Source organism: Lineus longissimus, chromosome 17, assembly GCF_910592395.1.
Source record: "Lineus longissimus chromosome 17, tnLinLong1.2, whole genome shotgun sequence".
NCBI lineage: Eukaryota > Metazoa > Nemertea > Pilidiophora > Heteronemertea > Lineidae > Lineus > Lineus longissimus.
The window spans coordinates 7,094,904-7,147,389 of record NC_088324.1 but is presented as its reverse complement, the minus strand read 5'-3'; the positions used below and the strand labels follow the sequence as shown (position 1 = coordinate 7,147,389).

At 39.6% G+C, this 52,486-nt stretch overlaps 2 protein-coding genes across 5 annotated transcripts; one reads left to right on the top strand and one right to left on the bottom strand.

Moving 5' to 3' along the window:
- The first annotated feature begins 294 nt into the window (after nt 1-294).
- Nucleotides 295-5,662, top strand: LOC135501933 (equistatin-like). Its single transcript, XM_064794386.1, has 5 exons — nt 295-507; nt 1,983-2,084; nt 3,269-3,380; nt 4,390-4,472; nt 4,937-5,662. The coding sequence occupies exons 1-5, from the start codon at nt 321-323 to the stop codon at nt 5,125-5,127; spliced, it is 675 nt and encodes a 224-aa protein (XP_064650456.1). The 5' UTR covers nt 295-320; the 3' UTR covers nt 5,128-5,662.
- LOC135501934 (uncharacterized) lies at nt 5,301-48,440 on the bottom strand. 4 transcript variants are annotated; one of them, XM_064794387.1, is made up of 7 exons: nt 48,213-48,440; nt 19,440-19,476; nt 14,061-14,171; nt 12,863-12,886; nt 12,012-12,023; nt 8,062-8,109; nt 5,301-7,291 (listed from the first exon to the last, which is right to left on the bottom strand). In XM_064794387.1, exons 1-7 carry the CDS (start codon nt 48,298-48,300, stop codon nt 7,075-7,077), a joined length of 537 nt encoding a protein of 178 aa, XP_064650457.1. In that variant the 5' UTR covers nt 48,301-48,440; the 3' UTR covers nt 5,301-7,074. The 4 variants fall into 4 exon arrangements, with proteins under 4 accessions (XP_064650457.1, XP_064650458.1, XP_064650459.1 ...); XM_064794388.1 differs by lacking the exon at nt 12,012-12,023 and having other exon boundaries at nt 48,213-48,438; XM_064794389.1 differs by lacking the exon at nt 12,863-12,886 and having other exon boundaries at nt 48,213-48,438.
- Nucleotides 48,441-52,486: the final 4,046 nt, after the last annotated feature.

The following is a 52,486-nucleotide window of genomic DNA, read 5'->3' as shown; positions in this document are numbered from 1 at the left end:
CCTCACCATGACAGGGAACTGTGTAACTGGGAACTAGGTACTGGGAAACATTGGACGGGTATGACCCTCTTACTCACAGCGCAAGTGATGCCATCCCCCTTACCACCATCACCACCACCACCTCATTCAGCTTACCCCCACCCCTGCTGTCGTTTATGGCCAATGACAAGTGCAACTTCTTCCAAGTAAGTCAAGGATATCATAAATCAATTATATACGAGTCAATGTTTGCTGCTCTAGATAACAAACGATTGTAATTCGGTCATGGGACTAGGGCAATTACATCCTCGTCGTGATATTCATAACACTGCGTGATTTTCATGATGAAGGCCGCATGCTGTTTTCTCCTCATTGTGGCTGCGGCCCGGGCGACAATCTGCCCTCACGACGCCTGTGACAATGCCGAGTGCGAGAATCCTGGGCTCCGGGATGTGGAGTGTGGACCAAACAGGTTTGAGCCGAATGGCGGTGCTTGTGGTTGCTGCCCGACCTGTATCACCCTGTTGAGTAAGTACTCTGCTTTTCTACTTCTAGTATTTAAATTACATGTACTTACTGACATGACTAAACAAGTTCGTATCGTATGCTACCTTGCAAAACTTGAGTAGGCTTAAGCTAACAAAACAAGAATTCAGTCGCCCAGAGCCAAAGCATATCTAACCACTCGTGTGTTGGAAGGGCGCAGTGAACTTTCGAAAACAGTGACATCAGCAGTCGTGTGTCGCAAACGTGCACAGTGAAAGTAGCCTTGTTTATCGGGCAATATTTTTTTCTATCCGTCCAGATCAGATGTTACCCTCGGCCACCAACCGGCCCGGGCGATGTAGCATTTCTCGGGCAAGTTAATTTTGCCTTCGACAAAGGGTTACATTTGATCGATGCTACACCTTTTGCTGCATTATAAGCTAGATTATTTAAACGGTCAACATTTATTTCACTCTGTTTCAAATCTTGGCCCTGAATATTTAATGGTGATATACAGTGTTAACACGTCCTTTCGTTCCTTGTGTTTTTGGTACGATATTCAAAATCATGCCTTGTAAAGTCGGGCGATATGCCGAATGTCATCCCTCGGAAACATTGTTGAGCTCAGTCTCGAGCCGTCTATGGTATAAGCAAAGTCGCCTCACCCTCCATTTCGGGCAACTGAAAACAGCTCATACGATCATGACCCAATTATGAGGCAGTTAACATTTTTCTCCAATTTAAAACCAGTGTCAATAATGTCATCATAACCAACTATCTCATCAGAATGATAAAATATCAGTCAATGAGATTGGTCTCAGATTAGTCTCAAGGTTGGCCTATTATAGGGTGTGCTACAGTCGAACATTGCGAATACCGTAAAGTAGAATCCGTTTCATTGGATTGGGGTTACGAAGTTGGCTATACTTCATGAATTTCTTTCTACGACTTACTTTAATATTTTCATCAACTTACTGGTACAATGATGATTATGAATCTGGCAGTAAAACTTGAAAGATCCGGTTGGAACAATATGCTAGGCGTATAGCAAGGTATAAAAATTAAACTTCAAAGATTTACCGATAAGTGCAGTTCACAAACAGGATACCATCCGGGTACAAGTCACACCGAATTCCCGACATTACACGTGGTCATCTTGGAAATCTAAACATACTCGGCGTTAGCGCCATCTCTCGATTGGAGACGATTGAAAAAAGTTACTGCCGGGGATAGAGCTTTCGGGTCTGTGCTCAACAGCTTTTGAGCGCACTGCCTGTACATTTTAGGCCGACTGATCGTTTGGTATAAGTTTTGAAAAGAGTATGATCGAAGACCTACTTTTTTACAATGGTTTTAACAGTGTCTTAAAGTGTCTTATAGAATAAGTCATTATCATCACTTATTTCTCATATTTTTTATCTTATTAAATAGTCCAATGATGGAAAATGCCTACACAATTTTGACAAAGGTATCAAATTTCAAATCCTTAAATCAACAACCTGATTCCACTATTTCAGAGGTCGGAGAGAACTGTTCAGACGTTCCGCTGATCGGTTTGATGCAGACGTCCGAATGTGAAGGGAACCTGAAATGTGACTCTCTCACAAGGAAATGTGATTGTAAGTATTTTTATTGGGTAATAGATAATGAACGTAAGGGTTCAATGCGTCTATTCCAATTTTACACCCAGACTTTTACAATTTGGATCAACTTGCATGTGCTGCTATACTCAGTATCAAGGCACGAACTTGTCAGTTCGTGATTAAGGTACATTTGTAAATGTCTCATGTATATTTTGCTCTCATTATTTTCTAAACGGAAATAGAAACAATAAATATGATGAAATAACGACCGAATGAGACGTTAATGACCTATTTTCTGGGTCACGTACTCCTAAAATTCCTTAGTGAAAATAAGCAGTTATTTGCAATCGTTTTACTATTCAATTGGTTCCTATTTCCGAACTGTGAAATTTAAAAAAAAGTATTAAGTATCGAAATAATGATAGTTAACCTGTTTGATAGCAATGATATTCTTTAACTATTTTGCTACTTCAATCCAGTGAATGGTTATTTTCACTACTATTTTTTACTTACTTCACAGTGGGTGCAAAACTTCCAGATTACTGTAAATTGGTACCTAATAGCAATCCGATCTCTGCGAGCTATTTTGTTTGTGTTATATCAGTATGGTTTACATGCTATTCAATATTGCCTGATAGACCTATTTATATATACTTTTTGGGATGGGGGCGCTCTTATGCTTTTTTTCTTTCCAACCACATGGACATTCCTGATTCCACATTTTATAAGGCCCCAAACATTTTATTCTTGCTTTGTATTGACAGGGAAGCCTTTAAAATCTTTGGAACAAGCTTTGAGGGTGTGTGCACAGGGGTGTGAGCCAAATCACTGAGCCCTGGAATAAAATTGAATATTTCTGACGCGTTTGGGAATGCGTCATACAGGGTTTTGCGTTTCTCTGGACAAAACGTGGCGCGATGTGCCAAAACGCGTGCTTTTTGATTGATATCACCATTTTTGGGGCTACTCGTGAGCCCTGGGCAGCAGGTGTCATAGTTGACCGGCTTTAGGTGACACCGTCAACGAGCATTGGTACAGCCTACCTGAAGGGTAAACTAGTGTTGTGCATCACAACGATATTTCGGTAAATGTGATCTAGTCACATTCCTGAGTTCAACTAAGTGCATGTACCCTTGGCCAGAAAGATATGACAAAAACACAATATTATACACACTACTTCTCTAATGAGCATCAATAACTTATCTCTGTTTCTGTTCCAGACCGATGTATCGAGGAACACGCCACCCAACAGGTCAACATGATGCCAGGGCAATTCGTGCCGAGATGTGAAAATGACGGCAGCTACTCACCTTTTCAGTGCAGGGGATCAGGGTTAGTATGGGTTAATTCATTAGAAGCCTTTCGCTACTACAGGGTTTTAGCAGTCTCTGCAGGGTGGCCAAGAAAGATCTGCCCTCACATAATGGATACACAATAGAATTATATTGTGCAAAGGAAAATAATTCTGGGTCACGCTGTAGTACCCCTGGTCCGCGGCCGGTGTAACAGTAACAAATGCCCCCCTGGAAAAAGTGTCCGGCCCTATTGTATTCTGCAATATGGTTCTATAGAGACCCTGACCGTCAATAGCTCAGAGATTGAAGCGCATAATAGAATCCTTTGTTTCCCGGGCATTCTATCCTAGGACATTTTAAACTTCTCCACCAGAGTATAGATCGAGCAGCCTGGATCCTGTGTAGGAATAGTTTCACCTCTTGTCATTAAACTGTAACAATGTAATCACAAATCCAACTTGAGTTGAACCGTGAAAGAGCAATGCTCCGTTTCTTCGGCATTGTGTAGGCCTACTTTTGCCTCGTCTTGCCTTTCATCGCAACTCTTGCGAACGGCTAGGAGGTCGATTGCAACAGAGCACTATGCGATTTAAAAAAAACCCACATGATATTTTTGGCTTTCAGTTTGCTCTCATCTACGGTGGTTACTTGGTCCTGTCGTTAAAAGCAGCCCTTGTAAATGGCTAGAGGATCACTTACAACTGAGCACCATGCGATTTGAAAAACACATACATGTATCTATGGGGTTATTTCAAGTCGTTCATTTTACTCTAATCTATAATTGGTTTTACTTGGTACCTTTTAACAGAAAAATATGAAAAAACTCTTAAATAACCAGCATTACCCAGTCTTAGGGTCAAGGTCGCAATTTAAGCAAGTGGAGTGCCAAAGAGACGCATACAGAAACATATGAAAACACTCTGAAATAACCAGCATTACCCAATCTTAGGGTCGAGGTCGCAATTTAAGTGGAGTGCCAAACAGACGCATACACACCTTATATGTCTACTTCAGCTGTCTTAAGTTAATTCTGCTTTCCACTTCAGGTGCTATTGTGTGTCCAAAGACGGTACCAGAATTCGTGGGTTCACTAGTGTCAATAGAGGGGCGGTCCAGGATATGAACTGCAGTAAGTTTAATTTCCTTCCCTTTGTCTGGTCTATAGCAAGCCCGCGAAACTCATACGCGAGCGTTTTACATCATGACAACATTAATTATTCATTTCTGATTATGATCATGTAATACGATGGGCTAGGCATTCGCGTTGGTGTTTCGTGAGCCCTATTGATGTACACGTGTACTCTTAAAAATAGAGGTTTACTTTTACTACGCTTCTCAAAAACCATTATAAGGTTTTCGGCCAACACAAATATGCACCCTGTAAAGGCTTTTCGGTAAAATGAAAAACCTCGAATATTTGTTTGAGATAGTGGAAAACCACTGTAAAGAGTTTTTCAATTCGGTGATGAATAACTCTGAGGGGTTCATATCTGTGTGGGCCGAAAAACGATTTTCAAAATTATACTTTCTAAGACTCCGCGTCTGTTTGTACACAGCCTTCAAAATATAAACAACATCCAATCTTCGTTCCAGAATGTGCCCGTGACAAACATGAATACAGCAAGCTGAAGATCATCGGCAAGCATTTCAACTGCGCCAGTAACGGCAACTACGACAAGGTCCAGTGCATGGGATCAGTCTGCTTCTGCGCTGATGAGAATGGTCGGATGGCCCTTGGTGCTCAGCAGGTCCCAATCGGCCAGCATCATACACTAAACTGTTAGGATATCAGCGTTCCAAGGACGGCCAACATGACTAAGTCAGCTATCAGACATGTGATCAGGCAGTGAAAGCCAGTGTCTACCAAATGATAATATTGACTTTAATGAGTTAAGTGCATGTGGCAACCTCTAACACCACTATTTTTTGACAGATGCTCACTGATCTGGGTCCAATAAAGAATATTGACATATAAGGAAGACTTATTCGGTCTGCGATTTGCCCCAGAATGAAGGTTCGGAACTCAAAGGCAAAACACGTTAAACACATCTTGAATTGACATGGATATCTTTATTAAAACATAAACAACACAATAGTTACAGTATGTTAAGAAAATAAGCAGAAGCAGAGACAGAGGCAAAATTCTTCATTTATACATTAAACGAATAGAAAAATAAATGCATTTGATTTCTCTTGAGTGCGCGGGATAGTGCTACATGTATATGGTTCGACCATAAACTGCTAATCAAGTTAGTCATCGGACGCAACGTAGATATGTGTAATCTAAACTTGAAAGAAGTATATACGAAATGAACAATACTACTGCGTGTACGTTTTCTATACCAACCTGACATATTTTAAACAAATATTGAAGTTCATTCCATTATGCTACAAACATCACTTGGATTATTATCGATTTAATCAAAGGATTTTACCAATCACGGTGGTGATTCAAACTGAAACTACGAGTACGGACGACCATAGCATCGCGGGAGTCATCTTCTGGGTTGCAACATGAGGGGCAAAGGAACTGTAAGGAGTGCCGATAACCCGTTTAAAAATCTTTCCAAAAATATGCCGGCAAAACTAGGTAGTACTGTACGTGACCCGTAAATAACCGGTGTGATGTTATTCATCACCACCGTACCGACGCCTTGGAGCTCCCCTCACCAAATTTATTGCGTCATTGCCTGCTTTTCTCATATTGAGGGTTCCCTTATAGAAACCTGGGTGGCAACACTAGTCAAATAGGTGTAGACCAATCTGCGACTTGTCACACCACTGGTCCTTCATACACTGTGCGACGAAAACCAAAGCTTTTTGTTGAGGAGTTCTGGGGTATCGTCTACAAGTGTTTTTGTTTTGTTTGAGAACACTAGAAGAAACTGAACCTCGATATTTCTCCAGGAAACTCTCTCTCCGACAGACGGTATGTCTCGGTTTTGGCGTGCGTTTTACCTCCATCTTCACGGTTTTGGTGAGACAGTCAATACCGACAGTGAGGAAACAATTGCTGAAGCCGCACATGACTCCGGAAAGGATGACCTAGGAAACATTCCTTCTCTACTGTTCCAGACTAAGACACATTTGAGTACGAATAAATGGTTTACTTTAAAGGGACAACTTGGGCATGAGATACGTTGGTTTTTCATACAAAATTGGCCAACAGCAGGACCGCGACTGGTACGATTTCTAAAAATCATTGAACTGCATGAACAATATACCAGAAGCAGATGAAGCCGTTGAGGTCCTGCCAGAAATTCATAAGCCGTGTTCAAAATTGCCTCGCAACACTGGCGAACCTCATTATTAGATATCAGCATTTGTGCGAAACAACTAGTTGCGGCGCATGTCGTGAAGCAAGGGTACTATCCTCCTGGCCAGATAAATGCGTCGCCAGAGTTGTCCCTTTAAGGAAATGTCCAAAATAGAGGATTGACCTAGTTAGTTAACATGTACCATAAGTCATTGAATTCATACACAAATATCGATAAATCATCGAGCACCCCGATGGAAATAACTTGTCAGGGGTCTCTTAATCTTAAGCTGTACTAATAAAGTTCTCGGGAAAGACTTTTCCCATCATTTTCTATGTTTGTGAACTTAAACATTAATGTCTTAAGCATAAATAAACGTTTTTGCTCCACGGAATTCAAACGTCTAATTATCCACCATTTTCCAATTCAAGTTCACGTGAGATCTCCACAAATCTCAGGCGATCTCGTGAGATCTTATGCCCCACATCTACCTTTTCCGCTAGCGCTGCGCACGCATCGTGGATAGCGCTGGCAGCAGTCCGCTGACGTCTTGCAGGGATAACCATACCAGCAGTCGTAACAGACTTTCGCTGATTTATCGCAAATGTTATGAACCCGACAACAGTCTTTGCTCGTCTCGCAACTCTGTCGGTAGCACCGTGTATTCGGAAGCATAAGCCAAGGGCGACGCCTGAATAATAGAAGAGAACATTTTATTTAAGGGAAGAACATAATTATATATGTAATCATCTGTCAGTCAGTTGACAACATGTAGATGGGTTTAATTAGGTGACCTAATTGAGTGAGCTAATTAGTATTCACACTCAGAGTCACTCTGACTGTTTTGCTCATAACTCATTATTAGCCCATTTAACATTTCATGGCATGGTATTTCACCTTTATTGTCCTATTTTCGGAAGACCTAGTATTATTCACAGTTTTTTTTAGAAATCCAACCTTTCGGGTAAAAGTCGGAAAATGTCAGACTTTTGTCGGATAAATGAGGAAAACGTCAGAGAAACCGTTTATTATTGTTTATTCTAAAATGCCGTGTTGTTCGTAATTATTAATTGCCAAAACAATCTATTTGCATCATTCTGGAGGCAAAGTGTCTTTGTAACTCTATACCAATAATCCTCCTGTGTTAAATGTTATCTATTTCTCGGGGGCATTTCAGAATAGAAATTTCACCTTCGGCCTCAGATACAAAACCTCTCGGATGTCGCTAAGGCTCGATCAGAACCCCTGCAAATAACTCGGTGGTTTTGGTATCGTAAGACAGACCCGCTGATATTTATAAAAGACTAGTAAATGCTTTTACCTTCAGCTTCATGTACATTTACACTCGTCATCTCTGTAGAAAACTGTAGTAAAAGCATTTCCAAGTCTTTATAAATAATTGGGTCAATGATCAATACCTTATATAAAATTAGAACAAAAAAGCACGTCGCTGTTACCAACCTTTTTAAAAGGTACATCTGCCAGTTAAAGCTGGAGTCGCCATTCAACCTGCAACAAAAAATATGTCATTGTCAGCATATTTTTTTCATATCAATTTGTCGGATTATAACCTATATTGATATAGTTAATATCATACTATAAACCCAAAAGTTGTCTTCAACATAAAATGTCACCAAATATATGTATGTTTGATTCGCGTTAATATCTGTCGTCGGCAAATAGCCGTGACTTGTAATAAAGTCAACATTGTAACCAAATCTACTTTAAGTATTTAATCAAAACGTTCATCGCTCTTGAATACAATACACACAGGACACCTTAGTTGCAATTAGGTTGTGTCATTTCGTAGTTATTTCTCGTCTGCTGGAACCAATCATTAAAAATGTAATATGTGCAATTAGATCATGTTAATGGCAGGAAGAGTGGTTTAGAAAACATTAGATAATAATTTAACACCAGGTGATCTGTGGCATAAAATAATGGCTTTGAATAGCGCAAATGTATCCTGAATTGTGTTGTAAGTCTAAAAGCTGGGGAAACTTTATGTGAAATTAAGTAGCACATCAGCGGTGATTTAAAAATTCTATCACACGTATAGCCTCATTTTTTTTATCTCCCATGACTGGTATAACTAAGCTTTACCCAAAGGCCAAATCTCATTTGGATTAAGCGTCCACGAAGTAAAACTGTTTATTTATAGGTGACAACAGTTACGTAAATTGCGTTTTATCACTTGCTCGATGGAATAAAAGTAACTCGAACCCAAAAAATGAATGTGCCACATTCGGATATTTTTTCCCAGGCGATAAACAGATAGGAACTGATTCTCTCTAAACATATGTATTAAGCGTAACCGATCTTATTTCATATCCAATTTTCATTTGTGTTTACGATGTCTAATGATGGGACCCCAGATGGTAGCCGAAGAAATCGATGACCTTGCCATTCCTTAATTGATTCGCGGTGCTTGATATTACCGTAAACAAATGGGTCCGAAATGGGTCCGTGGAGTAGTAATTTATTTAGGTCCCACTGTGACAACGCGAGGGACATATCAATAATTGCTCAAACGAACGCTAGCCGGTTCATTTTTTATTTGCCGAATGGAATGCGCTGGTACGTCACTTTTTCTTCAGTTTAACCCCCCTATATCAAGTGCTGGATAAATCGTTGGACCTTCTTTTTAATTTCACAGCTTCTCTTATGCTCAAAATAACATGCCTTTATGCAAATATTACGTGTGTCATCCCCCCCCCCCGCCCTCGTAGTTAACAGATTTCAGGCCAAATCAAATTACACGGTCCATTGTTTTTAAATAAATAACTCCTAGGTATCAATACACATTGTTTTACTGTCTTATCAAAGAGTTATCAGTGTCGCCTGTATAAAGACCAGTTTTAGGCAGATGTGCAAAAGACGCTACTCCACCAACACGTCAACACTGTGTGTAATAGCATTCCGCGAAGTTACTATTTATAGCTCACAAGGTCATTTGAATAAGATATTGATGACGTTTTAGTCACGTGACAGTCGGACATCGACACTTATTTCTACGCATTTGAGCTTATTTCAAAGTCAATTATCTTTGACCCTGCATTGTTTTTAGCATGAATGATACCATAGAGTCAGAGAGAGAAATATTCAGAACAATAATGTAGTATTTCCAACACTCGGACATGTGCCAGATTGAATCTAACTGCCCCAGTTAGAAAGCCTGAATCCATTACGAAACCGCACGTTTGTCCGACATTGCCTGTAATTCAGCGATGGGGAAATAAAGGGCAGCAGCTGCAGTGACGTCATTATCGCGGAATGCTATTCTCTAATGTGCAGTTCATGTATCAAAACATGACGTTATTGCCTTGAAACTAGACTGGGCAAGGTAAAATAGCTACTAAGATTTAATAACACTGACCACACACGATCATGGTGTTTAAATTGTACTGAGCTCATATGCACAGATAATTCAAGAGGAGTTAATTTCTCGTCCGCGTTGACTAGCCATTCGAGACCATTCACAAGTGCGATCTCATCCCGTTTATTAAATCATATACTAATCGATCAATTTCATTGACATTCTGTAATCACATCAACTGCAGCCTTGGCAGGTTTTCAAATGGAACGTGTCTCAGATGCCTTTAGTTGTGGGAAAGTTGTATTCAACACGAGAAAATTAAGAAGATAGATAAAGGGGTAATTGAAGACTCCCATGCGATAATACTGGCAAGGTATAGGCGGTCTGTGGAATGCGCACAATTGAGATCCGCAGTGTTTAAAGGGTATGGCCCATCACTTGTTAAAACAGGACCACGTAACTACCATACATTGATGTATAGCAAACATATAGGGAAGGCCAAATACGAGTTCTTCATGTTTAATCTTGTTCCAAATTGTCAGTAGAGAGTACGAAGCTCCTGATTAATGTGGTCAGCAGTTCAGTAGAGGCAGTAGTGATCTGCTTACACCTGTAGATTTGTTATAATCAGCACTTTCTTCCTGATCGGACATTATATTTATAAGCCCTACCCAGAAGATGGCAGTTAGTAGCCAGCGACAAATTCTGAAAGCCAAGAGAACGTGAGCACTTCTACACTACACAACGCTTAAGCACGAAAAGAAGCACTTCACCATGTGGCTGTTTCCTTACTTGAACACAATTATCATGCAACCAAACGCACACGTTCATAATATGCACAGCTACAGTTCACAGGCTCAATAACACGAAATGTTCTACAATTCACTTTTATCATAACCTCGGTTGTTCACGTTAAAGGTATAAGTTTGCCTTTGTAGCACAATAGAGGTAAAGCCCTTCCATTACAGTTTTGGAGGGGTTCATTCGGATAAAACTGATATATGCGGGCCTTACGCCCCTCAAAATGAACTGATATTTTGTCTGTTTCGTTCTTTCGTGTCTTAGGCAAACCGATACCTTAAATTACACACCATGACAATTTCATTACTTTAGAATTTGAGACGATAACTAAGTTCCGAAAATCTCGTGTTTGAACCTGCCAGAATTGTTTTTGATTTTTATCGTTATTTAGGAGTCACCATAATCGGGATCTATTAGGCAGGTTTAACAACGCCTAAAAATGCCAGAAACGTCGAAGTACGAAGTCTCTGAAAGTTTTTCAGCGCTGACGATTTTTTGAAGAATTCTCTCACTCCTATAAACGATTTACGAGTGTCGACAAAAGATATACGCGCAGACTCGATGACACCTCAGACATTTGCACTTTGCATGGGTTGCAAATAACCTGCCTATTTTTCTGCATTCAACAGATCGAGAGAGGCTAGCAGATGAGGAACAGGAATATCGTGTGTAGTGCCGGGTTGTTGAAGGGCGCTTGGTCCTGTCCGCTCAGAGCATGAAACAAAAGTGTAATTGCTCAATATGGTTCATTCTTTGCCTTATCCTAACTTTGGATAAACTCGATGCCTGCAGTGCCACCAACATCAGCCTAGAGATTCAGAGGCGATCATCTGGTAGGGGAACGCGACCAGTGGGTTTGCCAAATTTATGAAAATACCAGGAAACAACAATTTCATTAATTAAGTGGAAACAATAGCACGTCAATCTCGTGACACGTCCGTCTTTTACACATTGAGTAAAATCCCTGAGCGAGATGACCTCTAACTCACGTGACTACCTGGCTTAAACTACACAAAGAAGATGATGCAAAATTATCCGGGTACGTTTTTGTTCAGGCGCCTGTGAAAAATAACGAGAATATAACTAAAATATGTACAGGATAAGTTAACGAGATGGAACATGTCGTGTTAAGAATAAATTAACTAAATGCCTTTTTGGCTTTTCTTGAACTTGGCAGTCCCACTTGCCGAGTTGCCCCTCGGTGGTTGGGGTGGTGCTTTCTCTATGGTGTACAGAGGATAGACAGCACTGGTCTACAAAGGCCACACCTATTGAACCAGTGATAAGAGTTTACCTGGAAAGTTGCCTGCAGCGAAGAGAATAATGATAATATAATAGCACAGGGCCATTTTTTATTAAATGACATATGCACATGCGTGATTATTTAGAAAATAACGCCGATATACACATGTGGTATTAGCAGCGAACTGATAATGTATTCGACCTCTTTATAACCGGATCATAAAAATATCAGTTAATTGGTACTGCCCCAAGTGCTGAATTCTTACATTTATTGCTGTTCGGTGGAGCTTGGGGAAATGCGTTTTATGTTGAAGAAAGATCACAATATAGTACATAGCACCTAAAAAAATACAACCGTTGATAAACCTCTATATGCACTGACCGTTAGAATTTGGCCACTGGCGCCGATCGTCGGGCGAAACTCGATCATGCCAGTTGTAATTGGATGATAGTGATTCATGAAAAACAAATGCTGGGGAAAAAAGGAAGTCAGTAGTTGTACAGTACAACACAGCATATTACTTTCTATTATCTTTCTATCTAGGTTAATCAGCGCCTTCTAGCAGCAAATTGTGTAACAACAGACTTGGAGCGCTACCATAATATTGTAAGGCGATCTTCGCACGAGCAAAACAATGCCCAAACCGCGCCCCAGTTGGTCGTACGAAATCCCCTTTAACATGTGCACTGATATCACTTTGTCATTTTTTTATTTGCCCACATGTATATCAGTTGATATTTGGTAAGCAATGCATAACATTTAAAATACTCTGTGCATATACATTGCATGGTGAGGACGACAAGTGGACAGAGTGCAATCTAGAGTGCAGAAATATTGTAAGCATGCTTAAAAATGTATAAAATAAACATCAAATAAACAACAGTTGGATTACCACGACCTACCACTTTTTTAAATGATTAGGCAATCTATTATCATCAAGCGCGGCATGCAAATAATCGAAGGACATGAAATAAAAGATAAACAGAATAGACGTCAATACTTTTGTTTATTTTGCTTTGTGTTATATCAGGGCCAGAACATTGTACTTTTCGATGAATTTTCCTAAAACCTTAAACTGCAGTATCTACAAAAGGTTAAAAATTGAGCCTGGACACGATTATTATCATGGGTGGTGCTTGCCTCAAATTAAACCACACAATATTGAAGAAAAAAATGATATCGTAGTATCAGGAAATATTCTGTTATTACATCAGATTATAAACAGTATCAGAGAGATTAGTGAGTTCATGTATTGTGTAAATCTGTACGAAAACTACTGTGAAACATTTTGGACGATATGTAGACGGTTTCAAAGCAAATCCTTGTACGGGAATGTGATGGATGGTCAGCCAAAACTTAAGACTCGACAAAACATGATATGTCAAGTAGGGATTATCGAAAACATCCTGCTCGTACAGGGGGTTTTAAACTCAAAGGGCGTGTAGTTTCTAATTTCAAGCGGTTCGCACTCTTTTACGTCTAAAGCTGGTGTCAAGCAATTTGAGTCTGCCAGCTCAGATCACAATATAGAATCGTGGTACCTTTGAAATCAGATATGGCAACTTAAGTCAGCTCTCATTATGCTTATTGGGAAGAGGATATTTCGGAACGCTTAAGGTATACTGTGCGAAGATCACAAAAAGAGTAACCGTTCGAACAAATACACGCATAATAGCAGTGTCGAGTTTTCTCAGCCCATCGCATTAGATTGAACGTAGGCTATATCCCTGCATTTTGGTTGTGAACTTTTCCTCAAAACACAGACTCAAGACAAATGGAAATCATAATCTGACAACAAGGCCAAAAATGGACTGGATGATTTGTTACGGCTTAATATTACAATGACAGCAATTGGACTCAGCTAGGGTAATTGCTGGATAAACAGGCAGATGTTTGGTACATGTTAGAGCAAACGAAAACACTCTTTAGTCGATTACTTGCACCGGGGAGGGGGGACATATATAGGGGCCACGTTGGTTTTATTTTGCCCACTCAAATTCATTGATGAATGCAAAAAAACTTGGAGGTTTAACTTTTAAGGTACAACAAATATCCCCCAACGTAAAATGTCAGACATCAAAATCGCCACATTCAAATTACCTATTTTGTTTTATGGGTTTTTCTTTAACTGGCTCTGTGTCTTGAATGGCACTACTGGTCCGAATTAGCTGTCTTCCACCGTTACACGGCTGTTGTACCACTATTATTTTTCTGAATAATGAAAATGATAAAGAGAAAAAATAATGATGGTAAACTTTAGGAATACGGATATATGCGTGTCGTATTATGTGTCGTCTTGATTGAGAATATGCTATCATAGGTCATTTCCCTACTACGAAGTTACAGGATTTCATGTTTCCCATACCCCTTTTTTTCGCTATGTTTTCAAGCCAGGGCCATTTCGACAAAAACATTAATAAATTATTGCCGGGTTTCGGAATGTGCACCCTTGCTAAAATGGTGTCCCACGTGGTCCTCTATCAGAATCAGGTGCGAATTTAGGGCCCTTTTATGCATGTAAACACCCCTTTGCTTCAGGACTAGAAGAACAATATGTCTGGTTGTCGTATATTTTTTCAGTTGGATAGTATGCTCCTAAAATAAAACGCATGGGAGACATTATGCACCCAACATCAATTCGAGGAGATAAAAAGGAAACAGGAGAGTGGCCGTATATTTCTACTGCGATGGACCTCATTGGGCTAAAAAATACGTTAATTGTCTGAAAATTTACGGTCTTAAGTAATACAAGGTAATAAAAACCCATATAGGATTCTGATAAGATTCTGAGTCACTATCTTATTCAGTTCTTTTGCACATACACTGTCCACAAGATTCTCCAAAGATTCATTAAACGTCTTGTAACGGATGTATAAAGGAACATGTGCATAAACCTGGACAAGATCTTAACTCAGAATCTTTTGAGAATCGTATCGAGATTTTCGACCGGGAAACTTGCATTTAGTGAGAAAACACTCCAACTGACTCTCGGGTGGGCAGGGAAGACACTGCTTGAACAGCGACAACAAATTAAGATAACCATCACTAAAACTTTAGACCAGATAGAGAAAATATGTTAACAAAATACAGCTCAGAGGTAAAACAACAGTCACCAACAAAACACGAAACATCACATCGCGTATCCACGCACACCTTGGACACAGTACGTCATGTGACCGATCAACAAAAGGTGATTTTTGCCATGCGATTTTACGTACGTCCGCTGGGAAGAACATTAATTAACCGCTCATCGGTAAGATAGGTGGTATCTGCAGCCCCCCCCCTCCCCCCGGAAAATTGCGGTAGTAGTTTTGTAAAGAAAATAAAGCCCTTTTTGTCAGGCAATGTCAATTTTCCGTCTCTAGAAATCCAAAATTATCTTCGACCCCCAACCTTAGGCGATATCACATTCATTTGGCCAGAAAAATCCATATCACCCAGGCATTTGACAGAATGTAGTTGCTCTATGATACCAAAAGAAAGAATAATTCTGGTAAAATACTGAAGCATTACCATGCCTCCCAAACGTTACTGCTTTCGATTGACCGCGGCGGCACTCCGAGACTATACCTACACCCCGACAAGACATTCTAATGAGAATCTAGGGCGATGTCATTTTTTTGTCTATGTGACAGCCATGTTCTGTGTTTTTTGTGTCAGCAGAAAAGCCTTAATAGCCTCCAGCGATACATATCTGATCAAATAAAGCTAAGTGTCAGAAACATACAGTTGCGCTTCGAAAACATGAGAAAAAATTTCCAGAAGATCGCTGCAGTACAAGTGTGAATCTTCGGGGTTGGAAAATCTGTTCATCATGGAACGCAACAGCCAGACGATGCGATGATGTCGTTATGGCTAGATCTATGTGACTGTCCTATTTTAAGAAGTTGAACCCAAATATTATTCTCCTACGAAAAGTAGAATTTTCAATGTGTTTAGATATTGATTTTATCTGTCAGAACCAAACATTTAAAAAATCTAGCACAATATATTTTTTCAACCATTACTAAGCGCCATTTCCGGTTTCTATTTTGCTAATTCGTATGCGCTGATAAAAACGTATGCAAATTCAAAAATTTGATTCTAGACACAAAAACAAATCTGTTGCGGAATTACATTTTCTGACTTCAAGCATGATTATCATTACATAAAGAGAAAAAGCACCACCGGTTTGTCCCCAGGATAGCAAACAACTTGGAAATATGCATGGATTGTTTTTGTGCGTATACCACAGAGAAACCCGGTGGGTAATTTACCTCCAAATTTAGCAATGTACCACAACTCTCTCATAACCGACACGTTTCTCAAACTGAATTAATATCATCATCCAAAGAAATGTTATAGAAGCAAATAAATTAATTGCCGGGTCTATTTGGCAAGCCGCTCGCCGAACAGGCATCTTTGTTTGTCCTGTTTGGAGAGCCGCTTGCCAAACAGCACTAAAAAGCCACCCTGTTCGGCCAGCCGGGCTTGCCAAACAGGTAAAAAATCTACCCTGTTTGGCGAGCTGGATACTTTACTTTAATATTAATGAGTTCGGCTCTCCATTCAGGACAAGAAAAAGTCGCTGTTTGGTAAGCCGGTGTGATGTTTTTGAGTGTTTCTGTTTTTGAGTGTTTCCCCTCATTGTTTGGGAACGCTCAAAAATAGATTGACGAGTTTTTCTGTGTATCCCCCCTATTGAAAAGTCATGGTCTCTCTAGCTGCCTATTGTTTGGAAACACTAAAACATGGGGAACAACCACAGATGTTACACCGGGCTTGCCACATAGTCACTCCCTAAATTAATAGCTACATGATTATAAAGGAAATGCCAAGACGTATAAAATGTAGCGTATGTCTTGTATAGAATTGCCATTCGTCTGTTTCACGTATATCGGGTAAGTAATTTGATATAATCAAACATGGATTAAAGAGGAATGTTTAACTAGCTATTGGTTATAGAGAGACTAGCACTTAGTTCTAATTTTGAATATAGGAGGCTTTCTGGAATTAAATTAGCTCTAATTCGTTAAACGTTGAACTTATCGGATTGCTTCTGCCTCAATTATTTCATCACAATCCCGTATTAAATATTCCTCACAAACAAAATGTGTCAATCGGGCTGATTGAAATGTTATTTTTTTGAAAAATGAAAAAAAGGCCGAGTGCCTATCTACGTGATCAATTTAGAAAATGGAGAATATATAAATTTTCATAGTTTTGTCCTTTCACAAAAATTAAAGTAGCTCAGTTGTTTATATAGCAAATAAGAAGAGGAGAGAGGTATTTTTGCAAATGGCTGGGGGTCAATTGCAATTGAGCACCATACGATTTAAAAAACATGTATTTCTGGGGTTATTTTGAGTTATTCATTCTTTTCTAAATATCATGTTAGCGCAAATGGCAAATGAAAGCGGAAGAAATTTGAGGCTGTCTTGTCATCAAGAACTTTCTTTCGTCTTTTCTTCGCGTATTTGCTACTATAGCTTGCAAAAACATCCTGAAGCGTCTAAGCTTGTCTCCTCAGGGAATAGACTTTGGAACAAATAATTGTAGGCATGGTTACTAATGTATTGACCGTGTGCACACGCTCATTTTTGTACATGTATTGTTGAAAGCGTTCAATGTGATGGCGAAACGAATACAAGCTTGATACACAAACTGTTTAAAGGGGGACTATAGGCAGGGGCAGAGGGGCTATTTTGGCCATCTTCAGGTGACTCATATACGAAGTAAACGCCCTGGGTCATGTCAGATTCAGCACTAAATGAATTCATCGTACAACCGTGAATCATTTCGGCGTACTTGAGATGCAAGAAACCCCTATTGGCGGCTTTGTGTAACTTTATCTTGCCTGCCTAGCTGTTGCCTATATTGTCCCTTTAAGATACCTAAAACCTCTTTTTATGTGTGCATGTACCAATAGCGACTATAGGCGACGGAGTTTGAGAACTATGGTAGCTTTAACAATGGTAGCAGTGACGTACGTTACGCTACCACCATGACCCGGGAGGCGGGAAGTTAGTTGGAAACACATAGTAAAGAAGTCTTAATGTTGAGGAAGACTGGCTTAGTCAAAATATACCACCCTTGTCAAGCAAAATCGAGTTTGGGTAACCAGATGAGTGAGCAATGGAAATCTATCGCTTCAATATTGTATTTCCTGAAATCGTTTTAGAAAAAGAAAGAATTTTCAAAAACATTATAATCTAAGTTTGGAAGTAGCGTGTTTTACGCCAATACACCAATATCTATAAGACATTGTTTTATTTGGTTAATTATAGAAAGAGAAAATGTACAGTAGATAACATTTATAGCTTTGACATCACCTGTTTAATTTTAAGGGTAAACTTATTTATGTTCTCACAAAACAGGATAAACACGAACATACTAAAAATGATTGCGAATCATTCGTATGAGTGTGGAAATACTATTTTCGAAGGTACTCGGTACTTTGAACGGTACATTTTCACATCAACTCTTGACTGCACTCGTTTCTCATCGGGCTGACTATACTGGAAAACTCATTAAACAATTGTAATTACAATTACACCTTTATCAAACCGTATAAAGGGAAAGTTACATAGGTATACATAAATAAAGCTACGATGAATTGTGAATGATCGTCAATGAATTATGTTAAACAGTAATAAATTGAAAGCCTACTTTCCAAGTGCATCACCCCTCTGATTAAAACAGAACATTACAATAATTTAAAATACCATCACAACACATTTAAAGCAGCGTTCGACATATTGCGAGAATGCTGAAGGTATCGGTGCTGATTAAAATTAGCATTATGCAAAGCGTAACGAATTGGTGCGAATGTACATGCACATGCACACGACATTTAATACAATCTTCACTAAAAATATTTTGCGAATCGTATCTGGATTTCCGTCCTTGGATAATGCCGATGTATACATAAGCAGTGTTATCACGTGGCTAGCATGTAACCAAGAAATAAAGTATACCCACGTTCATATTCATCGATGATGATGCCACCCGGATAAAAAGATCCTGATCAGATTCTTAAAGGTAATTAGTTAAGATCTTTGGTTGCACAGTTGAGATACGCACGTCAAGGTGCAGTAGTGGGTGAGTAAGTTTAAAGATTTTAAAAATTCGATTTGGTGTACATGACGGTTCATTATTTACAAGATTCTTATGATGTTCCTTCATCTCACAATTTATTTCATAGAACATGTATGTGCACGCCGTACATGTTTATGAGTGTATGTGTTATACATGTAATTCGAACAGAAAAAGAGCTTAACTAAAAATATCCTACAAATCTTTTCGAGATTTTCGATCTTTGTAGAAGCATGCAGAAGATTTGTCATTTCGCACAATTTTTTATTAACCTACATGTACACATGCAGGATATATGACGCCAGCATCCGGCGCACGAACATACGATGTACATATAACTTAATACACTCGTCTATAATGATACCATCATGCAGAGAAGTGGTCACACCAACACCTTTTACCAACCTTTTTTCTGTATCTTCTATTGTGTCGTCTGGTATGTCTGAAATATAACAGACAAATATAACCGTCAGCATGGTCAATAGCTTTGTGCAAGTACATGTAGTACTAAAATTTTGCGCAAAAAATTGATTATGTAGTTTATATTTAGTCACACTTTCTGATGATACGAAAAGAGGTAGTGTCACGAAACATTGCATGGTGACACGGTTCAGAAAACTCTCTGTACGGCTTGCAATTGGGACATGACTATTTCTGGTCAATCAGAGGTAAACGTGAAAATATCCAGGTTAACAAAATCAAAACCAATTACTCTTCCAAAATGATATTGCATCTTGACTACAGCGATAACATTCATATGCTGAAAATTGATGCAGAATGCTGGATGGTATACTAACTAGCTACATAGTATACGACCCTAACTAATAAATGTAACACTTTGTACATAATGTCATTTCATTTAACTTTTATTTCTAAGCGTTTATGCTATTCATTGTAAATTTTGTTTTCTTATCTAAGGAGGAATAAACAAATATAACTTTTGTGTCTTTTACGTTGTTCAAATGCTTTAAAATCACACTGTGATGCAGATAGAGGAGGGCACAGTGCATGTGTAGAAGGGCGCAGTACATGCGTCCGTAGGCAAAGGGTAGCTTCCTAGTGCGATTGTGCAGTGCTTGAACAGTACATGTATGTGCATGTGTAGATGACATGGTGACTCGGCGAAACGTCGCCAGTACTGTGTGACTGATCGGAGGGGACTGGAAAGAAAGTGCTCAATTTTGCGGAGTTGCTATATTTTTTTCGTTCTCTCGCCTATATTTTCATATTAGACATCTCTTGCCGAATCCGCTCATATCAAAGAGACAAGTCTTTGTTGGTCACCAACGGAAGATTCCGAAACATTGTCTGAAATGCCAGGAAGTCCGTGTTGAATGTTAAACTGTACGATTGTCCATAACGAATGGAAATTTATTTGAAATTAAAGCTAATTCCGCACAAAAGCCTAGACTCTTCAGTTGCCGCGTATTCATAAATATTCAAACACTTTGATAAATCAGCTGTAGCCTCTCTAAGAGTCTTAACCGACTCGAAAGTAAAGGATTGTCGGCCACTGAATTAGTTAAATGGTTTATGCCGGTGAACTGTTCAAAGTGTTAGGATCAATGGAAGACTTGGGGCATATCCCTGTTGTCGTTCCTAATGTCTGCGTTCCGAATACCCGATGAGACTGTTGACAAAATCAAAGCAGTGAAAGTGGTCTTCCCACTCAAAGGAGCTTAATTCTAGCCCACTAGACGGAGACCAAGTCTCTAATCAAAGCAGTAACGGTCATTTCGATGCAACACCGTAACGCTGCGTATCACCCGGCTGATAATCTCCATAAAAGAAACGATGCAACGACTGAAACCAATCCTCATGACTTATTTTGCATGAAAGCCTCAAACTTATCATTCGTTGGCAAACTTTCGGCTGGTAATATAAGTTCTTTAGGAATACATGTATATCATGATAATAACAGGGAATAAACTTATTGTGTTAATGCCTTGATTGCTTTTTCGTTAGGATTAGACTTGTTTCCCAAATGTCAGACGCCTAATGGATTTATTCAGGTTTTGTCGATTTGGTAAAAGGGCACAGGCCTTCCTCTATACCAAGCTTCTAAATACTTTAGAATCCCCGCCGTCAATACAATGCATTTCGCCCAACTACCGCCTAAAGTACCAACAGTGAGCCAGATTAGGGCTTGCGTGCTCTCTATGCGATATTTAGAAACAAGGCTTGCCTCACATATATTTTATTAGAGTTTAAACTCTTATGCTAATTTGAGAAGTACGGTTACTTAGAAGGAAAATCGTCTTCACTGCAGTACTTACCATGACCAGAAAGTTAAGAGTAAAGAAAAATGTTCCAACGTATAAATACGATATTGGCGGACATGACTCTATATGGTGTCACATCTAGCATTCCCAAGGAGCAGTTATTATTTTGTGTTGAAGGCTACCCTTGCTCCTGCTTAAGAAATTCAAATTCTTGAAGCCACCAGTGCCATGCGCTTCACAAAAAGACATTAAATGTGTTGAAACGGAAAAACTCGAAATCCTCACACCGGTCCTTCCAAAAAAATACTGAATTGTGCTTTGGGTGTCAAATGGCGCAATTGAATGCTTAAACAGAACTCGGTGTTTCCGATATGGGGAAATACGAATCTCTAAAGGAAACGTGTGCAGTCACGTTGAGTCGCCATATTTTGATATATCGCATGACGCCTTGTTTTTTTCTTGATACTACTGTTCTGTTTTCTAAGATTTGGCGAAATGGCGGAGTGCATCATGATGTAAGAAGCTTCGAACAGGCCGTAGTAGTCGTGTATATTATATGTGTAGTACCTTACGAAATCTAGACTTATGCAAAGACAACCTGGGATGAAATATATAGTTTCTTTCCCCTCACCCGATGAAGTTAGAGTACTTGTTTCAACCACCCTATCTCCTACCCCCACCCCTCCTCCTTACAGACATAAAAAATTGTCTTCGCAGCGCATCACGCACGGTGGTAAGATCGATATTGAGCATTGAGACTGCTCTACATGAAAAAAAGCGTATTTACCGAAAATTGCCATTTTCGCTCACTTAGGCTGAAAGGGTGGATGTCGGCGTCTGGGTGCCGACAAATGGTACCCAGGTTCGAGATCGACTGGACAATAAGCACCCTGGGTGCCATTACACTAGACAAACAGCACCCAGCTTCTTTTTGCCTGGCTTACGGATCTTAGGGACGAGGACGTTTCTTGCAATCTCGTTTTATCTCGCGCCGTGGTACTTGCGGCATTAGCAGTGCGCGAAATAAAAAGAACAGATAAACAGAAAAAAACGCGTTTAGACCTATAGGTCTTTGAAAGCACATTTCGGATGATTTATTCAGAAAAGGCATGTAGGAGGGATATATTCAGAGAATGAAAAATTGTGTGATGACAAAATGAATGGATTTGCTGCTTATTTTTCTGGACGTGACCTCCGTGAGCGTGGGGCCAACCTCGGTTGTAGGTGTAGAAAAAGTGTAGAAGAAGAAGCTGGGTGCTGTTTGTCTAGTGTAATGGCACCCAGGGTGCTTATTGTCCAGTCGATCTCGAACCTGGGTACCATTTGTCGGCACGCATGCAGATACTGTGAAGGTCAGACGGTTGTCGTGTATTGACATACATGTACATGTACATGAGAATGCAAGTCTATTCACTCCGATTGAGATATATGTGACACCGTGAGAAGGCGACGAAATGGGTAGACTTGCATTGACAAGATTGATATCATGAGCATGCATATTCATTGAGTCATCTCCGAGATGATGATCGGGGTATATGTCATGAAGACGCTATAACGCATCGCGCCAGAGGCTCAAATAAACTTAAAGCTTGTCATGGAAATTCTCTGGGACTGGTCAAGAGATACGCACAGTGATATCAATGACTTAAGTGGCAAGATTGGATAGAGACTATGAATAACGAATCAAGCCAGAGAACACCCTCAATAGCAATATATTGAATTTTTGAATTCACGTAGCTTTGATGTCGACGAAAAACGAAGTGTTGTCTTGTACGAATTAATTGAAGCTAATTCAATTAGGCTGTGAACGTATTGACTCCCATTGATAACAACATCATCAGATTATTTGATAACGCAATCACCGCTTTGCGTCATTGATATGCGCTTTAAATGAATTATAGCCTTTAATACACAACAAAACAGTTTAACCCGGCGGAAAAGGAATGGACGTCCTAGGAATGCAGGACCCCATACAATAGCTGTGTACTGTCAACGAATAATCTTCAACAAAGGGACTCGGCGACTCTATTCACTTTAACAAAAGGACCGGACTTAGATTCTGGGGGACTTGCATTTCTTTTACACCGGTTTGCTGCCTAGACAAACTTGGTATATCTTATTCACAGCACACGATTATGGTTTGTAATTTCTACACGTAGGGTAGGGCACATTGAACTATGACAATAGTGTTCCCAGCCATATACGATCTCATAAGAGTATATGTGAAAATATGATTCAGTTTTGTATGCATGTATATCACGTGCACAATTTTTACAACAGTCTCAAAAGATTCTTAGTTAAGATTATGAACCAAAATTTACATTACGGTAAGACTGTACAACTCCATCGTACACGAAACTGAGTATGGTATCAACAATATATCTCACTATAACCATTTTGGAGTTTCCACTTGTGATATACGTTCATGTCTCGGGCCAACAACAAATGCTATTCCGATTTTATTCCGTACTCAAGTGAGCTCTCCATACAGCGATAATCTTTGTGCGGATCGCTTCATTAGCAATGCGCTGGATGTGCGGATGTGATGATCAACATTACTATTTCATTTGGGTGCACTCGATTACCCGGATACTGCGACTGGCAGCGACAGCGCCGTACTACCGAGGTGACTTTAAGGCCGACCTGTGCTTGATTCTGGAAGCCCGAAAAATTTCCAACGCCAAGAGCTGTGCGTTCCAATGAGCTGAACAAATTGAAAAACAAACATAAAACACTTCCAGGTTTTACAAATAAAATAGGAAAAGACGCATTGCAGGGATAATCCGCGTTTTCCTTTAAAGGGTAATGAAATGATACCTGGTGAATAAAACGATCTTAACACTACATAATGCCACGAGGCGAGTTTCCCTGACAACATGATCGAATCCTATTTGCATGTTTAGGTGTAAAAGCTTGATGCATTCTTTCTTTTGCATGTTTGTGCAAATATGATTGCCTTTCCCGCAAGGCTAATGATAATATCATAACGGAATGGAAACCCCAGCGAAATGTCGGTAATTGATCCCATTGACATTAAAGTTGCCAAAACCAGACACTGCTTGCCCACACTCGGCCTCGCTTTAGAAGCAACGGCATTTAGCAAGGGAAATTGACATAAGTTTTAAATATTTTCCACGTTGCGAATGGTGGCTGGGGAACGACTGAGGTCGACCGAGTTCATAGCAATAATGGCCGATGGGCTTGTTGATTATAATACCACAAGGTTCAGGATGCTGCAAGTATCAAGATTGTTTTCACGGTACACCTGGCGGCACAAGTCACCATACACGACCAATAACACAGGGCATGCATCTGGTGAACGTCTGGTCATCCCTAAAAATAGCGCGAGATAGTCTGACAATCCAAACTAGGCTATAGATTAGGTTAAATTCCACACACTATTTCAATGGGCCAATCAAAACAAGGATAGCTCCCTACTACAGCCTTGGTCTCATGAATGTTCGCCATTTCAGGTTCCATATTTGCAATACATCCTGTGGCGCATGGTACTCTCACCGAGGTTGGCATCTCGCGATTTCGCATTCCGCATCTCGCGGTTTATAACAAGCCGTCCAAGTTTGGGCGAGGAGCCTCGAGCCTCACCCGTTCAAATCTGTGCAATTCTTTTACGCAGCAGTCGCGACCGGGCTGATAAATTGACAATTGTTCCCGATGCCAGAACACTGCACATCCATTATTCATACAACGTAAACATGATTATATTGACTGATCATTTCTTAAGTAGGTCATTCAATCTCTATCAATCAATTAGGGCAGGCACTTCGAGTAGTACACAAAGATCAGGTCACAGCACAACAAAGAATGCCACAACATCATACTCATGCTTTCCTTATACAGCCGTAAATAGGTATCCCAAACCTCCCCTTTAGGCGATCGACACTGGGTCATGTCTGTCGACACCTGAATATATTTCATTCGATATTATTAGGAATCGAATCGACTAATATGATTTTTTACTGATTGGCCTCGAAAAAACTCAGAGCACATTTCACGAAAGATAAACACTGCTCGCAAAATCTAATTTCGGCTGGGAAAGCGTACTAAATGAAACGTTCTTGGTCATACTTTGTCCACTGTTGGGAAAGTTAGTACATTGTATTTTTATATACCCCTTATATTAAAATTTGAGACAAAATGTGCGAAAGTGTCTTACATTCTTTCACTAGCCTAGCCTAAACATATGTGTAATACCAGGGAGAGACCATATTGTGCGGCTATACTCGGCCATTTCAGGCCAGTTGAAAGTATATAGTGGAACAGGCCGAGCCTCGAATCCTCGATCCATCGACCACAATTAAAACGCGATTTTATCATGCTTCCCTTATTATATCCGCGCTTCCCTCTTCAACTGTTGCACCTTATACTTCCTACAAAAGACTCACGAACCAGCTGGTTAAATTCTCACCGTATTGTTAGCACAGACTAAACCTCTTCATACGATCGAGACAACGGTGTAAGTTTGGTAGATAGCAAGTTATTAATGAAGGGCAATAAATTATCAGATATCGTTATATATGGATCCATCCAAGGGATTAATATAATTAATCAAGAGGACAAATGAGCAATTTTCAGTGAGACTCCCTGCAGTGTTTTCAAACTATTTTGTCTGTTATTAGGTAAGGCAACGCATTCAGATGGATCTATCCTTTTCCCCGCTAATTTAGGATGCGACATCTCAATTATCCATAATGTATAAAGATAGACATAATGAACAAGATGGAATATACCAGTCTCATAAAAATGAGGACAAGTGAATATATCGTTTACTTTTGGCTTTCCAGGCGCATGTCTTGAGAAATTGACGGACCATTGTCATTGTACCGGAATGATTCTTAAAAAAAAGTGTTTTTCATATCGATCGGGCCAAAGAGACAATAAGGTGTTTGCGCAAAGACCCGGAAACGTCCACGAGAACGCCTATCTCATTGTTCGACTTTGTTTTCAGAAGGTCAAACAATGGGACAGGTGTTCACGTTGGTGTATCGGGTGATTTGCGAAAACTCCCTGTTATGACCCGATCACATCCACTGAAAAATGGTCACTGTGTTGCCAAACATTAGATCCCAGGGTAGGCATATCAGCACCGTGATGATTCTGTGTAAAAAATGGTTTTCATATCGTTCTGGCCAAATGTACTTTATATTTGAACTCAGGATTGGACCAGAAGATAGTCGTGTTGCACACCATTAGATAAGCCTAACATACATCCAACATATCTTAATATGCCTTATAAGGCCTGCATAATAGTTCAATTTTTATTTTCACCAGAATAACAAGGAGCAATTTTAATGTTTGAAAGTTAGAGTTAATTGTGAAATGAGTTACCGTAAATTGCTACCTGTAATAGCAGTGAATTCTTACTGTGCTATTTTATTTGTGTTATATGAGTATGGTTTACATGCTATTCGATATTACCAGATAGACCCTAATGAAATACATGTATATCTTTTTGGAAGGGGTCAATTTTATTTTTTGCTTTGTCTTGACAGGGAGCCCTTGACGGTTTTGGAACAAGTTATGAGGCTTAAATAAAATATTTGATTAACAGGGTCTTCATTAGTCTGATCTTTATTAGAACATCCATTACATCCATCCAGTATAATGGGATGTTGCTGACAATAGCGCGGGGAAATAATCATGACAATAAAATAATCTGATGTTGCGATGAAAAGAAATATGGAAGCAAATGTGTCGCGGTGGTTTAGGCTGATGAGCCGAGGAAGATGTTGCGGGTTAGCGACACTCCGACTGAAAGGGAATGTAACATATCGTAACAATGGTAAGAGAATTGTTCATCCGCCAGCTATGAACATGCCTGAACATTCCGGTTCTAGATCCATACGCAAAACGGAATAGGTACGTTATTCGAAAGTTTCCGTCGACGTCGTCCATAAGCAAAGCCTGGCTGGCCCTGAAGTGATCCGTTTTGGTCTATTTTGTTCTACTTGCTTTCCCGGTATTGAAGTTCTTTGTGCTGTTTTCATCGGAAGAGAATACGCGAATTTAAAACTAAGTGTCTTTCTGAACAATAGCTGATAGTTCCAACATTCTTCTCTTACTTGTACTTGGTAATAGGAAACTCTACGTATAGCTCTTCCTACATATCTCCCTCAGGGAGCTTCTTGGAAAGACCGGCGTTGACAACGTTATAGACAGGGCGGAATTTTCCGATCCTTCAAAATGCCCGTTTTTCGCAATTTCATGTAAAGATCTTGTGAAAGTGTATGACGTTTTCCAATTACCCTTAGATAACAAAAAAAACGCGAAAGTCGGAATAGCGTGGTAATTCAGTCAAATTGATATTATCCAAATTTTGAAAATGGAAACTCCTTCTCTTAGAGATGATAGTGATCGACAACTTGGCAATAATGCCCCAAATCAATTGGTCCTTTGGACACACTGTAGACAAGTTCCAGGTACATTTTGAAATGGAATTGGTCTACAAATAACAAAGGGGTCTCCGTGGGCTGGATATGACACAATAGTGCGCTTTCAGGCAGTCGTATCATAGATATCTGTCTTCAGCCAGCTTCTGCAACGACAATGGCAAATTATCCGGCTATCTAACATGGCGGATATACTCATACCAGATACATGATAACCTGGGCGGCGGGGGGGGGGGGCATAAATTGAGGTGACTGTATGTTTTCTTGATATCTGATTTTTAATTAATGGCACATAGTGCATTTACCCGTAAAGCGCGGTTCATTCTAAATCCGGGTGCGATAGAAAATTAGAAAACACGGATAACACGGAAAACGGATAACATATTCTTTCTTAGGCCAGGCCAGCTCAGTAATACGTCGAAGGCTGGTGAGACGTAGCCGACAGCCACCACCTGGCGCAGTGTAACATATAAGGTGTCAGTTTGACCCCCAAGTTATGATAACTTGAAGTGGCTGTCACTATATCAGCTCAGGTTGATAATGCCTGTGTACGAGCAGAAAAGAAACGAAAACAATTAAGGGGCTTGCAGGTGATGATTTCCCGAAACACCGATCCCAAAATATTGCTGACATACTCAAGCTGTTTTAGTTTACGTAAGTAGTAGGAAGTGTACAGATTATCTGCATCGGATTGGGGTTTCTATCATGGCGATATCGGCGTCACACAAACATAATAATACGGCAAAGTTTGTTTCTTTTACTGCAGATGTTACATTTTTTTTGTGAGAATGCGACATTTTGGGTGAAGCTCTAGAGCATGAACATAGCATGACTTCGCAGGTCCCCCTCGGGATTTGGCGTATTCAAACCGTATCATCAGGTTATCGTGTGTCAAAGGGGCCTGTTGATGCAAAACTAGCATGCAAAATCGTATTTTTATGAAATTGCCAAAAACACATGCCTTTGGCATATTCACGATCTTACATTAGCCATGTTAGTTGTAACTATATCTTAACATCAATAGATTAAGAAGTAATAAGGTTACTCTCCTTGAAGTGCTTCCTTTTTTCTTAATTCCGCACTTCTGAATCAAATCAAGTATTTTTAGAGGAGAACTATATAAATTCAAGTCCGACAGAAAAAAACCCCGCTTTTTCAAACTGGCCAAAGGGAACTAGTTCACGTTTCCCGAATACTAGTATGCCAGCAGGCCAATCGCATCATTTATTCGCCCACTCGTGCAGGCCACACATTTCAATAAACCATCCCTGATATATATCAGACCGATGATAAGTCATCGGATTAATTAGCAATTAATTAGTAGGAGCGTATCAATTAGCCGATGTACAAATGTAGGTCTGATCTAATTCAATTGGGAGAGGAAGACACGATATCAAAGGGTTTTTTCCCACGAACTGAAAATTCAAGGATTAATTTCATATCATTTCTGTTTTCATGGTTGCTCTTTATTTCTTTTATGACCAGTCAGGCAAACTTCCTCGATGTAACGTACGACGGTAGGTCGATCAAGACATGGCATTGTATAGGTTGAACCCAAAAGATGCAACCCAAAATGCTAACAAAATACGTAGTTAATAAAGTTTTAGCTCCAGACTCGGTTCATGTTATTTCTTGTCAATGCGTGACCTTCACACAAATTATGAAGACTTAGGGTCTTACAGTCGTAGTCTTTGCGGTGTGTGTACTTTTATTGATAAAAATCTCCAGCGGCATTTCAAACGTATATTTGACGCCGAGCTCAATAAATGCATTCCTCAGTCAAATGTGGCCTAATCATGACTACTATATTGCTCTGTTCAGATGATATGATCTACTGCCTAGGGGCTGTCTTCCTTGAGATTATGCATAAAGAAACCACAAACATTTAATGACAGCATATGAATCTGGTTCATTCATGAACCATGTTTTTGCTGTGCCTGATCAAACCGCCATTTTGAAAATTTTGACGATTTTCCTTGAAATACATACCATAAAAATGCCGTCCGATCCCTATTACCTAAAACTTTGTGTATATGTCATGTATTGACTAGATTCGATGTGTATGAAGAAAACTATAAGTGGTGATGAATTTCAATAGACTTTTCATTGATTGCATTTTTTTGGGTCACCCGACATTTTGCCCTAATCGCAGGCCGATCGGCCTTAAGCCCGTAACACACTAGCCGCCAACTTCGGCGTTCACAGGCGTTTTTTGCCGCAAGAGTCCTGAACACCTGAAAAATCCCTAGTCTGCTACGAACGGCGTCGGCGAACGCGACTTGCCGCCACTTGCTGCAACTAAACGCCAAATATCTAACATGTTTGATTTTTGACGCGTGTCGCCGCGTTTGAACTCAAGAAGAAGTCAGGTGTGCTACGGATTGCCGCCTGAATTAGCGTCGGCGGCGAGGCTATGGCCAATCACTATGCGTCTTGATGTCACATGATTTCAAAAAGGCAGCCTAAAGTGGCGGAAAAGACGCTACTGGACGCCGATTCTCGGCAGGTGTGCTCTGACCGGGATCCACTGGCCGCCAACGTCGGCGTCGAGAGGCGTCAGCTGAACGCTTCTTGTCGCCAAAGTTGGCGGCTAGTGTGCTGCGGGCTTTTATAACATCTGTTCTCCACATATTGACATACAGGCATCATTAAGAAATACACAATACCCTGCTAATGCTACCGATGTTCACGCCATTTTGCACCAATCAAATCAATAATACTTGTTGATGTCGCTCCGCTATTTCGAGGAACTTCGCGGTTATCAAGAGGGTTTGGACTTGAGGAAGTAATGCATGGAAACGCTAGTTGATCAGCAAGCGATGGCTTCGGGCTACGATCGGTCATTAGAGAATCGTTGGCTGACTATACCGTTGAGTGTTCGTTTTTTGTAAACTTTAATGTAGTTGAAAGGAAGCCGGTGTATCTGAAGGCAACATTCTTTCCCAACTATCTATATTAGTCAATTTCACTCGGCCGCGGGGCTCGACATTACTCGACTTAATGAGAAGTGGTGTTTTTTGCCTCGCTGATCATTTCATCCAAGAACTGGAAGTTATCTTATTCTTTTCGTAGGTGCTTGCCGTCATCATCAGTAAATGGGGTCAAACGACATATTATCTGATAGCAACCTCCTCCTCATGGTAGTGGACTTGACTTCTTGTCATGATTTGGCTTCTCCATTTCGCGTTTCCGCGTAATCTCAGTTGAGCAGGTAAGAAATATCACTGAGATTGTACATCAATCATAACTCATCTTACTCCGACTTCAACGCTAGGAGGGCGTTTGATGATAACTTTGACCCAACTGAACGTACGAACGTTTTCGGATTCCTGATAAACCATATGTACCTGAACAATGATATACTTAATTCCAGATCGCATTCGTGAATAGGGCGGAGTTAATTAAGTCGTACTCCAAGTCATGTTGTAGGAGCGGCCTCGGACATAGACTTTTAATTAATACACAGGTTCAATTTCGATTTCAAAATATCTTTGTAAATACGCAGGTGGAAAATCACCATAAAAACGTTCCACAATTAGATTAAATCTCATATTTTCATATGATATAACATAAATTTAACCTACAAATTTAAGGAGATGATTTCAGGATTGGAGTCAGAAGTTAACACATAACCTGCAGGTTATCGCGCCGATTACTTTTTTTTCTCAGTTTGCAGGTCGTGCTTTTTATCAAATTCTTGGACACCGTTTTCCACTAATTTGTGCATGATCACAAGATTGCGCTTAGCGTCTGTTTTTCACGGTGCATATCAGATCAGTTCAGGTTAGAAAAATACTACGATAACCGAACTACTTTTATTCATTCCAACCAATAAAAATCTCTCGAAAAGTTGTCTACCAGGAGCAAACCAGTTTTGTGGGCACATTTTATCCATTAGCGGTGCGATTCCCAAAGGTTTAGATGGCAAATCATCCCACAATAAAAGTAATTAGAGAAGTCACCATATGGCCGAGTCATGGTTACATATCTCGTCTATAACATGGGAATGGTGCAGGAAATGTTGATGCCAACTGGAGATGAGACTGACAGCCAGTTGCAATAGTTTTTCTACATGATGTTGGGTGCAGAAATAGATATGACATGAAGCCCGTTGAAGTGTACACTTAAAAATCAAAATTGAAACTAAAAACACATTCTGTCACGTTCCTCTTTCAAACACCCTTAAAAAGAAAGGTTTCGGAGCTAATGAAATTCACCTCTCAGGGTTTTTATCAAACATATGTGTACCTTCCTGATATACATGATATAGGGCATACGAAATATGAGGGTTTTTTTCAGGGACGGTCAGAAACATTTAGGAGCTTTTGATGAAATCATCATAATGATAGTTTGGGACCCGTACTACAGACACGAACACGCAACAACTCTGATACAAATTGAATGAGACCATTACTAAGAATCTAATGCGAGAATCCTATATGATTTTCGACATTTCGGAAAAGTCGCCTGCATAGATCTTTTAGCCTTCCAATGTAGATGCTCGCTTCCGTTTTATGCCCGAATAGTCTTCCTGCGTTAATGTCTTTTTATTTTAACTCCGTTTCTCGAACTCTGCGCTCTTCATCGGCCCTTCTTCTGTCTATCCCAAAGGCCAATGTCATGTCAGTCGGTGGTAGAGCATTTTCAATTGGAGCCCCTCAGCTGTGAAACAAACTTCCTTCAACTGTTAGGAACTGCAGCTCTCTGTTATCTTTCAAGGGGCAACTTAAACATTTGCTTTTTAAAGAGGCCTATCAAGCGCTTTGAGCAGCCAGTTAATGGTTGGATACTGCGCTATATAAGTATTATTATTATTATTATTATAACATACGCAAGAGAGGTTCCGTAAATCTCATGAATTACGACTTACATTTTCTTTCATAGTAACTTTATATAGCACTTTGACTCTGACAGTCTTCAGATTTTCCAAATACATGATAAGTAAACGAAAATATGTTGACTTGCATGGATTCACGATTTGGTATAAGCCACCATTATGATTATTTTCCCTTCGCGACGATGGGGGAACTAATAACCTTTATCAGTCATGGTCACATCAATATAGCGAATTGAAGATAACATGAACAAAATGTCGACAACAAAATGATGACAGCCTATTCGGAGTAACATCACAGTATGATTAAATACTCAATAATCAACGTATCCACATTCGGTTAGAATCGAACAATTACCTAATTAATTGCATATTAAGCGCTTGACTGGCATATGAGTTTTTTTAATATGGACTATGTGTTCGTAATTAATTGTATTGTTTTTTCCAACGATATAATTCATTGAAATAATTAGATCCTCCCTTCTGCTGCTCGCAAAAATAATTGGCATCATTACTTTGGTTTAGTTTCATAGTTGTTTATTCATTATTCAAGTAATGTTTTTTATCCATTACAAATGACTTTTTGCACTTTGTCAGTCATGGCAAACAATAAAGAAATCTCGAATGTAAAATACGTACTGTATTCCGAATAGCCTACATACAAGAAAGCAACCTTCCACTATTATCATCCGAGGACACTTACGTGAAGCAACTTAGAAAATAAACAGTATGAATTATCTACTGATAGAAAACTACTTTGCCGAGTTATATGTACATTAGCATGCAGTAATATACACAGAGTGAAAAAAATTCAATTTACCATGAAATGACTCCAATTTCGAAAAATGTTCTCTCAAAAATTCTATTCGCCAAGGAAATTATTCTGTGGGTATGGAATACTGAGTAGGTATTGGCCGCATTGAAATGAAATAACACATAATATAAGTTGGTGATATTGGTTATATGTTATAAGTTACCTCACTTTAGACCAGGATTTTCAGACCAATTGAAATTTTGCAATAAATGGTTTGTTCTCGACCGTATAACGTTTCTAAGCAATTCTCAAGCAAAAACACGAGTCATTATGTCATTTCTGAATGGTCTCTTGAGAGCGTCAAGCAGACACTACCAATAGCGTAATGTCTTTGTTGAACCCCTTTTTCAAAAGCAGGTCACAAGGGAATGTATTCCTGAAAACGAATGATAGTACAACACAGTTCAATCTGGCTGATATTTCGAAACATTACATTGGAGGAATCGTTTTTAGTTCACCATGAGCTCATGAAATGTACACCTATAGAGCCATGGCAACGAAAGTTGAATTGAAATCGCCGACTGTTGATCGGTCTCCTGTGATTCAAATGTACACGTGCTCGCGCAAATAATCAAATATTTAGAAAGCCTATCCATTTGACTGAACTAAATACATATTAATAGTCAATACACCGTCGAACGCATCAAATAATTTTTCCCCCGAGTATAATATTTTACTTTCCGGGCACAACTCGTTCGGTTCGAGTTATAAATTGTTTGCTTGGTCGGATGGCTTTTTAATCATGGCCTGTATGTGTGAATGTTTTTATTTCTAACTGGTTGCTTGGTCGAGGGGGAAGCTAATGAAAACACGGTTTTCTTTTCATCTTTGTTTCCTTTTAAGAAGAGAATCATTCTTCTTCCACGTTTGCTCTATTGCACTTTGAGGAGGAGTTCACCTCATCCAAGGCGGAAAGCTCGTTTTTGTTACGTACCTCGGCGGTAAGGCGCCAGTTGGTATTATTTGCCTATAGAAACTGCGTCTTTGGCTTGATGTGGAATCAACGTATCAAGTCTCTTCTGCTTCTCCCTTGACAGTGTATTTTGCATGCCCTGACATCCACGCCAGAAACAAGAAACCTCCGTATTCACGTATTAAGCTACTCATGTTTCTCCCTTGACAGTGTATTTTGTTGCATGCTCTGACATCGACGCCAGAAACAAGAAACCTCCGTATTCACGTATTAAGCTACTCATGTTTCTCTCCTGACTGCGTATTAATCAGGCATGCCCTGACATCGACGCCAGAAACAAGAAACCTCCATATTACGTCTCATTCGAAGGAGTGCTTGGAGCCAGGAATTTTCATTCGGTTCATCCAGAAATACAGAAATACGTTTTTCTCGATTCTCTCTGTTCGAAAATCGAGATAGAAGTATTGTAAGACTCTCATGAAAGATCGTATTAGTGATTTCGAGGTCATGTAATAGAACGCATGTACATGTACAAACACATGCACACGAAACTGAATAAGCTCTAAACTAGTATTCTATAAGAAAGTATCTTGGTTTTCAACATTGGTTACAAACATAGTTTCGCCATAAAATATCTTATTCAAGGCGTCATTGCCCCGTGAGACATTACCACATTATTCCGGCCTGTTACCTTGACGCACAATAATAAAAGCAACATAACCTTCCCACATAATTGAAATATTGCATGCTGTGTTACAAAACACATGAATCTCTCATCTTAATGGCTTGATCCATGCTTAGTATCGGGTTATTGTACTTGGAAGTATATGAACCACCAGGGGATGCCTGTTGGCGAAGGGATGCGCCAATAAGTTTTATAATTTAGGATAGAGCAGGTAATACAACACGTGCCCTCGCCGATTCTTTTCACAATGTCTAGGTTTCGTATTGAGTGACTATATCTCCAAATGTGTGCGGTTGTTAAAGGGTATTTCGCGCGACCAACGATTCAGCATACTTCGGTGAAAATGAACCTTCTCATGTCTTCTTCATATTTCCGGCGGAGACTAGTAAGCTGAGCTAGCTTCGGCCTGATGAAAATCTATTGTCGGACAATACAATCTATTGTCGGACAATACAATCTATTGTCGGACAATATAATCTATTGTCGGACAATAGGGCCGACAATAGGGTTCCTTCCATTCAGAAACTGGTGCATGACTTAATGACGCATCAATTGCCTTGATACCGACTGATGAGGTGCTTGAAGGGCTTTGTATTGCTCGTACGAAAGTCGCTGTTAAGTCAAAATTGTACTCGGAATTGGCAGGAAATCATCACTTCTTCTCGGCAGAAACGGCCAACGGAATAATTTTCGAAACCTCCTCACCTTGTTCACGATCTTACTAACAAATCAAACCATGCAATACGGATCGACCTCGGCTTTAACCGACACTACATATGACCAGAATCACACCTTATATTAGCCTATAATGATTGTATGTATTGCTACGTATTGCTCTTATCCCCAATCAATCAAAAAGCGCTCGTTTTGGCCAAGTACGGCACGTTTTGTCAAGGGAAAGCCACGTTGTAGCGCCTTTTGTCGTTGTGCAGGAATATTACATCTTATTTCAAGACTTCCAAAATCTTCAAGGGCTTCCCTTTCGATACAAAGGAAAAATAAAATGTTTGGGGCCTTACAAAATGTGGAATCAAGAATGTCAAGGTTGGAAAGGAAAAAAAGCACAAAATCAACCCCTTCCAAAATATATACATGTATATATCAGGGGGTCTACCTGATAATAATGAATGGCATGTAAACCATACTGATATAACGCAAATAAAATAGCTCGCACTTCCAATTGAAAAGGCCATATGTCTTTTAAGATTCTTCTTCAAGGTTCTAACCAATTCCATCAGCATTTCACGTGTTTATTTGTTGCAACGTTATTTAAGGACTCTCAGATAAGAGTTTAACTAAGAACTTAACTAAGAATCATAGAAAATGTACATGCATACAAAATTCAATAAGTTGTTTGTTAAGAATACTTTCCGGAGTTTCAAACTTGGGTGCATAAATGTAGCTTACCTACCATGAAATGAAAATTTGCAACTGCTGTTTTAATGCATTCGTTGTTTTGCCCGCTGCAAGACAATTCTACCGATACGCGAAAACATCTTGGTTCGTTAACCATTATCCATCATAAACAAACAGTCTGGTTCACTCTTAGCAACTTTAACAACCAATTTTACTTTATTATGTCCCATTTTCTGGCTTTAAGCTTCATAATCCCCGACTTCCCCGCAATTGCTTTAATAATTTTCCAATTAAGTGCAGTGAGACATTTGCTTTACTGCACCCCAGAGTGTAGTATTACGTGTTTATTGTATTGTTATTTCGAGCCCATTACCATAAATCATTAGCCAATCCCTGGCGATAAATATACATGTAAATGCGGCGGTGTCCGTCGCCCGTTTTCTTTTTGGCTTGAAATTGGATTGGAGTACGAGTATGATTAATTTAGTGATTCAGGCATTGCGGTGTAATTAGCGTCTAAGAATTATATCGTTCAAAGTTTTAATTACCAGAAAAATAACAAAAACTATTTTTAACAACGGCAGCTTAATTTGAAGATTTCGAGTTAAACTGACATGTGTGAATCCTTCATAACATAGTATTGACGGTTTTTCTTAAGTCGTTTACCAAAATATCGTTAGTCATTATTGACTAAAAATAATCACGTCTGCTATAGTTACTACACGTTTATGACCCGTTTATTGTGCTGGATCGGCAAACAAATTGATTGGGGACTTTTTTTCTTTTTATGGTGACAAATTTGGATACAGATCTACTTTTACTCGTTTCCATATAATTTTACATTCATAATTGCCGGCTGTACTGTCTTGACTAGTTGTTAATAATCGTAAAAGAAATAATGTGACATTCATCATATTTTTTATTTCTTTACACCGTGGTCTTTCAGTCAAACAGCAAGAATACATCAATCAGATTGTGTAAACGAAACTACATGACATGAATTACTTAGTTAACAGCACTGGGTACCAAATTCGGCTACCATTCAATGATTATTTCGCTTATTGGTAAAATCGTCATGACATGTAAATTGCCATTGCAGTGTTCCCCACAATCAAAAAACTGTCGAAATACATACCAACCAAAAAACGATTCCGATACCTTATTCATTGTACTGGTTTTTTTTCTTGCGATCGTGCCAATAGAGACGTTTATAGCATTATGAATTCAGCAGTCCGACTTTATATTTGAAGCTAAATTTATTGTCGATTCCAACTGTCTAAAGACATTTATCATATCTATAACTCCCTTGACGTTGATGATGAAAAAGGAACTTGTTGATGTCGACGGTAAATATGACAATAACTGCATGCCTGTGGTGATAGCGCGCTGTGGAGATATGCGAGAAATGTGATGCAAAGTGCATACCAATGTCTTCCAACGCGCACTTGACGCTAGATCACATATCAATGGCCAACTGATATAGACAACTGAAGGGACGAGGGGCAAGGCCACTGTTTGCACGCAGCTGCACATTATCATATCACTGAACAAAACGATGACAAAACACGTACATGTACTAATTGTTATGTGTTTGACTCAAGGTTAGAGAGGTTAAGATTTCGAGCCGAGAACGAGGTGGTATTTTGACGATAGATACTGCCTGCTGTCAGAAATACAATAAAACAGTGTGTTTATAGTGCATGATATGCCTAAAAACAATAAAACAAAACAATCAGTTTGACTTGATTACGTCAACCAGAGAAAAAAACCATCTCGTTCACGTTCTCGTCCTCGGATCAAAATCGTAACCTCTCTATTGAAGGTTGACACGGACTTACAGATTACACCATAATATATGCAGTAGCTCTAGCATACACGGAAAGAAAATCATGTTGAGGAAAATAACAAACAACCTATTTTATAGTGTGGAAAAAATGGGGCGTGGTTATTACACTCTGGATATGGCCGGAAGAGCGTAAAATTTGTGATGGAAGGCCTTTCGTTAAGGGCTCAGCCAGTGCCACGGGGTACTTTCAACTGGCATTAATTAAATAAACGGTGGTGATGTGTTTCAAGACGGTAAATCTTTCTCTGTTTAGAAACATCGTGCGTGACCTCTAAATCACAATTGACACTTTGAAAACAGAAAACTCGTCAAATCATCTCAACAACGACATATACGTCAGCGATAAATGAGACGCAGCGAAAGGTGTATATGCCATCATCTTGACAGACACATCTGACTCGGCAACAGTGCCTGCGGAAATAGATGCATTACGGGAATGAGCTTGGCTTGACAGGCGCATTTACACCTAACCTCCCACGGGCGCGGAATCACCATTTCGAGAACCGTGTGACAAACAATTTTACGTTTCTGGGGACAGACTCAGCCAATGTTGATATATTACATGACTTAGTCAGATGCAGGGAACAACGATGTCCTGAAGAAACGAACAAATTTAGCGTTTGACTAATAATATGTACATCGAATGGCATCATTATGATCGGAATGAATTAGAGATAAAATGATAATAAATATTAAATTATACAGGGTGTTAAAAAATACTTTTACATTTTGAAACGTTGATAACGTTTTTATCAATTATTGTATGCAGAAGATATGGACAGTAGAGGCCATGAGAATTCTTTTGGGATATAAGGTGTATTGTTGTGATAAGTGGTTGCTACGCAATGGACCTCTGAAAAAGACAGGCAATTTCTGAAACAGCAGATTTTCAACTCACAGTTTAAAATCGATAGCTTTCCACCTGGCGACCTCCGAATGCATTGGAACGTCACATTCTGGACAAGACGGCATGGGAGTTTATGTTCAGTTTCTCCCTGAAGATGGCGCTGTTCCGTACAGAATTTGTTGACATAATTCCGGACCAGTTGGTTTGAAAATGCGATTATGTACTCAATATTCTCTAGAAAATGCTCTCAGTGTTGAAATTAGACACAGGTTATTTGAAAAAATATAAATCACTACAAAAATTCGTTGCCCAGCAGGATACGGCATCTTCACCGTGAATACCATAGAAATGATGTCCTTTGCCGTATTGCAAGGCTTTTGGGTGGGTGACATATATGTCGACAGTGCCATGCAATATTATTGCATGGCACTGTCGACATGTTGTTTACTGACAATCCTGCCCTGTTTGAATGAAATGACATGTAAATTGGATGGCTTGTTACGTAATAACTATTGGACCATTTCATACAAGTGTTTTTCTAACAAAATTCTCAAAGCCTCTATTTTCCATATCCAAAGGTGTGTCCCTGTATCATTTTAAAAAAAAAGTTACCAAGATTTTTAAAGGTAAAAGTATTTTTAACAGCCTGTACTATATCAATAACGAAAATAAAATGAATTAAAAAAAACTGTTTTGTCTCTGCATAACCCGATTCTTAATATTTTCATATCAATAATTGTTTTACCTTGGAAATTCAATGATATATTTTGTGATATCATTGGCCACAATGTCATATTAAAACGTTTTTGTTCTTTTATAGAATATTTGCATTGGGGGAGGGAGGGGGGCAAGGCCATTTTATGTAAGCAGTCCACCGTACCTTCATATTACCAGTATACAACATTCCATACCCAATGATGCTTCAAGCCACTTCTTGAGAACATTACACCAGTCTAAGTCAGACCACAATTTGTACCAGAACAGTCAGGGTAATATCGGAGGTATTTGATTAGCTCAGCCCATATCCGGTATTCGTGTAATCTCCTAACGTATTGTCATCAGGTGGATTATAGGCAGTATGTCTCTCGTCACTAATGCAAGTATCAATTCGTGTCTTGTCCCCCCCCCCCCCCCCCTCCTCAAGGGTACGACACCTTATCACCCTATAACGACATCTTAAGGCTCACGCATCACCCTTTTTTCACCAATGCTACTTTTTCTTTCGTCAAGACATCACCATCAACAATATATCAGTTATCACCGTCATATAAAGTAACCGAACTAATTTTACTGGGTAAGGCTGTATGTTCGATAAGACATCGACACATTAGCATCCTTATTCTTTCCAGCTTCGCCAAATTTTCACTAAAGGAAAAATAAATACTACTCAAGCATCGGCAAAGATTAGTGGTGATAGCTTAACTACCCTTGAGGGGGGGGGGGGGGGGGGGGTACAAGAAACGAATTGATACTTGCATAAAGGAAACGTATAGCGATACGACCATATGCCAATGGGAAATTGTGAACGGGACGGTACAAACCTTAGGCCGATAGAGGTTCTCATTGATCAATCCAAGTCCCAAACTTTATTCATATCCCGTAATAGCATCACTATTAGCGTCGCTTACATTTGAGTCGAGGAATTTCAAAAACGTAGCACCAACGATATCCAACTCGCATTCATTCTCCGGCGCAGTGGATAGTAGAGATAGTAGTGTGTTGAGGCGGTCCTACACTATGCTTGAATATTATCGCTGCTTTGGAGAATGACTCGCCTTTATCATGTCGACAAATAGAGAACACTGTCTCCTTCGAGGTGCGCACCGCAGTTCTGAGTGCGCTATTCATTCATACAAATCATAGTAGAAGTATGCTACTAGAACCGAGGTTGATAGTTTAATCTCGGCGCTGGCTTAAAGGTGGTGTGCGTCTGTACTTCACCAAATGAGGGCGAATGTCTCGGGGGTTTGTGTGCATGGCCGGAGAAGCGAACATGAACCCCTCGTTTCATCAGATGGACAATGCCATGCATAGCAGAATTGCAAGTATAGGGAGACGAATACTGCCTTTAAAAAACTTCTGGTTTCATTCATAGCTCTGGTCATGCCATTGTCTGCATCATGGTAGGGCCTCTTTGAGTCAGGAAATAATTCTTGATGTCAGCATCACGATCAACTGTTCCAAGGCCCGACATACCGATAAGACGCTTATGATAATCGTATCTAGTTTGCTTCCCATTTGCATACACATTCTTAACACAACAATGTAAAATCCTGTATTTAGATCTTAAACCATAATCTTTTGATAATCCTGTAACGATTGTATCAGAAGCCTTACAGATCACGTGATGTTGAAAACGCCAAAATTAGCCAAGCCATAATCATTGATGAACACTGATGATTAGAATGCAACTTTTGGGTAGATAGATTAATACGAGTCATGACGAGGTTAAAGCGAATTTCGAACGAGTGATACAATACCTCGCCTTAGTCGATGTAAAGACAATTGATGCAACGTGCAGGCATAAGCGAGGTTCTTCAGATCCAACCCAGCTAACTGATCTGCGCCGGAAAGTTAACAGAAATTTAACAGAACGTTATTTTCACCGCCCGATAATATTCAAAGTAGCCGGCCTGAATTCGCTTATCGTGTAAAATACCCTTTAAGTAACGGTGTGAAAATATGGTGGTTCCGGTTGAGAAAATACTACATTTTTTCAACCAGTTTTAACACGAATTCTGAATTTTTAAAGCGTGCAGTAAAACATGGACTGTTTTTATTTCAAGCAAGATCTCAATGTGACAGTCAGGTAAACGTTACAGCCATAGATTCTATTGATAGGAAGTCCGCATAAGACAGGTTAAGATTCGAGAATTTCATTGAGATGCGTTTTAGAACAACACAAGCACCCAACTGCAACTACAATCAATTTCATCCAGATCAATCCTTAAAAAGAAATGGGAAAGAACCTGCAATTCTACTGTTGTTATATAACGGTATATTGATCTACAAACACGCCATCGGATAGCCCATATAAAAAACAAATCCGCGTCTGACGAAGCGGACCACGGAATTAGACATACACACGTCGACATTTTACAAATCTACGCTTGGTTTATGTTCCGCGTTGACAGTGGTCTTTACACCACCATCGAAAAAAGCTGTTAATGCATTCAGAAAGTCATATTTGTCTGGGTTAGAGTGGTATAACTCAGTTATCACAGATATAGTCATAGCGGTAATGAGTTACAGTGTTCCTCACGTCCGTAGCTTGTATTCTGCGGCAAGGGATTGACTCAATATAAACATACACGCGCTGGCGGTCTGATTGAACGATTTCAAGTTCTAGCTCTTAATGCACGTCCGCTGCTTGAACTGTAAGACTTGGCGAGATTTGGCTATCGGCTAGGACGCATCCACTACAATGAGGGATACAGGTATAATTTATCTTAATGCACCGATTTCTGAAAGCTCCCCCTCCCCTACAATTGTATTTGGAGAGCACAAACAAATCTTTAATAAGGCTCGCTATTTTGATTAGGGTCACAGGCTTCGTAATGCCACCAATCGATTGTTCCGGAACACTGAGGCAAGTATCATCAAAAATGTTCCACGTGGTCTTTAACGAGACTGCTACTTGGTTAAAGACTATCACTGGATATATAATAATAGCTAGTGTAGTATTTGACTATTTTATTTGGTCCTCCGTCAAACGACGCTCACGAAGAAGCCACGCAGTACCGTTATACATGTGATTACGATAGCGTGACAGGTCCAAGCGATAATGCCTTGTATCACAAGCGACAATAAATACGATTATGACCAAGTGAGCAATAACCATAATCACTTATATACGTGATCTTGTTATCGGGTACCGATAGCCTAAATGCTAGATATGAGGGGTATTATAAACCTGACGTCCTGTACCCATTTCCTTTTCAATATTTAGTTTATACATATATTTAGAGGCGATAAGAGTCGAATAAAACCACATATTAGTCAAATATAAAGTAGCGTCACTGATGGTTTTTACACTAAGTTTTACAACTAATCATACCAGATTTCTAAAAGAAGATGTAGGTCAGCAAAAAAAGGAGAATATGATGCAAGCTGAGGTAAATATCTCAATCAACTGTCCATCAAGCCAATGACACTTGCCATACATCAATTTAAGGGTACTTTGGCGCATACACCATCGGCTCGGGGAAATAGCTCAATGTCTGTCTTCGATTCCCAACAGCCTACTTTCGACATAGCAGGTCATCTGTGGGGAGTTGTGAATAGCTCGACTTTGCCTATCATAACAATAATCATGCCTTTATTTAGCAACACAAATGTTTACACTGCACCAAGGTGCATCAGATGGTTTTAACAATTTATTTGATGCACGCGCCCCGACCTGATTATATCGATGTGATGGGGATTGGCCTACTTTCGGAAGGTTTTCAAAGAATTTATGATCCATGGTTGATATGAATAGTGGTTTTAAGCATATCAAAATACAGGTAATCATCATGTTATTGTTTAAAAGGTTGATCTTGTAAATCAAGTGATGATGGTATTGAGAACCACGACATCAACATTCAGTGCCCTGAACTAAGAATCTTGTTATATTGCACTTCGACATTTTGTATACAAAACTGAAAAGATCTTCACAAATAGACAAATTATTACAATCACAATCAAGTACACTTTGTATTACAATTAAAATCGCTAATAGGAGTCTTGTTCCGACTTCTTATTAACCGTTTCTTGAACTTTTTCCAGATTTATCCGACAAAAGTCCGACATTTTGTCCGACTTTTCCTGGAAATTTCGGATTCCTAAATGATTGTGAAAAATACCAGGTGTGAGTCAATAACTCAGAGTGACCCTATGTGTCAATACTAATTATCTCACACAATAGGTCACCTCATCAACCCCATTCAATAAAGGTCTTTGATCATTATTGCCCTTTTTTGGGAAGCCCTAATATTTTCACAGATTTTCTAGAAATCCGACCTTGCAGGGTAAAGTCGGACAATGTCGGACTTTTGTCGGAAAAATATGGAAAAAGTTAGAGAAACTGTTAAGAAGTCGCCAAAAGCCTCCTACTAGTGAATCAATGGAGATCTTCAACAAGGGGAATCATGCCAATAAGCGATAAGGTAAGCGCTGAGCGCAACTCGCAGCTGCCACAGAGCGCTTGCTATCATCTCACGGAAGGAGATAGCTTTTTTGGTTTTCTAACAATCCCCAATTAGCAAAAGCTAAATTATTCATTAGTCACTATCTATGAGATCGTTCTTTGTTACTTCATCGCTTAGATTTTAATTCCAGGGATTCATAACTTGCTAACAAATAAGGATATGCCCAATATATCATTTCAAGATGCGTCTGAGAGTTTCGTTTCGCGATTATAAGAAGCGGTTTGTTTTGCTGAAACCAATTAGTTAATCAAAAAACATAATATTGTCAATAAACCAGTACATTGTATCATATTCCTTCGATGATGTCACCGTCAACCAATCAAATCATCACATTTACATATTGTTGCCAGGGTTGGACGGCCAACCAAGCACAACTGGATGCTTGGGACCGAGGTTGATCAAAGCGTTGATCAAATAATGCGCTGCTTGTTTGGCCGTGACCCTTCCCCAACGTTTTATTGAAATTGATTTGGGGAACTTCATTGTGAATTGTCAGCATTGCAATAGCAAATCATCCGCATCAACTGGAATGACACTGGCCACGCGTTTTGTGTGAATGTCAATTGCAAAGCGAAATTGATTGGTTGGGTAGAACAGTTCAATATTGTTTATCGGATAGTCGTCAATGTCGATCAAAAGCAGGTAACATATTACGGGTATACATTATATGCAATTTAGCGGTAAGACGTTATATATTATATAAAGGTATGGATTATTCCAATGTGACGGGCAACTTTTCACTTTCCGAGCATACAAACACAGAGCGAAACATACCAACAGAACAACGGCCATCCGGTTAGACCCCAGTGCGTGCTTGAATATACGTTTGATAGTCTCAATCATTGTCTTTCTCATTGTTTGAAGGTGAATCTCCTTTTTGAAAGCTTGCTTCATGTAGTGGCATTTTAGGGCCGCTTATTTGGACAACCATAATCATATTTAATCAAGGCTTCGTATCACAGCTTCACGAACCGCATCAGAATATCCAGTGACCAAATAAATACATGTAGTATGGATGCAAGAGCCGGGATTTCATAATTTTCCAATAGTGCTAGTGTGAGGGCATTCTTAATTGCCGAATGCCATCGTGCACACTTCCAAAGATCGCTATCTGATGAGAGGCAAAAAGACCATCCAACGTTGACTCGCGCCAAACTGTAGAAAAGATTATAAGAGAAGCTTGATCTGACATTGGAAAATAATACACAGACATGCTGAAAAGGGTAAAGACTGAAGATTGAAGCCCTTCGCGGCGCTTTCGCACGGAGAGAACTCGTTTAGCCCCCAGTCTTCGCCGACAAGGGGGTTCCGGATTCAATTCTCTTTACAACAGCCCGCCGACGGAGGATGTGACGTATTCGAGCAAGGTTTGGTCTTTCTTCGCTCATCCCATGACCATTCACCCTAATTGGCGAGTGGCGAGTGACGCACTGCAACATGAAGGAATGGTTGTCTCCACGTTGTATTACACATCAACTAATACGACAACTGGCAATCGCACAAGAATCTGATTCAGTCGTTTGAGGAAATGTCTTAGCCAACAATTAGTTCGGGCATTTGCCTAATAAAGACTTAATTATTTGGTTTGACCCTTAGTCACACTCCTTCACGATTAACACCGTTTTCGTCTGGTAAGGAATAGTAGACCTGATGATGATGTGTGAACCATTTTGGAATAGAAATGTAGCATCGTGGCCTATCATAGTCTACGGGTCAATGCTGTTGTGGTTGTTCGAGGAACCATTGGTGTACTGGCCTCGCAGATTTGCGATGATGACTCCCATACCGAAACGTGTTTTGTATTGATGCGGACAAAACACCGATGTATATTTGGCCTTTTGGTAACCTTTTAAGGGTTGACCATAGGTAAACATTAACAAAATTAAAATGGCCGCTTGTTTTATTCAACTATTTTAGCGAGAGTATTTCCCCTTCAAAACTTGGAGTAAACATAATGAAACTGCGGGGAGTGTACTCTTTGCGTAGTGTAGAATGCGCTCGCTACCTCTTTATGCCATTTTCCCTTGTTTTGAAAGGTGTGATAATTGCTCCAGGATTTTGAGGGCATGTTGAAGTATTATGTCAGAAATTGAAATTCTATGAGCAATTAGAACTCCTTCAAAACACGGTGAATGTACATTTCAATGGTTCGAGTCCATCCTGTAATAAGCAAAGAATGCACTCCCGGCGTATTTCATCATGTTTACTCCAAGTTTTGAAGGCGAAATACTCTTGCTAAAATTTGAAGTGGAAGAAAACAAGCGGCCAATTTCAATTTTTTACATTTACCCATTGTCAACCCTTATACACAGATCGAGCATTTTTTAGGCGCCTGCTTGTGCGCTGGATACACCTTGTCTATGGAAAAGGAATAGAATGTTGATTGGTTCGCCTGAACAAGTGACTCAACATGATAAAACAATAGTATTTGTCATCATGTATTGATAATGATCAAATCACTTCTTCATGCCTATTGATATTCATGTCACATCTCTCACACGGATACACAGTCACTTGTTATCCCGGGCTGTTATGTTGTGCGACATTGTGCCAAAGAGGTAACGAGATATGAATCATGGCAATGACCATTGCTGACTGGTTGGGGAGGTAGAGAGACGAGTGGTTTGTTAGGGACTGTAGCAACGTAATGTAATACCAAGATAAACATTAAAAAAGTGGCCCGGGCAAAATCTATAGCGCCAATGGGTAACGAGATAAGAATCTTTGCTCTAACTAATGCTGGCTGGTTTGGGATAATGCATAAGAGCTAATCACCAATTTAGTTATTTTTACTACGTTCTGCTAATAGTCTTAATACAGATTTTGTGCCACGATTGGATCTCTTCAACTTCCTCCGAAAAGATGGCTTACTAGAGAACTTGCAGAATATGGGAAATCGTTTCGAATTGATAAGCACCTTGAGTCGACAATTATCGCAATATCAAAGTGGCGATATTGCGTGACTGCAAAGTAATGATGATAAAAACAACTCATTTCTCTCAAAAATGCGCGTTAAATTTCATTAGCTAACAAACCCAACTTAATTATTAATTAGACCCCGTCTAATTACAACAACATTGTTTCCTATCGTTGTCATGGGAGCTTCATTAGCTTAATCAAAACTGAGGTTGTTCGCTGAAATTCTGATAATATTTCTGATTTATGAGGCATTATATTGCATGCTTGGCATTTCTTTGAGCCCCTGGTGTTTTATGGTTTAAATTTCGCTTTCTAGAATAGTGCGTCGCTTTCAAGAAGTGCAGCACACCAAAGCCAATAGATTACAAATATCAAAGATGGTAAAAATGCATTCATTAAATGCATTTATCATAATCATTAGTTCTTGCCGAGAACACTTAACAAGTCTCTTTTACAAGGGTGTTTCAGTCAACACGAATGTGCACTCTAAAAGTTTTGGAGAAAAAGTGAAGAAGAAGAACAGGTTTTGAATTTGGAATTTTTGGTGAATATATATATAGTGCATTTAGATTTCGGATGGAATATTGCGTGTAAAAAATTTGATGTCACGTTTCTTCATCACAAGGAAACTTGTCATGAAAATTTCTTATTGTCAGTGAAACATTTGGTGACTTCTGACGTGCACGTGCGTCATTATGAAGTAAACTTAACATGGCAGTGGCAAGGTAAAAAAAGTGTGCCCGTCCCAATGCGGCCGTAGCCCAAAGAAATGTAATTCTACACTTTGCCACCGCAGATCCTCAGTGGGGATGCATTTTGTTTTTCAAAGATATAAAAGGTAGGCTGCGCAAACTACACGAACTACGAGAATAGGAATAGTACTAATTGTATTTCATCGACGACGGTCTAAGATGTCCCTAATTCCTCCTTTGACGAATTACAAATGCTGATTCGCGAGTGCCCCGAAAAAACAATTTGCGCTGGACATGACAAGGTACGTATTCACACTTCGCTTTTGCAAGGGTTGCGAAACTGACCTATTTTGCATCGCTCTGAAACGACGAAATTGTAGAAAAGTCCGTAGTGCGGTAAGATTTGTCTCTAACACATTCAGACAACTGAGAACTAAAAGTATTTTGTACTCACCTTCTGGGTCGTAGACATATCCATCTGTATGTGTCATGTGTAATACAATAAGTCCTGAGACAAGGTAAACTATGGTCTGCAGCCGCATCTTCACCGAGACGAGAATTACCAGTCCGCAATGAACGAATTAAGTCCGTTTACTAACGCTCTGGATCGAGAAAACGCGTTCATGTAGTGCGCATGCGCGTAATGACCGCGTGGGATGCAACCTCGGCTCCACGTAAACGGTTACACGGGAAATAATTCATAAATGCTGTGCATCATTGACAGAGTTACATTTTCACCGCGTCCCCCAGGGTTCATGAAGTGTTGTATCGACTGGATGGCGTATCACGTTGCCATTGTCACCATGGAGTCATGATTCCAGATCATCCCCAAACCCACGGGACAGCCATTCCGAGAATACTTCACTCATCGATCGATACTTCACAACTCTTCGAAACTGGCGGCGATGCTGAGCATGATACGCCTTATTTGGCATTCGTATGAACGTTACGTTTGTATCGTTGGCGCAAGGTACATGCGTTTCGTACTTAATAATAAACCCATAGTGACAAAATAAGAGGCGATAGTTTTAAATATAGCTCATTGGATGGGTCCTATTGCTCTGTAAATACATGTAAGTTGTATTTGTTTACCTGTAAAACAAGTTTTATTTTGGTAGTTTTATTTTCGATGGTTGTAACTCTTGGCAACGCAAGCAAACTTTTCAAACATTAACTCGTTGTTATGGGCAATATACAAAGTATGCGAGTCCTTCGTCTCCCACTCCGACTTTAACTCGCAGGTGGAATAACAACCATCTAGTGATACATTTGATTAACGCAAGGGTTGACCATAGGCCTAACCATTTTGGCTAGAACATAATAGAACAGACTCCCACCCCCGAAATTGGCATTCATACAAATTTGGACATGAGTAAAGTTCTTAATGCTTGAGGACTTCAAGTTCTAACCAATTTGGCGGTCCAACAGCCCTTGATATATCACCTGCATCTTCACAGTTAGTAGTTTTGACAATGAGAACCGGAGTTGTGATTCAGGCCAATTTCACGAAGTCGTTATTTAAGTCGTAGACCATCACCGCGACTTTTAATAAGACTTTATTAGTTCCGTTAATGGCAGGTCTGGAACATTCTTGTCCAGGCGCAGGTTGTTTTTCAAAATCAAAAACGTTCGTCAGTTCAGTTGAATCGAAGTTGTGATTAGACGAGTGTGAATCACTCAATAAGTTTGCAGCCGGAGTTACAGTCGTGATCAAAGGATGCGCGCCATTAGCGATTCCTGAATGATGTGCAACCTCCATTATACAAAGCATTCGCGCCATTAGCGGTTCCCCTCCGATAGCTCGTATTGCCCTGAAAATTACCTTAAATTTACAGTTTTAATTCACCAAGGCGAAAATAGACAAAAGTAAGCATCTATATATTTCGACGTGACACCTGATGTCACTTGTCACAAAACATCAGTGATTGGCCGATTCGAAAATAACACAGTACATACAGTCATGTGATCATTGCCATGTCATCGCCCAAAATAGCCACCCTTCAAACAGTTATCACAAAAACCGCTCCAAGCACGGGCAGTACAGTGTCGGGTCATCACTACATTGACACAGACTACATTGTATTAGGACTGGACTGTCAGACTTTCTTGGAGGGCGCGAGTGAGCTAATGTAAATGTTAGCTCATTTAATCGGCCTTGGTGGACCCATCCGACTCTAACTCAAAGATTGACTTGCAAAATATTGAAATTTGAAATTATTGAATTTTTCTCTTTGATAAGCTAAATCAAAATTTCGGCCACCATTCTTTAGACAGAAAACTTTACCAGTGGATAGGTTGACCCCAGAAATCGAGGATTTAATAAGTAAACATAATTATCCAATTAGCATAGGCGATAAGACATGCAAAAAATAATTTTCTCGATCAAATTTGTGCACCATCAAACTTATGACTTCGTGACAAATAATCGATCAGAAGGGTTAAACACATCTAAAGATAAAGTACAAAGTAATTTTTCAGATCGCCGCCTCTTCTTTGATAATTTGGTTGAACATCCGTAAGAAACAAGGGGATTATTATCAGTATAAAGGTATAGTGGGCAATAAAGACGTTTAACAAACTTGGTCATTAGAAAGAGTAATTCGGATGTTTTGTATTGTGCCAACGATTATAAACAATGACAAAGCATTTAGAGGTATTGATAAAAGAAAACAGGAGAATTCAAACGACCAGGAGAGCTACATAGTTGAATTAAATCAGTAAAAGCATCCCACACACATAATACTTTTCGTTATTATACCGTTTGCCTCTCCGTTACAGGAATTCAGGCCTATCCCGATAGACGTCTATTTTGTTTTAAACAAACGCCGGTCGCACCTTGGCAAGGACGCTGTTATTTTAGTTTAGCTACTCGATGAAAGGTGGCAAAAACCTGATCAACCAGTGCTGCCACCTATTTCTGAATTCATTCTCTAAAACCTTCCTTCAATTAAGTTTTGTTGACAGGATTTTGTGAAAACGAATGTCAGTATTATATCTGAGCCACTATATTTCCGCAATTTTTGGATTTTGCCCAGGGAAAAATTGGCTTGCCAAAAAAAGGTTACTGTTTTAAAAGGGATGTGCATTATTGGAACCTCTCTATACTGAGGTAGCAATTGGACCAAAAACTGACTTACCCAATGGGAAACTACAGGGCGTATCAGTAAAATCGCCACACTTGAGCTTTTGGCTTTGGTTTACTTGACCCATACGTACACGCTCTTAAAATTGATGAGTGAAAAAAAAACTATATTCATTCGTAATTTTCAACCGCTTTGGTAGTTCCTACATGCATTGCACCGACTGTTAAATCGGCTGTTTAAATATCAAAATAGTGCTTATTAATAACCATTTTAATAGTAGCTTTTACTACTTGTTTATAGACAGAATAACTATTTAATGGTTAATTTTTACCAATTCCATAGTTGGTTCAACAGGGACTACCAAATTAGTTGTTCTTACTGTTACATTTTAAGAGTGTATTATTACCATGATGAGGACATATAACATGAAAGGCACGTATGAACTAATACGTATGCGAAAGACGAATTTCAAGTCGAACAAATTAGTGTTAGACGTGACAAGCCAGAATGAATATCATTAACAATAGTGTCAGTGAAGGTCGGAATTTACATGTAACTCTCGAAACTGCCAGAATCTTTAGGGAAAAGTATGGGGCACGGAATACACGATTCAGTTTATAAGGTACTGACATATTGGACAAAAATACGGCTCAGCAGACAGAAAAGAAAATCTTGCTATGCCGTTCTGTTTAATAATGGACTATGAGAAAAGAGGGATGACCAGTGGAGCAGACTAAAATGTCCCCAATGGAAAAGTCCATCCCTATTGCATGTTGACGGATTAAGGATAACAACATGGTTCAACAAGAAACTAAAACAGACACTCAGCCAGACTTTAAATGCAGAGTGGGTTAGACTCATTTATTCCCGAGACACACTATCTTAGGCTAGGGAATCCAATCTTATACCGGTGTAACTTTATTGGGTGCCTCCTCTCAGTGTTTGTGAACGATGAAAGAGATATTGACAACATTTTTCTCTGTTTTATTTTTTTTTCTTTGGAAAGGTCTTAATCATATCCTCTGCTAATCCAGAAGTATTAAGGTAGCAGGAAGGGTTGGGCGTTTGTGGTTTCTGAGTCTGAGGGGGTTGGTATCTGTTGACTGTGGCTGTGCTTTAAGAGAGACTAGGCATGGCGCCAGTCTCTCTTAAAGCACAGTCAACAGGCATTTGGTCTCAGTATTTGGGTAAGTACAGAATCAAGGCAGCTCAGAGAGCAATGATTGAACGATGCTGTGGACAAGTCCAAGGATACTGCATCAGTCACGACCGTCACCACCAGCATATTCAATGTTCAGTTCCAACCTGTACCAGTCCAATGCACGCCTGTCATGGTCAGCAGTGGTCAGCTTAGCGCGATATGGAACATTCTTCCGAAACTCAAGCGAGGGAAGTCTGCTCATTAGCATATCTCGCGCACTGCTCCTTCTTGTCAAACATAGTAGCGAAATCGTAATGGAAAACGTCTGGCTTTGCGCCAGACATTGAGACTAATAAGTGAAGAACTAATAGGTAAAGAACTTCTACTTGCGCGAGACTGCTGTGATAAAATTATCATTGCAGAGACTCCGGTGACGTACACATATATTTTTTACAATCAAAAATGCCCTCAAAAGACGACATGGAATGATTATTTTATTGATAT

Bases quoted from the DNA above. Each gene is read 5' to 3' on its own strand.
- LOC135501933 (XM_064794386.1), top strand. From the start codon at position 321: ATGATGAAGGCCGCATGCTGTTTTCTCCTCATTGTGGCTGCGGCCCGG. The intron at 508-1,982 runs GTAAGTACTCTG...CCACTATTTCAG, and splicing joins GACCTGTATCACCCTGTTGA to AGGTCGGAGAGAACTGTTCA. The intron at 2,085-3,268 runs GTAAGTATTTTT...TTTCTGTTCCAG, and splicing joins TCTCACAAGGAAATGTGATT to ACCGATGTATCGAGGAACAC.
- LOC135501934 (XM_064794387.1), bottom strand. From the start codon at position 48,300: ATGCGGCTGCAGACCATAGTTTACCTTGTCTCAGGACTTATTGTATTA. The intron at 19,477-48,212 runs GTGAGTACAAAA...GTTATATTTCAG, and splicing joins ATATGTCTACGACCCAGAAG to ACATACCAGACGACACAATA. The intron at 7,292-8,061 runs GTTGGTAACAGC...TCTATTATTCAG, and splicing joins CAGATGTACCTTTTAAAAAG to GCGTCGCCCTTGGCTTATGC.